The 65,807-nt window shown below is 39.9% G+C and overlaps 2 protein-coding genes across 4 annotated transcripts; one reads left to right on the top strand and one right to left on the bottom strand.

Annotated features, from left to right (window-relative positions):
- The first annotated feature begins 8,394 nt into the window (after positions 1 to 8,394).
- TMEM92 (transmembrane protein 92) lies at positions 8,395 to 43,671 on the top strand. Of its 3 annotated transcripts, XR_012677706.1 has the most exons (6): positions 21,815 to 22,224; positions 31,930 to 31,949; positions 34,564 to 34,629; positions 41,728 to 41,878; positions 42,712 to 43,310; positions 43,346 to 43,671. XR_012677706.1 is itself a non-coding variant. In XM_075177240.1 (5 exons), the coding sequence occupies exons 2-5, from the start codon at positions 31,930 to 31,932 to the stop codon at positions 42,817 to 42,819; spliced, it is 345 nt and encodes a 114-aa protein (XP_075033341.1). In that variant the 5' UTR covers positions 8,395 to 8,435; the 3' UTR covers positions 42,820 to 43,671. The 3 variants fall into 3 exon arrangements, 2 of the variants coding, with proteins under 2 accessions (XP_075033341.1, XP_075033340.1); XM_075177240.1 differs by lacking the exon at positions 21,815 to 22,224 and adding an exon at positions 8,395 to 8,435 and having other exon boundaries at positions 42,712 to 43,671; XM_075177239.1 differs by having other exon boundaries at positions 42,712 to 43,671.
- On the bottom strand, positions 43,583 to 59,455 carry LOC142094767 (all-trans-retinol 13,14-reductase-like). Its single transcript, XM_075177241.1, has 11 exons — positions 59,236 to 59,455; positions 58,482 to 58,664; positions 57,854 to 58,083; positions 56,254 to 56,449; positions 54,094 to 54,288; positions 53,822 to 53,941; positions 51,781 to 51,919; positions 50,913 to 51,022; positions 46,282 to 46,448; positions 44,947 to 45,106; positions 43,583 to 44,109 (listed from the first exon to the last, which is right to left on the bottom strand). The coding sequence occupies exons 1-11, from the start codon at positions 59,396 to 59,398 to the stop codon at positions 43,964 to 43,966; spliced, it is 1,809 nt and encodes a 602-aa protein (XP_075033342.1). The 5' UTR covers positions 59,399 to 59,455; the 3' UTR covers positions 43,583 to 43,963.
- Positions 59,456 to 65,807: the final 6,352 nt, after the last annotated feature.

Raw genomic sequence — 65,807 nt, 5'->3', positions numbered from 1 at the left:
TTGTTTGCAAATACATAGACACACTTACAGATTTTTAATTTAGCTCAAGATCGTTAAATCTAATTTTGATATTACTTGAAACGGGCAATAGAAGCATTTTTTGCACTCTTCTTGATTGTGCAAAGTTCGCTATATAACCTGTGAGATCTGAGTTTGTGTCACCATTTCACACGGTAAATTTGCATTTTGCAGGATCAATAAAGATTATCACAACAGCGGTCAGATCATTCTTCTATGTGGGGGTTGGATTGGGAATATTTAAAGCCAAATAGTGAAACATACGAAAACACACAATCAAATGCGTAATGAAGCAAATATTTCCCAAAACAGTTTAAAAAATTTGGATAACTCTTGTGGGATTTCTGGAAGATTCTTATTAAAGAAAAACATATTGCATATTAACTATACTGAATGTGACAATATAGAGAAAGTCTTCTTTGTAAACAGATAAAGCTGGATAGAAAAGCCATTCCCCACGTCTGCAGACCTCAGATGAGGTACTCTGGTAATTATAGGGAAGAATCAAAATGGTGTAGTGTTATACTAGATGGTAACTAAAAATACACAAAATAACACACTAACACATTATAACATATATTTTTTCTCTTAAATACAGGGAAGTAGTTAATGTCACTGATAGCATTCACATACCAAGTAGCCGAAATGTGATCATGTCACAGATTAACCTGTATTAAAAGGTTTGTGATTTAGATAAATACTAGCAAAAGAGACACGAGGTCGCCTGATGTGGAAAGAGAGAGAGAGAGAGAAAGAGAGAGAGAGAGAGAGAGAGAGAGAGAGAGAGAGAGAGAGAGAAAGAGAGAGAGAGAGAGAGAGAGAGAAAGAGAGAGAGAAAGAGAGAGAGAGAGAGAGAGAGAGAGAGAGAGAGAGAAAGAGAGAGAGAGAGAGAGAGAGAGAGAGAGAGAGAGAGAGAGAGAGAGAGAGAGAGAGAGAACAAAAGAGAGCTGCAAAAGTTAAAAGTATTTCAGTAAAATTGTATTCTGTAAAATAGGAGGTGCTCTTATATGTCTGTGAGAGACAAGACCATTAAAAGTATATTTTTTATTTATTTATTATCTAACAAGGCAAGTAGCATATACTGTAAATTGAATGGTTACCAATATATTTGATTTAACCAGTTCTGATGCTTCTCAGTCAAACAATGTCATTTTATAGAGCAAAATGGTTTGTCTGCAGTACAAGAACAGCTTTGGACCCGTCATGCTCTTTGAAGTGTGGCTAGATTGCCCATAGTCTTACAGAGAAAGGTGGTCACATTCGCGGAGGAGCAGCAGTTTGCACGGGTACAGGGGGCCAGTTGGGTTGAATGAAGGCGATCCTAGTGAAGTATGGAGTTGTTACATTGATGTGCCTCCTTGTGTGGAACAGTTCAGAAAAAAAAGATGTTATTTTGCAGATTATCTGTATTCAGATAAAGGGAGGGTGCATATTTAGGGGTGTTCTTTGGGTCTCGGCATATACTTTTAATCACAGGGCCCCATAGCAAAATTTTCGTAGGCGCTCAGTGATGCTATTCCACCCTACCATTAGAGCAGAGTTGGGCTTCATCTGAGCACGTGTGGTCCGGGTGCCCCGCTCCCTGTGGGGCACCAGTGGGTATGTCAGGGGGGTAGTAGGGTCCTAGAGGGTGGGGGTGACCTGACATTGCTGCCCCCCCTACCTCTGGGCCCTGTAGCCACCGCACCCCCAGCACCTAAGATATCTCCGCCCCTGCATGCAACTTGAAGTACACGGACAGGTCATCCAGAAGCACCAATATAAACCCAGTGATTTGCATATACAGGGCTTATGTTAAGTGCTGGCATATAATACGCATTTTAAATTTTGTAATTAGTGCTTAGTGCGCCTGACCAGAGGTAAAAAGGCGTATTATACGCCAAGAAAGCAATTTTTCAATTTAACATTATCCCCAGAGTGTGCTTCATTAATTATCACCACTGTCTCAGAGGTTTTTAAGACTATTATATTAAAGATTGAATAAATTATATCCAATATACTTTAAAAAAAAATAAAAAAAATTTCCTTACTTTTAAAACTGAGAGTGTGCTGCCCTCTAGAGGATATTGTGCAAATCTTGACACAAACATGTTTGAGCATAGGAGATGGCTCATTTAACTTGGCTTTATTAGTTTACATTGTGGTTACATTAAACAGTCTGGTATATAACTGTGGTAATGATGCAAAAACAAATGAGTGACTGTATTTAACTAACAGTTATCAGAGGACCCTTCGGTGTGCCCCAAGCTTACGTTTGCTCCTGTAAGGCAAACATTTTAAAACCAAATTAACTACCAATTAAGATGAAATGGTACAATATATATTTATGGTAAAACGTATGTGTTGTACATACAATATATGATTTTGCATTCTATAGTGGATACCTGTAACAGAATTACTTATTGATCAACATTTGCTGCATTAAATTTGTCATGTTTTATACACTGTGGATAACTTCGAATTTTAGCTAATAATGTAAGTACAAGAAATAAAGTAAAAAGGATGAGTTGTTAAAAGGAGAGATTATACGGAGTAAAAAGAGGGGTTTATAGTGATAGGTTTTGGGAAGTATTAGGAGGAGTTATAGATATACGAGGAGCATTTTTAACCATACTTGCCAACTCTCCCGGAATGTCCGGGAGACTCCCAAAATTCGGGTAGATCTCCCGGGAGAGCAGGCAAATATCCCGCAAACGGCCTGTTGCCGTCAAAATGACGCGATTCGCAAACAGCATTTTGGCGCGATTCACCGCTCCCCGCTCCTCCCGCCCCCCAACCACGCTCCCCTGCATGGGATCTCCCGGAAAGACCTCTTAAAAGGTTGGCAAGTATGTTTTTAACAATAATCGTTTTTTTTGGCACAATCATTTTCCTTCCTTATCGCTACGATAAGGAATGAAAGATCATGACCATATATTAAAAGTTTATGATAAATGGCTGTCCCGGCGAACACCTATCTCCTATCTCTTCTATGGTCACTATCGTAAAGTGACTTTCAATCACTCAAAATAGCTGTCCCCACAGAAACCTATGCGGAGTGCTTTGTATTCAAAATGAGTGGGAAAGCAGTAGGTATCAGAGAGATCGGTCCTTTAGTTATAAATAGAGGGGATACTTAAATTTGGGGTGGTCTGCCGTCTTCAGGGGATTAGTAGCTTGTTAAATAGACCCCAGGATATACTATCGCCCTGTTTGCCTGGTGGTCAGTGGTGATATATTTATCCATTACAACAGTCTGTATCCTACTCTTTGGTCAACCAACCAGGACATGGCTCAGTCTCTCTCACTTCAGGCTCCTGTGTGCACGGCATCATGTGACATTACATGTGTGTCTGATCTATCACCCAGCAGTCACACCGCCATCCTGCATGTCTTTATAACAGTGTGAGTCATACAGACTAGCAGGATGGTGAGTGAGGATGCTATTTACCAACAAGGGGCCCTTGGTACATAACCCTGGGTCATCCTTTACTTTTCCAATCTTTGAGTGGAAATTCAGCTACCAGGTGGTGGCCCCTGTAGTCCAGCGCCTGGAGGCAAATACACCCCACAATCTTCCAAATCGCTAGGCCACTGGAGGGGTTAGTCTTACAACACAGCAGTCATGGATAGGCATTGTCAGGGGAACAAGCAGGATCTTATTAGTAATTATGTTTATTTGCTCAATTATCTCTTATAAAATTATTCCAAGTGTATACATATATCACAGAAATGTAGCTACATGGACTGCTAGCTCTCATTTTAAACAAATGTTTACACAGATCTGAGGGTGGTTAGACCACACCACAGACCCCTTAACCAAACTGACCACAAGGGTCAGCCAGAATATTTTACTATATAGTGGCAGGGGGGTGTGCAGCGGTGGATTAAGATCATACTTGTTCACTCTTCCGGAATGTACGGGAGACTCACAAAATACAGGTAGGTTTCCCGAACTCCCCAGAGAGCAGGGCACTCTCCTGCATCTGCGCAGCTCCCCTCCGGGATCTCCAGGAGGGCAACCTTCAAAAATTGGCAAGTATGATTAAGATGATCTGGAGTCCTAGTCTATATGGGTCCCAACAAAAAACACTTGAGTCTCGACTAAATGTGAAACTTACAATATGCGGGGCAGCATGGTGGCTAAGTGGTTAGCACTTCTGCCTTACAGCACTGGGGTCATGAGCTCAATTCCAGACCATGGCCTTATCTGTGTCGAGTTTGTATGTTCTCCCCGTGTTTGCGTAGGTTTCCTCCGGGTGCTCCGGTTTCCTCCCACACTCCAAAAACATACTGGTAGGTTAACTGGCTGCTATCAAATTGACCACAGCCTCTGTGTTTATCTGTCTAGTTGTGTGTCTGTCTGTCTCTGTCTGTCTATGTGTATATTAGGGAATTTAGACTGTAAGCCTCAATGGGGCAGGGACTGATGTGAGTGAGTGCAGAATTAGTGGTGCTATATAAATAAATAGTAATAATAATAATAATGTGGAAAGCCAGGCAATGCAGGACTATCTGTAGGTGCAACTTTGCAATTTAGCAGTATTGTTGATGAGGTGGGGGCTTACCACAGTAATTGAATGTAACACCCGTTTTTTGTGCTCTGGTGTGTGTACGGGTTTGTGTGTCCTGTCTGTAAATACCTTGTTTTCTTTATTGCACAGCAGTGCCTCCACCTGAGTCTAAGTATCGTAGGTTCTTAGTGAGGTAATGTCCTTTAAATTAGCAACACCAGAGGGAGACTAAGGGTCCCCCTAATTAAGACCACAGGCACACACACATGAAATATTACTGCACCAGGCTGGTCCAAGACTTGGGTTGGTAGCATGAGTCTGGTGTGTTTGGGCTATGGAATAAAGCATCCTTAACTGTCTGGTTTTTCCCACAGCTATAACACAGTCTATAAGGCCAGGGCCCTGTGTATACTAATTGGGGGATGGGGAAGAGTGTTCCCCAGGTTGTACAGTCCTTTGTGGCTGCTGCTGTCAGACTGGCACTTATGCCATTGTGGCCAGACAGTTATATACTGGCTAATCTTAGTATCAATTGCATTTATTAGCTCAATTAGCTTTTTCAAGTGTACCACAAGATTGTAGACTACTATTCCTCCTTTTAATACAACTTTTTACACAGGTCAGGGGGTGAATAGATCAACTCCCAGTCCTCTTGAACAATCAAGGATGACCGCTTTATATGTCCACCTATCAGCCTGGACATTTTACATTGACCATGTGCGGGCAGAAGCCCCTTTCAGCACTAGTTCTACTTAATCTTAATATTTCCACTTATGAACCATGGAGGTAAAATGCATTACTCAGTGCACATATGATATTATACAGCTGCTCTATTAAAAAGTAAAGCTTTACCTCTCCATAGCATAAGGCCCTCCCACATTTTATGGATGTGATAGAGAGCAAACAGCTGTGAGTACAGTCAGTTAAGCTGCTGTGATATCACTAGCTTCTGTGTATGCATCAACCAACATACACAGTGCATTTCTGCACAGCAAGTCTGTCACTTGTAGTAATTGTGGTGTATGTGACTATTTGACACTATGTACTAATAATGTTTGATCTAATTTATTAGCACATGCATATATTTTTTATTGTTGTTGTAACTGTTTTATTACTAAGACAATAGGACTCATTTACTAACACAAACCATGGCATCCAATCAGACACTAGTTTTCTTTCTCTAGCTATAGTCAAATAAAAACTAACTGCTGACTGGTTGATATGGCTCAGGGCAAATGTTGCACCTAAATGTAAGGTTAGTAAATGAGTCGTAAGGGTAAACTTTCTAAGAGGCATTTTTATGGCGCTTTGCAAATGGTCAAACACCATTAGCAGAACTGTGTCATGGAGGCTCCCATCATGCCCACTTCACTAGCAGGATGCGGGAGAATAGCCTGTTCTCCTCGGAGCCCGAGAGGTCTTGCCGGAATTCAGGAGTCTCCTGGAAATTCCGGGAGCGTGGGCAAGTATGAAGAAGACTTACAACATTAAAAACATGATGCTATAATACTGCACCATGGTTTCATGGTTGCCAACCGCCCATGATTTTGGAGGGCAGTCACTAGTTTCAAATGCTTATACCTAAAAAAATGTGCCCTTAAGAATTTAAATATTGATTCTTTGTACTGATCTGATCATTTGTAACGTCTGGGCCCATAAACCGATTTGTTAACACCTGAAACCAAGTTAGTGTATTCTTTACCTATCACAGGTTAAGTGGTACCGGTAGGTCATAAGTTCTTAGCTCAAGATGTTCACTAGAAGGGCTGATAGAGAACCAGACAATAAACAGACAACTTTTAGTAGTGCAGACCAAGGGCTGGAGGGTACAGAATCACAATTGTCAGAATGGTCAGCTCCTGACCTAAGCAGATGGCCAAGAAAAGGATTATGAAACATAGTCAAACAAGGAAGAAATTGGTATACAGTGAAATCAGTCTGATTTCAAACCTGATTTAATTGTCCGATGGAAAAAACAATTTAATCCTGCGTGCATGGCATAAACGTTAGAAATTTTACAACTGCAACAATAAAGGATTGTACGGGATAAGCACAGAAACATGTTGCATCCCAATAGAAAATGCTTTAAGAATTAAGAATAGAAAATTGTATTGGCTTACTATGAAAATATGTGCTGCGTTTAGGGAAATGATTTTCTGTTAACTTATGACAGATTTATCCTATAATGTAACCGACCAGTATATAACCCCCAAGATAAACATTATATTTTGCTAGACTCAAATGTAGGTTATGTTCTTTAAAACTCTTTTTTAATGAGTTCCAGGTGGCTTCTATCACTCTTTCAGATGCTTAATGTCCACTTGGATAGAGTACCTATTTCTTTGCACTAAAAATCAGTCTAACAAGAATTAATTACCTAGATGCAGCAGATATTAGATAGCATATGATTGGTTTCATTCCTCCACTTCTGCATCATGGCGTGTTCATGTTTTGCTGGCAAGATAATCGGAAAACTCAGTAAAAAACTATTGTGACAAGGCGGCATTATATAGAACGAGAAGAAGGGAGAAAATGTGTGAGAAGGAGAAAGAAAAAGTGTGATAAGGAGAAAGAAAAAGTGTGATAAGGTGAAAGAAAAAGTGTGATAAGGAGAAAGAAAAAATGTGATAAGGTGAAAGAAAAAGTGTGATAAGGAGAAAGAAAAAGTGTGAGGAGAGAGAAAAAGTGTTAAAACAAGAGTAAGAAGGAGTTCGAGTTACCTGTGTGTGTGTGTGTATATTTATATAATTTTGTTTTTCATATTTTGCCCTTTATGTATCATGTTGTGTCATGGGTCACTGTTTTCTGCATATGTCATGTACGACGCTGCGGACCCTTTGTGGCGCCTTATAAATTAAAGATAATAATAATACTGTAAAATTTACCATGCTGGGGCTGCACTGGGAGCCCCAGCGTAGAGCCCTTCAGCAAGGTAATTTACCTCTTCACTGGCAGCCTAACGCTGCCAGCCAATGGAAATAGTGCTATGTGCGAAGACAGAGAGGCTTCAGCTGGATCACCATCCTTGATGAATTACCTATTGCTGCTATCCCCATAGAGGTCATCACCCAATAGTACATAGATCCCAAAGTGTGAGAAGAAAAAAAGTAAGATTATGGGGCAGATTCAATTCCCCACGTTGCTCTGAAAAACAACATGGCCACCGGGCTTTTCAGAAAATCTCCGCTGATTTTATCTAGCAGCTCTATGGGCTGGTAAATAAAATCTGCGGAGATTTTACCGTAGTAATGGTAATTTTGAAACGCTGAAAATTTAATTTGCCCCCTAAGTGTGTGAAAGAGAAAGAAACATCAATAAACATTTAAAAAGAAAGGAAGAAGGAGAAAGAGTAAGTGTGAGAAGAAAAAAGAAGAAGAGAAAGGAAAAGAAAGTGAGAATAAGAGAATGAGAAATACAGTAAAATAAAGGTAGTTAGCGCGTTAGGTCATATACTCGTACACTCTTGCAGGACACATCACAATGGGCTATCTAGCCTTGAATTAGAGTGGGGCCTCAACACATCTGCTTTACTTCTGAGGAGGGTGAGCTATTTTAACCTTTTGTTCTCATTTCAAGAACATTCTTTGCAGAAGTTGTAGCTACAGATGTATGAAGCATTAAACTTGACAACTGCTTCACCACTCTGCTATCCATATAACACAGGGAGGGGCTTTATGGAAACACGTTGCATTGCTGAGGTTTGCCAAAGCGTTACGTCTGAAATACCTTTTTTTTTTTATTTCATGCAGTAGTGTGTTCTACTGACACGACCCATTGATGTGAATGAGAAAATTCAGTAATAAATAAAATGGCCAGTGTGGCCCCTTCATTAATGCATAACTAGCACCAGTGTTATAACCTGCGAATGGCAGCGAAGGCTCGTACGGCTTCATTCAGTAAAATGTCATTTAGAGGCAGAGCTCCGTAAGTAGCAGTCTTATGGTTTGTTATTTCATTTTCCTTTGGTTTATGTTGTGAATGAAGGTTTCCTATGAACTGCATAAAGAAGATGTCCTCTTGGTTTAGCAGCGTAATAAAAAGATGAACTGCTCTGAGGGTCTCTATTTTAATAAAAATATTTTTAAAATGGTATGTCTATTTTTTCTATTAGGTTCTAATGATGATGATGATGATGATGAGTCACTTTTACCTTTGCAAACTCCCATTGTCCCATAGATTGTAAGCTTGCGAGCAGGACCTTCTCACCTCTTTGTCTGTTTAACCCAGTTTGTTTATTAGTTTACTATGTTTGTCCCCAATTGTAAAGCGCTACAGAATATGTTGGCGCTATATAAATAAATGATGATGATGATTGTCGGGCTACATAAGCTGCCTTGCAAAGCCCTCCACTGGCTCCCCATACAATTCAAACTGCTTACCCTCATCTACAAAGCCCTCTACAATGCCTCCAACCTTGACATGAAATACTCCACTTCTCGCCCACTCCATTCTGCTGACAACGTTCACCTCTCCTTCTCGCCCATCACCACCTCACCCTCCTGCCTGTAGGACAGAACTCCTTGTCCTCATGGAGAGATTTCATTACATTCTGCTCTGTGTCTTCTCATGTAATTGCCATTTTCTCACACTGGTGCAATTATTTGTTCTCTTGCTCCTATATCTATTTGTATGATGTAACTGGTACGCCTCTGTTACCTGCAATGCTGACTGTGTACCGCGGTACCTCATTCATAAACATTGATAATGATGATAGTGAAATAATGATGATAGTGAAATATATAATCTGGCGCTAGCATATAAGCATTACCGCAATCTCAATTATGAAATGTAAACCACTGTTCACCCAGGCATCCAATAGATAAGATCGTATCGTATGTCAGCTGATTTGCCCGATTATTGGACGAAAATGCTCCAGTGTCTACCTAGCCTAACTTTGCCTTACCAATTTTGCCACCACCAAGGTTTTTGTGAAGAGCTGACATTCTTACTCGGAAGACTTTGGTTCTACCGTAAACTTTAAAACTAATCTATCACCATTAACTTTCCTCAGATTTATCACAAACGGAAATGATCTCCCCTGTTTCAACTATGTAGCATTTTTAAAACCAATCTCTCTGACATGTGAATTTGCAAGAACAAATTAAATGTAATTTAATACTTAAAATAAATCCACAATGCTTCAGATAAATCAGTTAACAATGACTGAGATGTTCACTGACCCCGTGTTCTGGTTTTGGTGTTGGATCTGGATTAACTTCGTGTTTTGGTTTTGGCAAAACCGCCCTCTTGTGATTTGGTTTTGGTTTTGGATCTGTGTTTTTTAGAAAAATAGCTAAAATATGCTACAATCACATAATTTTGCTCGTTTTTTATTCCTACAATATTATTAACCTTAATAACACTAATTTCAAGTCATTTGCAATCAATTTTGACCACCTCACAGGTCACAATATTATTTTCATACACATTCAAGCAAAGACTGCAGCATTTCTTGCCACTGATAAGAAGGCCATTGTCATGCCTAGGCATAAGACCAAAAAAATCCACCTTTTATGTGTGGAATTATTTTTACTCAAATTCTGACAATAGTTGTCTAGCCATTTGTAGCATTGTAAAGCCACAGACAGTAGATGTAGGGGCCTTAACCATCTAGGATCCTCATCCATCTTACGCCATTTGAAGAGAGTTCATGAAAAGCTTTTGTGAAAATCATAAACTTATGCTAAAAAATTACAACAAGCAGTCCAGCATCAGCTACCTCCCTTATCTCATTTAGATCCCAGCACCTGCAATCTACACCCCCAACACCTTCATCATCAATATCCTCACAAGTGATCGGAGTTAGTCCTACATCCAACTTGCTAAGACTAGATGACTCCTCCCCTATCCAGGACTACTCAGAAGAATCCTTGAGCATTAGGCCCATTGCTGTTGCTCCTCCTGCGGCGGGTGAATCTTCCACCCAGAAGCAGACCAAGTAGAAGACTACTAGTAGTTTCCAACAATGACTGTTAAACAATCCTTTGTAAGAGGAAACAAGTATGAAAGCTGTCACCTAGTCGCAAAGCGGATCACAGACGCCATGGGGACTATGCTAGTATTAGATCTGCGTCCAATATCCACTATTAATGCAGTTGGTTTTAGACAGTTACTTGAGGTCTTGTGTCCCCGTTACAAAATTCCTTCACAACACCATTTTACAAGAAAAGCTATTTCTCACCTCTACCAGAAGGTTCTAAAAATGTAATAATTGGGCTACAAAATGCCAGTCTACCCACTGTTCACTTAACCACAGATATGTGGACAAGCAGAACTGGGCAAACTAAAGATTATATAACTGTGACAGCCCACTGGGTTGGTGATTCGCCTTCACCAGCAGGAAAAGCAGCAGCATGTACCCAACTACATCTCATTTTTCAGAGGCAGACTACTCTGTGTATCACCGGCTTCACTAAGAGCCATACAGCTGACAATCTGTTACAAAAACTAAGGGATGTCATTGCAACATGGCTTATCCCGCTTGGACTCTCCTCAGGATATGTGATTTCTGATAACGCCACCAATTTTGTGAGAGCATTACAGGCTGGGTGAATTCCATCACATTCCCTGTTTTGCTCACACAATCAACTTGGTGGTGCAGAGCTTTTTAAAAAATGACAGGGATGTGCAGGAGATGCTGTCTGTGGCCCGTAAAATATCTGGATATTTCCACCATTCTGCAACAGCGTGTAGGAGTTTGCAGCAGCTACAAGAACAATTTAATTTGCTCTGCCACCAACTGAAGCAAGAGCTAGTAACAAGGTGGAATTCCACTCTGTATATGCTTCTGAGGATGGAGGACCAGCGAAAAGCCATCAACACTTACCCCCCAAGCCATGACATTGGGAAAGGAGTGGAAATGTATTATACTCAAGCGCAGTGGAGAATACTTTCCGTGTTGTGCAAGGAGCTAATACCATTCTAATGGTTTCAGCACCTACTCTAATGTCGGGGTAAGTCTTGTCGGGGTAGTCAGCATCGATATGCTGACTACCACCATGTTAAAGTGTGCATGTCCTTTTTAAGATCCAACATAAGGGTGTGTGGGAGGGCCCAAGGACAATTTCCTCTTGCACCACTATTCCTTTCAGCTACCGCTGTGTGCCAATGTTACCTACATGTGTTATATACTGTTGTGTGCTTTGCAAAACTCAAAGACACCCATTGATGATGCAGATGACTCAACACAACATTTTGACATCTGGGGGTAAATGTATGAATCTCCGGAATCTTCATCTCCGGCGTGTTCAGCCTCTTCAGCGCTTAAATTTAAAGCGGCGCTGCATTGTAAAGGGAAACTTCCCTTTACAATGCAGCGCCGCTTTAAATTTAAGCGCTGAAGAGGCTGAACACGCCGGAGAGGAAGAATCCGGAGATTCATACATTTACCCGCTGGTCTGGTCTACTGTAAAATAATTGACCAAAAAACGTGACACCTCTGCTGTAACTAAACCTGATCCTATGATCAACTATCAACATCCAAAGAATGGTGAAGGATTATTATAATTATTTTTTGACTGGTATAAAGACAACTGTTTTATTAACAAAGAACAACGTTGCTTGTAGAAGTAATGTAAGCATGGATGTCTATATAGACGTGTATATGTATTACTCAAACCTTCCACTTTGCTGCTGTTTCATCAGTATTGCACAAAGTCTTTGTAATCTGCACTTTACGTCAAAGGTACCTAACTATATTTTAATTTTTGGGGAATTGGGGCTGATTCGCTGTGATGACCGTGCTTTTTGCTGTGAATGTCAATGGCTCTTTTTAGTGCACTGAAACTGGAACAAGATCCGATATACTCATGTCAGAGTGATCACAGACAATTTTTGGACTCCTGGCAGATTTATCCTTCTGAAGTTTGTTTTCAATCAGCCGTTCAATTGCTTCTCTCTCATATGTGTGACCATATACTTTGTTTTTCACTGGGTTCACCATCTCCAACTGTGTTATAGGAGTGCTCTGGTGACGGCGATCTCTTAGTCTCATCTTCCAAAGCTTCGTCTGCAGGGGCCGGTGACACCCATTTGTTTTCTCAGGTCTCTTAGCTGTTCTTTAAACTGGACATATTTATCATCCTGCCTCAGGGCCTCATCTGTATTATTCTTCTGAAGTGCAGTGTATCTCTCGTGTACAAGCTCCCTTAAATCCGGGATCTCATCCGGTGGGTCACATTTTAACTTAAGTACGGTCTCCTCAACTGCATCTATATATTGGTTTAAATCTCTGTTCAATGCAGCGTATTCCAATATGACAGATTCCATGCTGCCCACATGTTCCTTGTCACAGTATTTTTGAAGACAATGCCATTCCACTTGTATTATCTATTCCTGTGTCTACATAAGTTTGGCAATTCTTCAGGGATGAGAGGGAGGTATCCACAGAGTAGAAGGAGATTAAAGATGCAATACGAGAGGACATGGTTTAATAATGTAGATTTCATTGACAGCACTGTTAGGCTTAAGGCAGCTAAGCTATTGGTAGCTTGTTTTGTGGGGGCCCAAACAAACCAAGCACTTTTGCCACAAAAGTGGCACTCCTTGTCACTGGAATGCTTGCTTTGTTAACTCTACATGTCCTTTTCAATATCACTATCTGGGTGGGAGGTCCCAAGGACAATGCCATCTTGCACCACTTTTCTTTACTGACACTGCTGTGTGGCAATGTTTCCTAGATGTACTAGGAACTGCTGTGTGTTTGTATTGTTGCTCTGTCGCTTAGCATCCAGCCAGGTTGCTGCAGTCTTTGTCCGAAAGTGTATGAAAATAATATGGTGACCTGTGAGGTTGTCAAAATTGACTGGAAATGACTGGAAACTAGTGTTATTGAGGTTAATAATAATATAGGAACAAAAAAAGAGGAAAATTGTGTGATTTTAGCATATTTTTCCTATTTTTCTAAAAAATACAAATCCAAAACCAAAACACGTGAGAGCGGTTTTGCCAAAACCAAAACATGAAGTTAATCCAGATCCAAATACAAACCCAAAACATGGGGGTCAGTGAACATCTCTAATCTTTATATAGTACCCTACAAGAGTGCTATCTCAGGCTATTAGCATTGTATGATATTTTTCAATCACTTCCCATTGGTTTTTACTATATGTCATTACCCTCCTTAACCACAGGAGGGTGAAATATTCCCATGTATTCCAGTTCACTATGCTGATATAGGTTACTGCATCCCAGTTTTCATTTATATTACTAATTCTGTCTTCTATTATTCTCTGGAGTTATAAACCACCCCCCTCATAGGACCATGATGGTCACTCATTATTAGGTTCCTGCTTCCTATTCTCAGAGTGCTGTAACCTATTAAGGCGGCATTGTTAAGAGCTGGGCACTGATTAAAGTAGAAAACACATTTGAGGTGTGTAGCCCAACAAGCGCACTTGAAAAAGCACAATAGCGAAACAATTTTTATGAGTCACAAACCATTTTACAGAATTTACCCTCATGTACAAGTTTTATAGTCACAGCTTTTGAAGTGACCACAGCTGCCTGCTAATATGTATCACAGTGGCTCTCCATTATAAGTCAGTGATCCAAAAGCCATAGTAGAGATCTAAATGTTTCACAAGTGAATGAAAGTCACAGCTGTGAGCATTTGATTGGCCGCGAGTTTCCATAGGAGCCCAGTAATGAAAACTTCACTAGTTTTTGCTAGCATCTGTATGTGTATATGTGAACAGTGGTATAGGCAAATAATCATATTTGTCTACATCCTAGTGAAGTGGCCGAAATGGGACCAAAATTAGGGTTTGCGGCACCATGTACCCCCCCTCCTCCCGTGTACTTGTCACCTGGCCTGCCCTCTGGGGATCTCCTGGAGGAGATATTTAAAAATCACAGCCCCTAGACTGTCCCAAAGCTAACAGAGGAAATGCCTAAGAGTATCCAGAACATGCATTTGATAATACAACTTAATAGTCCATACAATGCAATAGTCCATACAATGCATACAATGCAATTAAAATAGGCAATTATCCAGAGAAAATATTAATAATAATGAAATTTAATTATCTCATGGTGACACAATCTCATCACTGTGGCTCTGCCCCCTACTGTGCAATGCCTCTTCAAGCCCAGCCTCCACTATTGAAGTGGGTGGGATGTAGAAGGGAGGCCTGCTCTCAGGAGTCCAGGAGACTCCCCGAAATGTGGGACTCTCCCAGATATTCCGTAACTGTACGTATGGTAAGTATGACTTATCCAGAGAAGAGATGGGTGTGAAAATTAATCTAGAGAAAATAAAAGTGAAGAAATGTATACTGTATGATTATACAGTAATAATATAGATAAAAATAGATGTATGTTGACACTAGTAATTAGAAATTTTGGTGCCCTGGACGATACAGGGCACCGGCGCCCCCCATCTAAGTGGGAGTGGCATTTGACAAGTGGGTGTGCCTAGCACTTTACTGAAAGAATAATTATATGCACACACACAGTGGTATATTTCAAAAATATATAGCGATAGGTATTGTAATATTTTATGCAGTTAAGTTAATATGTGTAGGTTTAAGTGAGTTTAATATATTGTGATCTGTTGAGAGAGAGAGATAGAGAGAGATTGATTTTCACTTACACGACTTTGAAGCTTCAACCCTTAGGTCCTGCAGTGGAACGCATGTGTGTACCACTGACAGGAAGTTCGGCATTTCAAATTGCCGAACTTCCACTGCGGGACTTAAGGGTTTAAGCTTCAAAGTCTTGTAAGTGAATGTGAATGTCTCTTTCTCTCTTGGAGGCAGGTATGGAGGCAGGCAGCGGGCGGCTGCTGCGCCCCCTTGGCCTTGCGCCCTGGGCGACGGCGCCACCCGCACCACCCTCGTTACGGCACTGGTAATAAGTTTCTGTATTTATTACGGTTTGTTGTTGTAGTCCTCCTTACTCTTTGCTGTGCTAGCTTCCAGTCCTATCCCAACAGCACAACAGAGCAGAATGAAATGAGGGTCATTCTCCCAGCTCCATTAATATAGACTTTTAACTTACAAAATGTAAATTTAGTAATACAGTGCTGAATGGCACTAAGCGGAATGACGGAGCAAAAGTGAAACAAGAAGATTGTCATTATTGAAATTTTGCACCTTTACGAAACAGCCTGTTCTGTCGGAAAAATTTTTTGCATAAAAATGTTGCTTAAACTGTCTCATTTCCAAATATTATCAGTCAGCGGTTCTTCATATTTTTTGCCATGGATCCCTCTGGTAGCCTAGTGAAGCCTATGGACACCTTCTCTTAGCTCATGCGCCTATCCATATTACAAATATGATATGCAAACATATGTGAATTCTATCGGTGACCATGGGATATATTTACTAAACAGCAGTTCCTACAAACCAAAGATTCTCTGTGCTTTACTGTAATTTTTTTAAATGGTAATTTTATTAAGTACAAAGCCCATTGGGCTTTGTCTTTAATACGACAGTTAGTGGTATAACAGTATTATATTGTACGCTCCTCTGAGCAGGGCCATCTCTCCTCCTGTTTCCACCACTTCTAACTCTGCTCTCCAGCTACTTTGCCCTCCTCCTCGAGGACCCTCCTCCCCCCGTCCCCTCTGGGGGTCTCCCTGTCTTCCGCGCCCTCCTTCTTGGGCTCCGTTGTTTGCCGATCCTCCCTCCCCCTTTCCCCGCCCTCACTAGCTGTGCATTGAGCTTACTGAGTTACTGTGCTTACTGTTTACTGTACTGTGCTGTGTCACCTTGTATTGTAATTCGTTTTGTCCCTGTACGGCGCCACGGACACCTTGTGGCGCCCTATAAATAAAAATTAATAATAATAATAAATACAATACAGTAAACAAATAAATAAATAACACTACAACTATAATAGAATGCAAGTGGTATATTTAGCACAAGTTGAAACGTGTGCCCATTAGCATGGGCACAACTGACAGTATTAGAGCCACTGAAAGAATTGCAAAGACAATGGAGTCAAGAGGCAGAGAGCCCATGGAGTAGGTGATGAGAACAGGAGGGAAGAGGGCCCTGCTCAATAGAGCTTACAATCTAAAGGGAAAGGAGCAGACAAAGGGTTGACACATGAGGGTAGCAAATATAAGCAGATTTGAGGGCAACAAACAAGAGTGGGAGAGATGAAGGATGGAACAGAGTGAGGTGTACTACATGATGAAATGGTTAAGCAAAGGATTGGTAGGCTTTTATGAACAGGTGGGTCTTCAATGACCGTCTGAAGCTATACAGGCTAGAGGATAGTCTGATAGAACGAGGGAGATGGTTCCAGTTGTGGGGGGCAGCACAGGAGCATTTCCTTCCCTCTTACCAGAGGGGAGGAAATGTGTCGGTCATTGGCCTGACCAGATAGGGCGGGAGGGAGTATGTATGGAGATGAGGTTGGAGATGTACGGAGCAGTGGAGTTGGAGAGGGCCTTGTACATGAGGGTGAGGAGTTTGAAGAGGATTCTGTAGGGGAAGGGGAACCATTGTAAGGCTTGTCAGAGAGGAGAGGAAGATAAGTCTAGCTGCAGAATTAACAATCGATTGAAGTGGAGCGAGATGGCAGGGGAGGTTGCCAGTAGTTAGACGGTTGCAGTAGTCGAGACAAAAAATGATCAACGAGTGGATAAGAGTTTCTGTGGCATCCTGGGAGAGGAAGGGTCTGATATGAATGATGTTGCAGAGCTGGAAGCATCAGGATTAGGCAAAAGATTGAGTGTGGGGGGCGAAGGAGAATTCAAGAATGACACCCAGGAAGTGGAGTGTGGGAACAGAGGACATAGTGATGTTGTCAACAGTGATAGAGAGGTCAGAAGGGAATAACACTCTTGATGAGGGAAGACATTTAGTTCAGTTTTGGCCATGTTAGGTTTGAGAATGTGTAAGGACATCCAGGAGGCAACTGGACACCCAAGAGGAGGGAAGGGGAGATCAGTAGATAAGAGGCACAGTTGAGTGTTGTCAACAGAGGTGATACTGGAGGCCAAAGGAAGGGATGAGTTCTAATTATGCAGATAGTGACTGCTAATTTAGCAGAATTGCTTGTTAGAAATGCAGGGATATGTGAAGACAAACACAGCAGCAGGTCATGTGATATCACCGCAACTCAAATTCCTGTAGACTCAACATTTTGACCTACATCACATCTAAATAGGACGCTGTACTAAAGATGTGATAGGAGCTACAGCTGCTTATAATGAAGTGGGAGTTTATAGATTACCTTTTAACAGAGCTGCAGTGGAATGTGAAGGTAACACTGAACAATTTATTTTACCTCAATGGTTTATACCTGAAATGTCAGTTTTGTGGATTAAAGGTCCTTTAAGTATTGTTTTCCAAATAATATAATATTGTTTGAAAATTAGGTACAAAATAATGCAATAAATATAATTGATGGTTTATTACTTTGCACTTCACAATATTTTAGCAAAAACAGTGAATCAAAGGTACCCATCATAAATGACACAATTATTGGTTTGAAAATCAGAAGCAAAGAACATCTGGTTAATGCCTCCAGACTTTAGCACAGAGTGGTTTATTTAATAATAGAGCACAATATTCACGAATGATGTCATAGCAAACGGATGTTAGCTTTCATTTTGCAACCTGTACTACAAAAGTGAGTAATAGATTAACTACAGAGTTATTGATACAGGGTATAGCTATAGAGTGTTTCAAGGCATGTTACATGTGTCTATTAATACCCTGTGTGATGACTATGTAGTATATCTAATTGCTGATTGTTATTTTTCTGTTGAATTCATGTATGATCATGTGAATATATTATGTAACTCAAGCAGAGCAGAGGTGAGAGATTCTCTGAGGGGCCCAAACATATATCTTAATTATAGATAATTTACTTTGGAAAGCTCTGTGTCATTTTGGGAAATAATCTGACTTAATTGAAAGTGTAATTTCTAAGGTGGTGGTGAAGAGCCTGTAAGAAGGGTTTAAAATCTTCTGATTTAGACATTACTGTGTGCATTTTCATGAGGGAGTCTATCAAGACTGAAATGTCCCATCTTCATCCTTTGTGTTCCCTCACACACATCAAGTCTACCTAGTAAGTAGTTACTCTGATTTTATTTCCTATTGTATTTTCTGAAACTCATTTGTGTAAACATATTGTATGTCTTGTTATTAATTTTGTAGATAAGCCTTGGAAACATTTTTCAGATTAAATAAATTTAATCTAGTGTATTCTCCGTGATTCTTTGTGAACTTACAAAGCCCAGGGAGACTCATGCTACATGTGTATGTGATTTAAGTGTAAAACATTTTTAAGTGGTTCTGGTGAACATAAGGACACCATAATAAATACTTTATTGTGGCAGAAAAGGTGTATTCATTGCCAAGTGACTAAGGTGACGCTAGTCATGGCCAACTGTTCAGATTGCTGTATCTGGGGCAGGCTGGGCGTTCGTGACACCCAGATTTTTTTTCCAGTATGATTTTAATGGCTGGCATTATAGCAATATTTTTTTTTGCTTTACTTTCTTTAATGAACCAGGCCCGTTGAATCTCACTGCAGTTATGAGAAGTGGTAACCTGGTTAAGCCTTACTAAAGTTACTGGTTAATGGTGAATTGATAGGCTGTACCCCCTTACACAAGATAGTTGCCCTTTTTGTGTGTGGTGACAACTGCACATTAAGCAGTCCAGTGATTGCCAGTTTAGGGTGCATATAAGAGGTGATGGAGGTATATTAAAGATCAGCAAATTTCAATTCTAATATTAGTGGTATATAACAAACATGTCCTTCAAATAATATACTAGAAATAAATTAGTACAAATATTAACAAGATTTAGAACTGAGAGATAGACTAAGCCTGCTGGAGATTAAAAGCTGAGGTTTGCGTGCATAACGATTTGGATCACTCAGGGTTAATAAAGCAGGGAAGGTATGGTGATGCCTGGGAAAGTGTCATATGGGGGCAGGAACAAGGAAACAGGTATTAGGAGTGAGGAGTCAGTTAGCTCTCTTGGTTCCTGGAAAGCATCCCTCCCTCCCATTCCCAAATCCTAGGATCCAGTGTTCGCTAATTGGTTGCGGTGTGTAACCTTCCCGGATGGACCATTTGGTGCATGGACCTGGTTCTCCAAGTATGGGTACTGGTACAGGCCCAGAGGTATGATGAGCCATGGTGCACGGGCCATGGTATGATACAGGTGTGCTGGAATGGCCCTGTCGGTATGGTGGGTCAATTGGTGTGCCAGCCGTGGCATAGTACTGGTACAGGCCCTGAGGTAAACGGGCCACTTGGTGCAAGGGCCGTTGTATGGTACAGGTGTGTTGGTTCAGTTCCAGAGATATTTGGAGCCACTTGGTGCATGGGCTTGTGGGATGGTACGGGTGTGCTTGTTTAGTCCCGGAGGTATGTTGGGCCACTTGGTGCGCAGGCCATGGTATGGTACAGGTGTGCTGGTTCAGCCCCAGAGGTATTTGGAGCCTCTTGGTGCATGGACTAGGGTCCTGCGGCTGGTTCAACCTTACGCGTGGCAGGAGAACATGGTATAGGATATGCAAGGTTGCTGAAGTTTGTGCAAGTACAGCTCCTTTGGGCTGGCTTGTGGTGCATTACGATCAGGCCAAAGAGGTTCGGGTTCCAGAATGCCTGGGGATTGTTGTCCGAGTTAAGGTTAAACTACAAGAGTGCACTTGGGATATCGACAAGACCGAGTATGGTGGGAGTGTTTCCCTGCCACCATACCAGAGAACAGTTAGTTTCAATAAAGAAGAGATAATTGCCAACAAGTCGGTATGGTATCTTTTATTGCATTACATAAGTGTTAAGGTTAAAACTAACGGTCTATAGTTATGTTAGCAACTGTTAAGCATTTTAATACAAGATAAGCAAGAAGATCACAAATAGCAACTTTAACATATTTTGCATAGAACAATATGCCTATGTCACTGAATGTGATATATTTTTAATTTAGAGCTACATATCTTTTCACATCTCTTCCAGAGTCCACTAATGACACTCTCACGAGATCTCCTCAGTATGGAGATTACTGAGCACCGCGGAAGGACAACAGTGACAGGCTCAGCAGCATTGATCAATAATGTTGCTGAGCTCTGTCAAGGCCCCCCTGGATGCCTGAGGCCCCTGGGCTGTAGCCCAGTTAGACCTCGGGTTAATTCGACCCTGCTTACATATGCAGACTGGAGTCGACGTATTAAAGGTACAAGGAACTAAACATTGACTCTCAGAACAGGAAAATAAAGACTCTGTTGTAGCAATGGGGTTTAATTTCTTGAAAATCTGTAGACTTAGGATATTTGGCTTAACCTTTCTGCCATATCAGCACTGAGAAGGGAGCATTATTACATGTATACAGATCGAACACTGAATATATAGTAGGAAAATTGTCCTGATTTAATGTATTTGATGTGCCTTGGAGCTCATTTACGCTATTTATTGCATGTATGTCTGCTTAAATAAAATTACTTATTGTTAGAGTCCCACAACTATAGTTCGGGTGGTCTATTAAAGCTTTGATGCCATACGCGCTTTGTGCTATTCTACACAAGGCCACAAGCACTTTGGCAAGAATATAAAAAGTAGCACAGTGCCCCTGTCCATGCCTACATAATTAGAACATATACTGAGAACAGCAACACTATTATAAAGTCACACTGTCAGCCACATTGTCAGGCATACTGCCAGTACCAAAATGTCAACTGTATTAAACAGTCAAACCAATTACCAGGAACATGGCACAAACACGTTTGCCCATCTCTGGCACCTCATACACAGATATCAATAAAAGTATATTAAATAAAGTTATATTACCCCTCTCTCCAACTTCAGTGAACAACAGGACGCGTGCTGCCCCCTCATACCCATTTACTCTTGGCAGGCAGGGCGAATTATGATAATTATCCCTAGAAGGTAGGAGCAGAGAGTCAGTGACAGGAAAAAACAGCTTGCAAAATAGCAGGTGAACTAATAAAGAGGTATAAAGATAAATGCAGACCATTGGTCATATTATAAAAAATTAGCACATAAAAACATAAACAATAAGGAGGGGAGAAATATTATTAATACAAGACTAAAAAAGGTCAAAAATAGATGGTACATAGAGAATTCCAAAGGAGGTTGTTGGGTATGACATATAAACTGAACCTAACCAAATTGAATTTATCCATATTCTTTAACAAATTACTTTAAAACAAATTGCAATTTCTTTGAACTGTAGTACATCAGCTCCAAGTGGACCATACCTGAAACACAAATGTAAAAGTACCCGAGCGCTTCCTGGGTATCTCATAGTAAGAGGGGGAGAGATCGGAAGATGGATTAACGCAGCATAAAGACAGGACAGGTGTACAAGAACTGCAGTGACAGAAGAGGAGGTGTAGCAGAGAAATGGGAGGTGAGAAGAAGGCTGAGCTGACAGAGGAGGAAGGTGTCAACCAGGAACAGAAGAAGGGCAGTGAGGGTCAGACTGAGGCAGTAACTGAGCGGAGAGACTGCAAGAAGTTAGGATACAGGAGGTGGGTGGAGACCTAATGTATAAGGAGGAGAAAGGAAGAGACACAGACAGTATAAAGACCGGAGAGGATGTGAGCAGGACAGGGCAAAAAGTGCAGGAGAGAAACAGAGCGTGAGGCTGAAGAAGTGACCAGGACCTAGGGAGCGTGTAGGAGACCACCGAGATAATCAGACATGGCAACATGCTCCTTCTACCGGAACATCTATACAAAGATCCTGGCCAGCAGTCTAGTACCTGTCAGCGCATCGGTAAGGAATGACACTCCTCATATACATATATACACCAGCTGTGTAACGCACACATGTCCTGCAACCCTTCACAAAATAGCGCACACACACAGAGACACTACAACAAGTCAGGGTTCTGTGTCCTTGCCAAGGTCTGCACCCTCTCTGGCATAAGTCACACACAAGTATAGAAAGACAAATACCTTACAAAGCTTTGGTAAACATTAGGGAAGGTATACTAAACATTACAAGTTGTATAGTAAACATTAGCTCAACATAATGTTTGACACATTAGGGATGTGGGAATAGAGAACAATAGTTATTTGCATACCTTTTCTTACTACAAAAGGCTGGTATAGAAAGAAAAACTGGTGCTCATAATAAGCTAATCAATATTCAAATGATTTAGTGTTTTTCCAGATAGTAAAATGCTGAATAGTAACACATAATATACATTAATCTATTCTCAGTGTATTGGATGCACCTGAGAACAGCACACACATGCTAGCCACCTCAATTCGGTTGTAAAATGATTTTCAGTCATGCAATGTTTTTTGGCACTTAGGACAGGGGAGGGAAGGTATGTTATAATGTAAGTAATGTACAGTAATGGTGTATTTGAGGAATTACGTATGGATCCAGACATATACGGTGGGTTGTCAGGGACAGGTGTAAGTAGCCGATAATGATGATGAGCACCCAAGTTAGCAAACCGCTTCTAATTAGAGGTTTGCAAATAATTTTGCAGACGCTTGTTGAGACGTTAGTAGTCGGTCAACCGTAGATTACGATTTACCGAGCACATTGTAGCAAAGATAAAACAAAATGTATTTATATTTGGACGCATGTCGGGAAGTTCTTCCTTTTGTAATAGCTAGGTTATTCAAGTTTCAATAATTCTTCATAGCAATTGCTTTGGTAAATTCTAAAATAAAAGGTTTTTGCACATGTTCACAAGTTGGACGTAAGTGCCTGAGGGGTGGGTCCGGTGTTCCCTCTAAGATGAGCAATCTGGAAAGGAAAGAGTTAAAAGGTCACTCTAATGAGGGCTCCACCCGAAAGGTTTGCATTCACAGTCTGCAGGATGTTTCCTAGTAAGATACAGGTTTAACTCTATCATTTCCAGATTGCTCAGCTTAGAGGGAACACTGGGTGGGTCTAGTGTCTGCTACTCATTCAGAACTAGAAACATCTTCAGCTCTGAATATGACAGAATACACTTGCGGTTAACTTTTCCAATGGCAAATTACGCTTACACTTGTGTTCCACTGTGAATCAGGCTCAATATATTACTTTACCGATTGAAAACAATCATTGGCATGATTGAGTGACCTAACAAAATACCATCAGATATCCTATGTCCCATTAATACTATGTCCCTAGATGAAAATATCTTCATGCGAGGGCAAACGGAAGTGTCAATTTTAATTGTTCGATTCAATTCAATCTTTTGTATACCGCACTCTCTAGATCACAATTATTCGGTGTATAATGCAATAGTTTAATTTATAAAGAAAATGCATCACAAGTAAGCAAAGTCAGCCAGGTCATGCTGGGACATGTAGTTTTAAAAAAAGCTGAAGATCCTTCGGTTGCCCAAGCCTGTCCTGCAAACCAAAACATGAACGCACAAGATTCTGCACTTGCATCCTGTTGTTGTCATACTCTGATGAACACGAACACATACATTTGCTCAGGTACTTTATGTTTGTAACTTTATATTTTATAAACATATGCTTGTATGTGTTGCTGTGCTAGAGGTTTACTGTAAATAAACTACACAAGAACGTCATTGATTAGACAAGGTTCGTAATCTTATCTTTGCTGTAACCAATTTATCTTGAAAACTGCTATGCTAATACACGTGATTTAGGTATGTTTCTCATATATCATTATATGTGAGGTTACCGGTGCTACTGTGTCATATTAAGCATAAAGATTACTACACACTTTTTCCTAGATTGCCAACTTGACTTTTCAATTCACTTTCCTTGAATATATGTACCATGAGGTTATGTTTACCATTATATTATAATAAGGTTATTAGAATTTTGTAGATGGATACAACTTGGGCTTATATTATCAATTAGAAAACCAAGTCATGTACCTAGAACTTAAATGCGCAATGCCTTGAAAAAAAATTTTTTTAATTTTTTTTTTTTTTTTAACATAAATCACTGCAGCAGGCTATAAGAAGCAGTTTGGTATTTACATTTTTGTTGTTTGTTTCCTCAGAGTGCTAGTAATAATTTATAATTCTGTAGACTACCATGGCAATCAGTGTCACATGGCACATGATGTAGTGAGGGAATGGGCTTTAGAACATACTTGCCAACTCTCCCGGAATGTCCGGGAGACTCCCGAAATTCTGGTCAGTCTCACGGACTCCCGGGAGATCTGGCAAATCTCCCGGATCCCGCTACAGCCACCACTAACTGACGCGGTTCGCGGTGAATCGCGTCATTTTGACCCCGCCCCCACGTCAAAACGGCATTTTTGGGGCGGGGCCAAAATGACGCGATTCACTGCACCACGCCCTCCAGTCACGCCCCTCTTCCGGAAAAAAGATTCTAGAAAGTAGGTAAGTGTGCTTTAAATTGCCCCTCTGAGCTCATTTTTGTTGTGAAATACTCCCCCTGAACCCCTGCCTCCCCCTTTGCCCTCTCATGACTAATTTAGGGTGTGAGAGTCTCAATCTGTCATGTGACATGACTTTTAGAGGGTCTGCGGGTCTGTCTGGCAGCCATACCTGTTTTCACTTTAGAGATTTTGAAAAGGAGATGGTGATCTGTAGAAGTATAGCTAAGAATAATTATCGTGAGATGCAGGCTTAAAATGTACTTAACTTGCTTTTAAATGAAAAACAAAAAAACTGCAGCTTTTAAACACCTTCCTCCCTTGCTGCCGTTGTGCAGGTCTTCATCAATACTGCTTTAGACAGCTACTGGAGGCACTTTTGGAAAGAGGAGAGGGCAATGGCTGCCGTAGAAGGCAGCATATGATTGGTTGTGAGGCACACACAACCATATGCCACCATCTAACATAATAAACACACTTGCATCTATTCAAACCCGCTGATAACCGTTATCAAAAGCAGCACTGACAAGTAAGGGTGTATATACCATGCACTACAAATTGTGTACAGATTCTGATAGAATTTGCTTCCTTACTTGCACTTATCTGACAAACCCATGTAATGAAAATGTTGCAGGCCAGCTTTGCCTGAGTACCGGCCCCTAAGATTTGACATTCGTCTGAGCAGTCTGAAGTTCCACACAAACCAACCGATTGTACCCAGTACATAATGATATGCTACTGTTCTTCCTACTTATTTTCCAAATCCAACTACCTGTGCTGACTTAATTACTGTTGAGACAACCTTGGCAATGGGCAGGATTTTGCTCTATACTAACATCAATACCTGTAATTAGGATCTAATAATAGTTTATACATCAGATGCCATAAGATACTGCTTGCACTGGAACTATAGGTGCTGGCAATATGACTCCACAAAAGAAAACATATGTTTCTGTCTCTTTAAATGGGGGTTTGAGTACAATGCAGATATCTCTATACTCAGAAGAAGGGATTGGTGAATTGTAACTATAGTTCGGTTATTTTTTCCCTCCACCAGCCTTAAAAATAAAAAAAATAAAAAAAATAGAATGAACAAGTAGTTAAGGTAGACTATATAAAATGTATTTGCATAGAACAAATAATAAGAAATGATAAAACACAAACGACTGGCATTACTACTGCTTCTTAAACAGTGTGTCCTCTATGGTACAGGCAACCATAATTAGTGATATTTTATTCTCATTATGAACTGTCTACAACCTTATGCTCCACCTGCCAACCATACTCACTTTGTGTCTGGTAAGAGTATCAACGGGACAGGGGTGTACTCTAACATAGGGGTCTATGTATTAATATAATGAAGTGGCAGTAAATATGTTTCGCTATAGATTGCAGCGATGCATATTTAAACGCCGCTAAAATGCCCCGTGGTGAAGTGACCCCCGAAATTTTTTTTCTGTTTACTGGCAGCCTAGCACTGCCGGTGAAAGGAGGAAGTGCTATGTGCATGCGCATAGCACTTCCACAGTGAGGGATCCAGCGAAGCCAGAGAGGCTTCAACTGGATCCCATAGAAAATGACAGGTAATGCCATTCTGAGATGGTGTTGCCTTTCTGCGAAAAGCAAAGCTTTTCACAGCATAATGCATTGCAGAGCTTCGCAGTCCCCATATTAATCTATGGGGATTGCATTAAGAAACATTAAGTGGGTTATGGCAGGAGAAATCTTTAGGTGTGTATTTTCAACATAAATCATTGGCGGGCAATAAGAAGTTTGGCAATTACAATTTTTCCTTAGTTTGTTTCTTCAGGCTGCTATTAATTATTTATAATTCTGCACAGTTTCCACAGTGTCATGTGAATACCATGGCAACCACAGGCACACGACACATGATGTTGCGAGCAGAGAGGCTTTGGAATGTCCATTTGATTTCTGTCTGCACTGTCTCCACTTTCTCCTCCCTCTGCTTTTACATAACATGCTGAGAGCAATGAGTCTGTGTGTGTTATTGGTAAAAACTTGTCTGCAGAGAGATTTTGGAAAGGATATAATGATTTGTAGGAGGACAGCCAAGAAAAAAGAATATCAGATGTGTTCTTAAAAGATACTTAACTAGCTATTTAAAGAAAAATAACTTCTATGTGAAATTGTTGCTTTAACTTCCTAGATCTAACACTATGGGGAAGATGCAATTCAACATGATGTGCCGCTAGAGATCACCGCAATGTCTGGCTGCACACATTGCCGCCTATTACGGTGAGGAATCTCTGCTTATTTTTCTACGCACCTCTATGGAGAGCGGGATAAAATGAGCTAGGATTTCTTTCCAGACATCACATCAATGTGTCTTTGTAGAGCCACATTGGGTTCAATTGAATCTCCCTCTTTATATCAAAGTCTCAAATTCCAAAGCGTTTTGCAAACCTATGGACCGTAATATGTATGTTTTAAAGAGCAGCTACCATAAAAACCCATGGCTAAGCAACTTAACATATAACCAATCCAGATGCCTAAAAAAAAAAACCTGCAAACAACTTTAGATATAAAGACCAGACAAAAGACTTTGGTGGTAGTTTTTCCTAAAACATTATACAGCCATCAGGTCCTTGCAATGCCCCCTTAATAGCAGCAATGTAAGTGTCGCCCTTTGAAGTGACATAAATCTCAGTGCCTGTATGTTATTTTCTCGGAATTCTTGTATGTCACTTTTTTTTTAAACAAGTCTGTTTTTTTTCTCCATTTCTGGAATTACAGCAGTCGCCATTAACATGTTGTTCTAACTGTTGTCGAAATTTACTTGTTCGCACACTCATACCCCACCCAAAGACATGACAGAAAATCAGGCTATAACAAATAATCTAAGAATAGTTAATGTGCAGCAATAAGTTCTAACCACCACCACTCATTCTAAAAAAGTGTAATCAGAACACAATGCAATGAAGATGGCTAAAAAACATTGCCATATCATCATCTATTTATTTATATAGCGCCACTAATTCCGCAGCGCTGTACAGAGAACTCATTCACATCAGTCCCTGCTCCATTGGAGCTTACAATCTAAATCCCCTAACACACACACACACACACACACTGAGAGAGACTAAGGGCAATTTAACAGCAGCCAATTACCCTACCAGTATGTTTTTGGAATATGGAAGGAAACCGGAGCACCTGGAGGAAACTCACGCAGACATGGGGAGAACTGCTTAATTTGTATAAAATATATATCCTAAAAAGTGATTAATACATAGGCCTCCTACTACTTTAAGTAGTCTATGGCAGGAGAAATCTTTGATTTCTACTCCCAAAAACCCTTGATACATTTTGCGATCGCCATTTTACAGGAGAAATGACTGATCGCAATTTAATATATAGACCCGATAGAATGGAACAATGTAATTTCTTAGATGAATACATGTAAAACCAGTGGACGAACTGGAAGTATGTAAAATAAAATAGAATGGAAATTGATAGATTTACAATGAAGGCAGTAAGTGAAATGTTGGTATGACATTCCACCCTATACCAGCCCACTTCCACCACTGTGAAAAACCTTATGTTAATTATTTTTGTGAGTATTTTGCCAAACTAGTGCCAACTTGTCAAACATATCAAACTAAAATCACCCCTGAATGTGGCTCATTTAGGACCCGGAGGAGCAAATTTTAAGTACAATTGCTGCTAATTTATCTGCTAAGCACATGCTTTGGGGCACACACACACTTGTTTGTCTTTGCAGATGCTTTGCGGGACATTTTATGGATTGTGCTCCATGAGAAGGATGCAAATGTCAGAAAAAATAAAAATGTCATCTCAAAGTTTTGCCAGCTACCACATTTGGACATACCCCTCAACTAAATATAACATTTCCTTTTTTCATCTAATATACTGCCTTAGTATGACATATCCACAGCCTATGGCTTGCTTAAGGGGGATTTTACCCTATCTCGCCCCTTTTTTAGAGAGCTTTTTATTTTAATACTAAAGACCTGGCAGATTTATTATATAATGGCTATACTACGCTGATACAGGCTCTGCACTTGTGCCAGGTCACGGCTGAAGGCTGTTATTATACATGACACAACTAGCTGATTAAATGCTATCTACTATACTGTAATTATATTATTATCCTAATACTATACTTGACAATAGAGTATAGTTAATATTATAATGTCCAATCACATTAAAGCAAGTATCAGTCACACAAGTATGTCAGAAAAGCACAGGGAACAAATACCTGTGAACTACGTCAAACACCTACGTTGAACATTGTAACCATAACAGCTTACAGCCAGCATTCAGCAGCAGACCAGGGCTGCAGTGGTAGCTGTCGGCTCTGAATAATGTGTATATATAACATAATAATGGCTAGTCTTTATAGATTCTTTTATTTTAAAAGTTAAAGTTGGGAGAGGAAGGTTTGCCAACCATTAGTTAATTAACTGACATTGAAAGTAGATGGCAGGAAAAATTGGAACCCCTTTAGACACTACGATACCACGCAGAAAGTGTCGCACCAATGACTTTGAGATTGTGTGATGTCGTGAATACCGTTCCTTTAAACTCTGGGCACTGTTTTGTTCTAGATTTGTATAATTTGCTTCTTTCAGTTATGACTATTTTTTTATATATAAAATAGAGAAAAAGGAAAGAGGGTGAATAAAAAGCATCATGCAAAGCTCAAAGATTGTTTTACTGAAACTGTGCAGTTCTGTGAAACAGCTTATTAGCTGAATTAGATGACTCATAGTTGCCAACCTTTCCGGGTTAGCCTCCGGGAATCTTTGTGGGGAGGTGGGTGTGAGGGGGCGGGGCTTGGCAGATCATGTCATTTTTGCCCCGCCCATGATGTAATGACGTAAACATGTAATTTTACCACAGGGGGCGGCCCAAAATGATGCGATTCTCTGAGAATCGCATCATGGAGGCTCAAAATCACTTCACTAGGAAGTGGGCAAATGCGGGAGAATTTCCAGCTCTCCCGGGAGTCATCATCACTATTTATATAGCGTCACTAATTCCGCAGTGCTGAACAGAAAACTCACTCACATCAGTCCCTGCCTCATTGGGGCTTACAGTCTAAATTCCCTAACACACAGACACACACAGACAAGGGTCAATTTTGATAGCAGCCAATTAACCTTCCAGTATGTTTTTGGCGTGTGGGAGGAAACCGGGGCACCCGGAGGAAACCCACGCAAACACGGGGAGAACATACAAGCTCCACACAGATAAGGCCATGATCAGGAATTGAACTCATGACCCCAGTGCTGTAAGGCAGAAGTGCTAACCACTTAGCCACCATTCCTGCCCCAGAATTCGGTAGTCTCCCGGACATTCCGGGAGAGTTGGCAAGGATGTGATGAGTGTGAGATTCAGCCTCACTCATCTCTAATATAGAATAATAATGTGTTAGTAAAAATTATGCCTGTCAGTTATTTTTATAAATTTATCAGTAACCATATTTTCAAAGATTGGCAACACACTAGGAAACAAATATGTGGGAAAATCTTTTTAAGAGGCTAAAAAAATGAGCCTCTTTTATTATCAACATATACAAATACCATATTTTTGTTTGTCACAAACCTGTGTATAAACATCCATACTATTGTGTATATATTTATATATGCACACTTTTAATTACTTGTTATAACACCAAACTGTACTTTAAATACCATTAAAAAATATTTTAGATTTGCCTGATATATTTTGTACATACAGAAGTATGTGTGTATGTATGCCAAACAAAGCCTTACATTTATTTGTATATACACAACATCACATGTAAAGTATATGTATGTGTGTGTGTATGTATATATGTGTGTATGTATATATATATATATATATATATATATATAATATATATATATATTACACACATATATCCCGACTGCCAATCTTTCCTGATTAACTACATAGTTATTAAGCTGCACTTGGTGAGCTTGGAGAATGCTGACCTGAATGACAACATCTGGGATTACTATGCTTTGTATCTGGCATGAGATTGGATCAAAATGGGGTTTAACAAAAATTCTATTAAAATGCAGGTTCTGAAAAACATTTTCAACATTATACATTCTTTAGATCGATATGCTGCTTGTGAGAAGAAACTGTGTATCTGTGCGTGACCAATATCACAAATATATAGTTTGTCGAAGTCAGCAAATTGGATAAAGTCATTTAAATTAAATTCGAGAAAACTTGGTTATCTTTGTGTGAAAAGATGCGTAGAGCACGCTACGGCGTGGAAGGGCGTGCCCAGCCGCAACACATGGCAACAACAGCATTTACGCTTTTACATACATTCGCACAAACACGCACATTTGTAAAATGGTACACATTAATCGTAGTTGCAACACAGTTATTTATGCCGAAATATAGTAGTGTTTATGTGTAATATTATAAGTTATATGCATATTAGTGATACATATGGTTCAGGTTAAAAGAAATGTCATGTCTAATATCATATTAATCCCCTTTACATCAGCAGCTGTTCAGTGCATTCGGCGAAGAGATCGCACATTGCATACTCTAGTTATTGATGTTAGGGAATAAACCTTTAATATGATATTAACTGTCAAATGCTAATGGACTGATTGTAATTGGAGTTTGGCGGGAAGAACAGAGCTCATCCCCTAGAGAGACCCCCACCTTTGGATTCCTTAGATTGAATCAGCCTATGATGTGTAACCCCCTGGACCCTCCTGATGCCTGGACCAATAGAAGCAAGCTATACCACCTGCATTGTTTCACTGTATCTCTGTTTGCATATAAGCCGTAGCTCTCATGTAGTGTTCAGTCACCTTGACCACAGACTTCAGGACTGAAAGACTGTTCACTGGATCCAGAGCGCCTGCGATAAGTCACGCCTGTACTTATTATTATTTTGCTTGAATATATTCTGCTACTTTTTGAGAATAAATATTTGTGCATTGGAAACACAAATCGAGATTCGACAATCGTTATTGGATAGCGACAAAACGCTCATAACAAGTTCTATGTCCCAGTTCATCTAATGCATTAAACAATGTTCTGCAATAGTGATACGTTGCAGGTGAAGTGGAAAATAGTGGCATTTTTGTAACTTGAAAGCTATGTATAGAGTTGCTAAACATATACTGCTATTTATTCCGTACTTTTTCTTTACAGATGCCATGTCGTGTCACAGAGTAAGTGAATATAATCCCAATAAATTACTCTTCCTATTATACTATGTGACTTCTCCCTACAACTCCTCCTATTACTCAGTATACTCATTACATGTGATCTTTCTATATAACCCTCATGTTACTCCATATAACCTCTCCACATAATTCCTATTACTCCATATAACCTCTCTCAATTACTCTGTATAACCTCACCATATTACTCCTAATACTCCATATAACCTTTCTCAATGACTCAGTAGTTTTATAGAGATGTTATACAGTCATTGAGCAAGGTTATATGGAATAATAGGATATATAGGGAGAGATTATATGGAGTAATAGTAGTTATATGGAGATGTTATACAATTACTCCATATAACCTCTCCCTATAACGCCTATTACTCCATATAACTTTTCCTTATAACTGCTCCTATTACTCCATATAATTTATCTCTATCACTCTTCCTGTTACTCCATATAACATCCCTCTAGAACTTCTACTTATATAACCTATGCTGTAGATATAATATTGTGTCTGAACATTTGGCCTCACACTCCTGATTTTCTTGTCCTCTTAGTCTTGCACAATGGTGCTCTCAGTGATTATATAAACTGCACAGTTTTCTGTTTGTCTGGAAACACAATCTTAAAGGGACACTTTCCTGAAAATATTATTCTGTTTGTATCCAACACAATGAACACCTGTCTATAATTTTGCCTAAGGGAGAAATAAAACTAAGGAAATAAAGGCAGCTCTGGCATAAATTTCAGTAATAAACCAGTGCAAGTGTAGGCTTTTGTGTACATGTTAGTAAAAGAAAATAAATAACAAACTATATCATGCATGTATTTATAAACACAAATCTAAATAATGTTATTTTACTTTAGACCAGTCTCCTTTTTACTTTTTGGATAAAACCTCCCATACACTAAGTAGTAAATTATGGGGACACTTTCCTAAAAACACCATTAGTTCCTCAGCTACTTACCCCTGGTCCACTCTTGCTCAATCTGTCTTTCAGGCCACAGTGCCTGGAAAATTGTGAATATATTGTAAAGCGCTACGGAATATGTTGGCGCTATATAAATAAGCACCCGGAAAATAGGTGCTGGGCAGAACACTGCTTGGCATTTGATTGCTTAAGGATGTGCCAGAGGTAACTCCCTAGTAAATACAGTTTCCCAGGAATAGTTCCGTGTTTTAATATTTAATTTTACCCAAAAGTAGAAAGATTGGAGATCTCCTTTCAGTACTTCCATCATCATCATTTATTTATATAGCGCCAGCAAATTCCGTAGCGCTTTACAATTGGGACTTACTTACGGGTCTATTTATTATAGGGTGGAAAACCCTAATTCTGCCAGTTTTCACCTTTAAATAGCGCTTCATCCTATACATCTTGGGGTCACAGCTGACTTTAGCACTGCAATCGCTGCTGTTACTCCCTGCCGGCAATACGATTTGCCTATTTAGAACTGACGCAATCTTTTTTCTGTTCTTGCCTTCTTAATGTTGAGATAGCAGAAAATGAATGAGAAAATGCTTTATTTTTAGAATAAAGCATTTTTTTTTTCAATGGCAAATAATTGTTAAAAATATTTAAAACAAATAAAAATATATTTATCTATTTTTAAATATTCAGTTGTGTTAGAGCTCCAGGCTAGTATCTGTGAGGCAGCTGAATATCATTCAGCAGCTGTTGGCAAGATTTTAATAGATTCGCGCAATAGATCATTTTTTATTGCTGCAGTAGAAAATCAGCCCCATCACCAAACCGTAATAAATAGACCCCTATTAGTGTTAGTGATAAAAAAAAAAAAAAAACACATAAAGGGCATGAGGGCTTAGTATGTAAAATAATAACTTTTATTAAATAACAAAAGTTAAATCCATTGGATTTATTGTGAAGTTAGTATAGCATTGGTAGTCAGACTGCTATAGTGATCATTAATAAACAGGATGGAAAGTTTTAAAAACAAACTAACTCACTTTTACATACCAAACTCTAGAACTAATAGGGCCTGAGTCCTTAAGGAGAGCAAAGCAAAATAAAATAGTAACTTTGCATCTGGGCAAAACCATGTTGCATTGGAGGGGGAGGTAAATTTAAAATGTGGGGACAGATTTATAGTTGGGGTAGGGAATGTCCTAGATCAACTTTAAATTTCAGTGTAAAAATAAAGCTATCAAGTATGTGAGTGCTAGATTAAAAAACAGCCAGTATTTATCTTTTGTGCAAAATAATAAACTAATTTGCACCCCTTGCATTGTAACATGGTTTTGTCCAGGAGAGAACTTACTCCTTTTTTTGCCTTACTTTCCTTAATGACTCAGGTCCATTATGTTCTTCCATAACTAGTTGGAGTTTACTTCAATTGTATGTCCCAAAGCCCAAATATTCTATGGGAAGCACAGGAGTATTGTACTGCTTGATAGTATTGTATGTTGTTTGCATCATGATCCGCTCAATGTACAGAGCTGCGTAATATGTTGTCGCTTCATAAATAATAGTAAGTGTGGGACCAGGCTGTTTTTGCACAATATTTGAGTTGTTCATGTTGTAATGGCAGATCTATCATTTATTAATTTTTTTGTCATGTGTTACTCACACATTACATTATGTTTCTTGTGTAGGTGTCTGGATGGCTTTTCCTGTTGTGATTCACAGAACAAAGTCTACCTGGACTACAGCTGGTATGGGTAAGTTCCTTATACCATATTCTTATTTCTTGAACTTTGTCCATTGTTGTCATATATGATGCAATCCAGACCAATGCTTGGCAAAGCCGTCAGACAAACATATATGTTATATTAAAATGCAGGTTAATGTCACATTCCTCTTGCTGGCAGAAGATCATTCATCTGAAGTCTGGCAGAGGCACGCTGTAGTAATTGCAGCCTTGTACTTGTTGACCCCCTAAGATAACCAGTGTACTTTTTCCCTAAGTGTTAGACCAGTGCCAGGAAATGCCTTTATCTAATAACCTTGCCAGCATGAGGCAAGCAAGAGCAATGCTGACAAATACAGCAAACATCAGGCTTGCTTGGTGAGGTTGTCCGTTTGTACAATTATAAATTGGCACAATGTTCCTGGGTGGGGGGACATAAAAAAAAAACCAAACTACTCACATAAAGTGAAAACCAGAACACATTCCCGGTTTAGTTGGTTAAAGCAAACACTTCATCTACATCTTTGGAGTACACCTCTCCACATACAACAATTGGATGGCCGTCCCTCAGGGATCCTTTTGTTACCCTAATAGAGGGCACTGCGATTTCCTCTAAAGAAGCATTGGTGCCATAGGATGTATTATAAGTGGGACCAGATCTTTAGATGACCTCTGAATGGAGTTCTGTGTAGAACCATTCTGGATTTCCTGGTTATAGTCTCACAATTATTGAAAAGTCACAAAAATATGTAGTTAAAATGCTGGGGTATATACATAAAAATATAACTTTAAGAAGAAAGCAAACAAACCTTCTCTGTGTCATCATCATCAGCTATTTATATAGCGCCACTAATTCCGCAGCACTGTACAGAGAACTCACTCACATCAGTCCCTGCCCCATTGGAGCTTACAGTCTAAATTCCCTAACACACATACACACTAGGGTCAATTTGATAGCAGCCAATTAACCTACCAGTATATTTTTGGATTGTGGGAGGAAACCAGAGCACCCAGATGACACCTACACAAGCACGAGGCAAACATACAAACTCCACACAGATAAGGGCATGGTCGGGAATCGAACTCATGACCCCAGTGCTGTGCAATTAAGCTAGAGTGATACAACTGCTGCCTGCACTGTCGATCATCTTGTGGTTGATCAGAACCACAAAAATGATTTTTGGGACCCTGCCTTCCCTCTGATTGCGATGGAGCTCCTCCTCCTCTTCACCACGCATGAGCCTAGCAGCGTCCATTTTTTAAAAAATAGATAAAGATTTTTAACTAAAACATTAACAGTAAGTTAAATTACTAGTCAGTTTAAGTATTTCCCTGAAATTTCCTGACAAAGATCAAACTTTCCATTCATTCTGGGTGGCATTATCCTTTAAGTGCATTTCTTTCTGTTTAAGCACCTGTATAATCCAAATAAAAAGAGACTATTGCTCATCAGAAAATAGTAAACCGTGTATTTTCAAATAACCATTCCAAATTAAATTACACCTTATGTAATTTATTGTATGTATTCACTGTTACTCACCAGTGTTTACCGAGTCATTGTTTTGTTTGTATTTAATAAATAGATGATTTGTGACATCGCCAAATGCTGCCAGGGCATACATCAATAAAGTCACATTATTGTATCAGTGTTGAGGACTTTATTCACGTTGCTGTTTCCTGTTATTTCACAATGACAGTGCGGGTTGGCATGATAATTGATGTTTAAACTGCCAGGCATCACATTTTGGAAGAGGAATTTTTTGTTGATGCTTGAGAAAGCTATGTATGGAATGACTTAATATTGCATTAGCGTTGACTTGTAATGAAAGAAGGCGGATGGAATTGGGAGAATGGATTTAAGGAAGCCAGATACAAGAAATGACTTATCATTTTAAACTAATTGGTGAATAACGTTTGCTCCTTTTATCAGTTATGTTTCTGCCCCCCCTCTTTCTGTCCTGTCTGAGATCCTGTCTGTTTGCACGTCTACACCAGACATTTGTTCTGCTTTATCAGTTCTGTTAAAATGTTACTTGTGCTGTCAGAATCATTAACATGCTGCATGACCCACAATCTATTATAGGGGTATTCCAACTACAGATTGCTTTAATTTATTTTATTTGTTGAATGGTATGTGATGGCCTTCTGCCACTTTCTGAATTCGTAATTCGTCATTCTGGGCTTTAGTTATGTCTTTATATAATCATTATTATTCCATTGCCATTGGATATAGCAGCTATACATTTAACTGAATTTATCTATCATCCTTTGCAGCAAGTTGCTGTTTAGAAGGGAGGTGCTCCGACAAAGAAAGTGACCGACTGCTAGGCAGACATTCTTTGCAGAAATGCACAGTGTGGATTGGCTTTCACGCACAGGGGCGGAGCCAGTGATGTCACAACAACAGTCTCTGTTTTTTGTCCTGTATCAGAAACCATTAGGACTTTCCTATAGATGTGGGATGTACTCCAGCTGAGGATGCAGTGGAATGAGGATGTACTACTTTTTAAAAGAGCTACAGATAATGAACAATGTACTTTACTTTCATGGTTCATATCTGAAAAATTCAGCTTTGTGGTTTAGTGACCCTTTAAGTTGTAGCTCGTGGGCAGACACTCTGAGATTCTCCTTTTAGCATTTAGTGGTACAATCCAAAATTCATTATTATTTCAAATAAAAACATTAGTATCTTCAAGCTGCAAAGAAGCCCCAATCCTGGATGTTTAAACTGCCTTGCTTCACATATAGGAAGAGGATTTTTTTGCTGATTTCTCAAAATAGGTTTACCATTTTTGTTCCAGAAAAACATTACTTACATTTCATCCACCCACAGAACATTCTTCCAAAAACATTGCGGATTACCCAGTCTTTTGATAGATATGCTGCGATGTTGTAGTTTCTTCCAGGCGCATCACTACCATATAGTGGACTCATGAACCCTAACATTTAGATAACAGAAGAAAGACCTTCAGATCCTTAGTCTTTGTGACCTTCCATCGTAATGTATACTTTGCTCTTTCAAAGTTTAGTCGGCCATCCCAAGGAAATATATCAATGGTGATGAATTTTCTCCATGGGCTCATTAGAGTTTAGACCCAAGTGCATTTTGTTTGTGTAAACTCTAAATTCTTGTTCTGCGCATTCACACTAAAAATGCTTCTGATATGTCCATATCAAGATTTACGTATCTTGACTTGTGTCGCCTTATGTGTAGAGCGGGGAAGGAAAGGGGCGTGGAAGCGCAGGCCGAGTACAGTAAGGGCATACGCTGATTTTTGCTCGCACCTCTTGGGGCTGCGTGTAAAAATCTTGGTTAAAATTACCGTATTAAAGGCAATACTGCTAATGCCGTGTTAATCCTAGACTAAAGTGGCCGAATTGAATTTGTTCTTTTGAATATAATTTCATAACAGTCTCTGTTGGTGTAGTGGTCAAGCGTCCGAATACTTTTATATATTGAGTGATTGTGTATGTATGTATGTGTGTGTGTGTATATATATATATATATAATATATATATTTATTTTTTTATTTTATTTAATAGACATTGTTTTTGGCATGAGTTCTGAAGGGCTTTCTGTTACACATATGCACGTACCCTGCAGCATGTTCTGTCTGCTTCATATGGAAAATGAAATATAGCCAGAGCGTCCTTGCATACCTATATTCAAATGGAAACGTTTCTTAAGATCCGCAAGTACTTGAATTTGGGCGGACGTGCGTACAATATATGTCCAAGTTTTTTAAACCGAACAAAACCTTTAGGTTGTACATATGATATATACCAGGAATAGGTATCTTGTGTCTGTTGTGGAAATACAAGTCAAACCAGCTGGAGAGCCACAGGCTTGCTACCCTTGATATAGCCAGTAACGTCAATTTAGATGCATATTATTTGTTGTATATAATCTATTACTATCTGTATACTAAGCTCAAAGCATTATAATTTAGATGCACCATAAATCACTTTCAAGTAAAACCAAAATCAGTGAAAAATAAATCCGTTTACATGAAATCTTAATATGATGGTAAAATATGACATTCGGTTTACTTGTTTACATCAGAATGATTTATGCACCTTTTTTTTATTTTTTGTCAATAATCTGTCTGTCCTACGCAATAAATTACCCATATTAGTATTTCAGGAAGAGCCTAGAATTATAAATAAATAATTAATACAATTTACAGCATTTCAGTGTATTTTTGGAACAGACTGTAAATTATTTAACATGGTCTTCTATCATTGTGCCTATGTGATTAACCACAGTGTACATAGCTTGTGTTAACAAGTTGTAGTTGCAAAAGGAGAAACTTTACGGAACCCATCTTTGAGACACTAAGATAACTGCATCAGTGAATGCAGTCATGGCCAAAAGTTTGGTTTTCACAAAGTTTTTTGCTTCAGTGGTATTAGACCTTTTTGTCAGATGTTGCTATGGTTTACTGAAGTAAAATTACAAGCATTTCATAAGTATCAAAGGCTCTTTGAAAATATTGACTCTTTGCTATAAACTTAATGTAATTGTCAGTGTTGACCCTTCTTTTTTGAAGAACTCTGTAATTCACCCTGGCATGCTGTCATCAACTTCTGGACCACATACTGACTGATGGCCGCCCGTTCTTGCCTCTACAATGCTTGGAGTTTGTCAGAATTTGTGAGTTTTTTGTTTGTGTCTACCCGCCTCTGGAGGATTGACTACAAGTTCTCAATGGGATTAAGGTCTAGGGAGTTTCCTAGCCATGGACTCAAAATTTTGATGTTTTGATTCCCGAGCAACTTTGTTATCACTTTTGCCTTATAGCAAGGTGCTCCATCATGCTGGAAAAGGCATTGTTTGTCACCAAACTGTTCTTGGATGGTTGGGAGAAGTTGCTCTTGGAGGATGTTTTGGTACCATTCTTTATTTATGGCTGTGTTCTTAGGTAAAATTGTGAGTGAGCCCACTCCCTTGGCTAAGAAGCAACCCCACACATGAATGGTCTCAGGATATTTTACTGTTGGCATGACACTGGGCTGATGGTAGCGCTCACCTTTCCTTATTCGGACAAGCATTTTTCCAGATGCCCCAAACAAACAATCTGAAAGGGGGTTCATCAGAGAAAATGACTTTGTCCTCAGCAGTCCAATCCCTGTACCTTTTGCAACATATCAGCCTGTCCCTGATGTTTTTCTTGGAGAGAAGTGGTTTCTTTGCTGGCCTTCTTGACAGCAGGCCATCCTCCAAAAATCTTCGCCTCTCTGTGTGTGCAGATGCACTCACACCTGCCTGCTTCCATTCCTGAGCAAGCTCTGCAATGGTGGTGCCCAGATCCCTCAGCAGAATCAACTTTAGGAGATGGTCCTGGCGCTTGCTGGATGCTCTTGAACTTCATGAAGAAGGCCCTGAAGCCTTCTTCATAACTATTGAACATCTCTCCTTGAAGTTCTTGATGATCCGATAAATGGTTGATTTAGGTGCAATCTTACTAGCAGTAATATCCTTGCCTGTGAAGCCCTTATTATGCAAAGCAATGCAAAACAATGATGACTGCACGTGTTTCCTTGCAGATAACCATGGTTAACAGAGGAAGAACAATGATTTCAAGCACCACCCTCCTTTTAAAGCTTCCAGTCTGTTATTCTGACTTAATCAGCATGACAGAGTGATCTCCAGCCCTGTCCTCGTCAACACTCTCACCTGTGTTAATGAGAGAATCACTGACCTGATGTCAGCTTGTCCTTTTGTGGCAAGGCTGAAGAGCAGTAGAAATGTTGTTTTTGGGATAAAGTTCATTGTCATGGCAAAGAGGGACTTTGAAATGAATTGCAATTAATCTGATCACTCTTCATGACATTCTATAGTATATGCAAATTGCCATCATAAAAACTGATGCAGCAGACTTTGTGAAAAATAATATTTGTGTCCTTCTCAAAACTTTTGGCCTTGTCTGTAGTAGTGTTAGTCTTGTGATACTGCAGTATGCACAAAGACCATTAGGACCACTAGGGAGCGCAGAATGCCGGCAGGTCCTAAAACACTGTACCATATTTCACTCACCTGCTTTTTGTTTGACATAAAAAATAAATGCAAAATGTCTCCAATCACAAAGAATGGAGACATTTGAAGGATTTTTCTTCACTAACTATTGCCACACAAAGTGTACAACAATAGTAATTTAAACTATTGACTTCCCAATGTCTCCCAAGGAAGTCCACTTTGTTTTTTCAAATGTTGAGTCTTATAGAAATGAGTTGTGATGCACAAGTGGTTGGGGCTTCTTTCATGTGTTAAATACTAGTGACAGGAACCTTAAGCAAGCGGGATGATCCTTTCTGCCTTTAGCATTCCCTGTTGAAATATTTCTTGCAACGCAAAAGAATGGGGTATGTACAGCGGACCAGTCACACTGAAATGCACACGTATGCCTGCTGGTGATACAATGTAAGAATCATGCAGCATGTTCATACTTGCCATGGACACTGTGCTGCTTGAGTCAAGGAATCTCAATGGACTTTAGAATACTGCGATCCCCATAATGTTTATTGAGTTTGATTGTTATGTTGCTGTGTTTTTTTTGTTTTTTTTTTGTTAACTTATAACGCCTACAGAATTAAGACTAGATTAGAATTACATCTAAACATGCACAAAAATAGAAATGCTATTGTTGAGATGGTTGAAACTGAAACAAATCTTTAGCCCTAAAAGTTAGGGACAGCGGATAACTATGCATGTGTCTGAACTGCTTGCAATGCTTCTTGATTTTTATGTGTGTGTGTGTGTGTGTGTGTGTGGTTTTTATAGCTAACCTACAAAGGGCCCACCTGTCAATCAGTCTCTAAGTGGATAACCTACGGTTGAAATAATATGTTGTAAATTCTAAACATATACATAGACAATAATGCTGTCTACCTAATGGTTTGGAGGAAACACCTTGAAATACATTTACTGTGAACTTTATCTGGACTGGAATGCAAGATAAGAGGGGCTGGTTCAGCCGGACACCCGTGGCTACTGATAGCCTAGAAGATGCTATGCCACATTATGTTGTGGCTGTATCCATCATGCTATTTATTACTAATGTAACCCTGGCCTTGGGGTTCTATAGATATGTGTGTATACTGAGTAATGTGTTCTTCTTTCTTTCTGCAGGCCCCTGTTCTTCTGTATGTTGATAGTGTTTACAGTTCTGTGCCTTTGTGGGATCTGTAATAATGTCTGCCGTTTCCGCACGCGATCGACACCACCATCACCACGAGAGATACCATTCGTAGACATGGGTGCACCTCCACCATATAGTGAGGTACGTTAGAGCGATGCCTTTGGCAACAGCTTAGGCCCTCTTTAGTCATGTGTTACCTGCACGGAGTCAGTCACAGACCTGAGTGCATCTTAGATCCCATGTCCTGAGGTGTATCGGAGGCAATTGTTTGCAGGTCATGCATACCGCTTGTACCAGACAAAATTATTTTCATATTTATCCCAATGAAGACAATTGCTCCAGTGTACAGTATTTTACCTCCTACCATTAATAGTGCCCCCACAGACTTCAATCTGGTTATTTACCGTGACCATCAAACAAGCAGAACAGGGAGCAACTTGGGTGGCTAACTCTCACTGATTTCATTGTCCAGCCACTGTGCAAAACAACCAGATCACAGTTCATGCTACTAGATACTTTATTGTTTTTAACTTTATTAACTACTTAACAATGACACCTAGAGGCAGGGAGTTACAGTATATTAAACTACAAAATAAAGACCGTACCATACCTCCCAACATTTGTAATTATCCCTGACTGACCAGCACAAACCACTCCCCCAATTCGATCAAGCATGCCCATTTTGCCTGAACACACCCACTTTCAGACATGCCCATTTTCTGACCGATTGCCAGACCAGTTGGGAGGCACGCGGTACAGTACTTGTCACAATATGCATATGAATAAGCAGTAATGTAACAGTGACAGGAGCACTTTAAGAGGACTCTTCTTTTAAAATATGATGTGGGTGCATTTTTCAGTCTTGATTCCCCTTTGTCAGTGGCTTACTTATGGCAAACTGTTGTAGAACTACCGCATATTGTATTTTTCATAGATTTCTAAATAGAACTCTGTTTTCTTTTGTTTGTCTACAGGTTACTGCCAAGCCTTTCCTTTATCCTCCAAGTTCAGCTAGCCCACCGTCTTACAGCAGTGTGATACAGGCAGGCCCAGCACCTCCTATTTTGGCTGATCAGAGCTGATGACAAAGACACTGGACAGAAGTACATCTACTTATGTTCTCACAAAGACGTTGTCGGAGCTATCGCAGTGCCCTGTGGAGCACTGACATGGAGCAATAGGAGGAGTTATAGCGAAGAGATATATTGTATGAATCAATGGCAGGGTTTGTTGGCCACGGTTATGAGAGTCACAGAAAGATTTAAAGAGGGATGCCATTTATAGTAATAATAGGAGTATTGTTATGAAGAAATACTGCAGATTAATAAGAGAAGTAATAAGAAGAGGCAATAGTAGGAGTTATTGGAGAAGTTATATGGAGGGAAAGCTTATATGAAGTAATCAGATGTTTTAGAAGAGATTTTATATGGAATAACAAGGGTTATAGGAAGCAATAGGCGGAATTGAAGAGAGAAATAATATTAATAGGAGGAGATCTAGGGAGAGGTTATATGGAGTAATAGGAGGAGATATAGGGAGAGGTTATATGGAGTAATAGGGGGAGTTAGGAGAGGTTATATGGAGTAATAGGAGGAGTTATTGGGAGAGGTTATATGGAGTAATAGGAGGAGTTAGGAGAGGTTATATGGAGTAATAGCGGTTATAGGGAGAGGTTAAATGGAGTAATAGGAGGGGATCTTGGAAAGGTTATATGGAGTAATATCAGGAGTTCAAGGGAGATGTTACACAGAGTAACAGGAGGAGTTGCAGGGTGAGGATATATGGAGTAACGAGGAATAATAGGGAGACATTATATAGAGCAATAAGAGGCGTTACACAGAGAAGGAAAGGCTTTTTTATTTATTTTAAGTTAACAGTGAACTGTTAGATTAGATATACATGGATTGAATAAATCTTCTGTTTTTATTAAGGAATTATTTGCATATTGTAAGTATGTAAGATAAAGGAAGTGAGTGTTTGGATGTACATTATCTGTATTTACAGAAGTGTGTATGTAATGTGGCTGTTGGTGCCCAGTTTGTGGAAGTGGTTGCCTGGACATTTGCTGGACCTCATTCATTGCCCAGACCTAGTTTTGAGTTTCACACAAGATTTAGCAATATTATTTAACAATAGGAATGTTATGATTTGGAAGTGCTGTTAACTCGTACAAACAAAGGACTTGATTGATGAGAACAGGCAGGTATTGCTAGTGATTCCATCAGTCTAGGAATATCTCTGTCTCATCCGTTGTTTAAGCCTCTTTTTCAGCATCATTAAGTCCACGTACAGGATTTTATTAAGAACTGCTGAAGCACAAAGTAATCCTCCATGTACCGCACCTGCTACACCACTGCTGAACACATCCTGTCCTGTAACAAAAAGGGTATAACATACACAAACATATCAGGATTACTTCAGTACAATCTCTGCACCAATACACAAATACATTTCCACTCCACCTGCTCTACTGTCACCCAAAGCTTGGGTCTATACTTTTGACCCCAGGCCAAACAACTTGTTCCAATATGCACCTATCTGCTCTCCAGGTAGATATACAACTGGCATTTTCCTGCTCCCCTATCAGATAGAAATGTAACAATTCCTGTGCTCCTGTCAGATTGTACACCTGGCACAGCTATCACTGTTCTGCTAATAGTTGGCTCTGAGATGTGGAGTTTAAATAAATGTCCAGTTTTCACCAGGGACTTCTGCAAGAAGGTGATGGAATCAGATTTGCTCCGCTCGGTAGCAGTTAGGGCCAGAATTCAAAAGAAAACTCAAATTTAGTCAGAAACAGGCTGAAGGTCTGGGTGGGCAGCACAGTTTCAATGTCAGGAAATGAGCTAAAACTAAGTTACAAGTAGACAGGAATGGAAAACAATTTGGATCAAAAATGGGTGAATAAAGCAACTATATAGGTATTTGTTCATAATTGCCAATTTAACCTGTCTCTCATGCACAGTGCTATGCACTTAGCAAACGTTTGGCTACATATGCAGAGTAGTAGCATGGGCTCGAGACCTAAGCAGAACGAGAGTGCATTCATCGTGGATGTGGATATATAGATAGAAACACCCTTTACGTCTCTGCCCTCCTATCAGATATATGCAGTTACTTTAAGTTGCTCATTAATAATGAATGTTCTCTCATGGCCCAAAACCATGCATTATTTTATTTTTTATCTAGAAGTAGGACTTGTCTCTCACCTGTCAGGTATAATCCGGGGACTGAAGTCCGTGACCTCATCCTGCTGATAATCTCACACTGGTATCTGCTGCAGTTCTGTTCAGCACCGTACATAGATCCCTGTGGTGCCCGTAGGTAATACTCATTACTTACTGGCGTGGCAGCTTCCTTGTATTCAATCTGTGTTTGTGAAAGTGCAGAGAGCCATTGGTCATATAACATTGTGTGTAGCCCTACATGGATGTGCACATATTATAATTTATAGCAGAAGGGCAGACCTATGACTAAAAAGCAGCCCTAGCACACAAACCACACTAGCACACATTTGGGCATTTGCTCAAAGCCGTAAAAAGAAAATGTACCATTATTTTACATTCCAAGCTGGTAAAAACTGTGCCAGGGTTATTAATATGGAAGACCAGTATTTTTGTCCAGAAATTGTGGCAACGCTAATGCTAACCCAGTTCAGTAATGAGATTGCAAAGCAGAACATGCAGTGGCTGTAGTCCAACATTATCAAATGTAGAGCTGGGGGGTTGGGTACATGTCCCCAACTAAGAGTAGAACGACAAGGACTTACCAGACTTCAGAAGGCAGAAGGTGGCCATGACGAAAAGATGTTAACAGCGAAGCTTTGAAATCACTACTTGCCAGCATCGCGATGAATACACAAGCCGCCACACAAAGTCATGTGACTTTCTGGGACTGTACTATTATTAGGGGGGGGGGGGGGGGGGGTTAAATGAGTAATGCAGGGAGCTACAGAATGTAAAATATTTTCCAGCAACCCTTCTACTTTCTGCATTTGTAGCCTGCCAGCATTGCTCATTTAACACCCCTAATAATGGTACAGTCCCAGAAAGTCACATTACTTTCTGTATGCCGGCTTGTGTATTCATCGCGGTGCTGGTGATTTCAAAGCTTCGCTGTTAACATCTTTTCGTCATTGCCACCTTCTGCCTTCTGAAGTCAGGTAAATCCTTGTCGGTGTAGTGGTAGTAGAGTTCGTGACTACCACCGGAGCTGGGAGGCTGGCTGAGGCTGAGGAGCGTATTTTATTAAAGGTTCGGAGGCCCAGAGCACCCAACCTACTAGCTCTTCCAACAAAGGCCATAAACAATTCTAGAACTGTATTACACAGATGCTTAAAAAGACAGTGCTGTGTAAGCTTGTGTTTAACTGGTGTGTGGCTTATTTACATAGTGCACCAGTATATTGTAATCTTTAGCAATCAATCAGACATATGCTGTCATTTTCTAAACTGCACTAGAAAATTTGACAGCTGAAATTTATTGTTTTCAATGAGTTACAGAATATTTGCATGCACCAGTGTGTTCACATGTTTGTGCTCGTACTTTGTCTGCAAGTTGTGGAAATTCTTGTATGGCTTTTTCAACCATACAGTCCGCCAACATCATCTTCATGTTGTTGTACTCCTCACCGCGATGCCGTGGCTTCTCCTCACTCCACTGACAGAACCAGTCATAAGGAGCCATGGTCAGCAGAGTCATACAGGAGTTGCCTATAGAAGAGGTAATAAATCAAATATTTATTTATTTTCATCCAAAGTGCAATTTAAATGTATTCTGGGTAGAAAATGGCTATGACAACACAGTCACTCTTATTTCTGAGACATTGCTTATCCTGGGAACACTGTGCATGTGGAATAAACTCCTCCCTTAGGTATTCTTCCTAGTGATTCTGGAATCAATACATGAGCGTTATACATTCGTAAAGCCCATACACCAGAGTATTCAATATTTAGATGGTGATATTTTCACATATGTTATACAGGACAAACGTATTTGGATCTTTGACCATTACACCAACAGAGACTGTAATGCCCATTCATTCTGTAGAGCATTTATGAGGTCAGGCACTGTTGTTGGACAAGAAGTCCTGGGTTGCAATTCCAGTTCATATCAAAGGTATTTGATGGGGTTGAGGTCAGGGCTCTGTGTGGGCCAGTCAAGTTCTTCAACATCGAACTCATCAAGTCTTGTTTTTGTACCCCACTGCACAAAGCAAGGACTACAGTCATGTTGGAGTAGAAAAGAGCCTTCCCCAAACTGAAAAACAGCCCTATACGATTATCATTGATCCACCAAACGTCACAGTTCACACGTTTTTCACGTTCTTCCGGTATCCACCAAACACAGACTCGCCCATCTGACTGCCAAACAGAGAAGCTTGATTCACCCCTCCACAGAACACGTTTCCACTGCTCCACAGTCCAGTCTTGGTGATGTGAGGCTGGCATGCAGCTGCTCGGCCATGGAAACCCATTCCATTAAGCTCCCGTTGCACACTTTTTGTGCTTACATTAATGCCAGTGGAAGTTTGGAACTTTTCAGCTATGCAATCAGCAGACCATTGGTGGCTTTTACACACCATGCGCCTTAGCAGTCGTTGACCCCACTCTGTGATTTTACGTGGTCTTCTGCTTCATGGCTGAGTTGCTGTTGTTCCTAAACACTTCCACTTTCTAATAATATCACTTACAGTTGACTGTGGAATATCCAGCAGGGATGGAATTTCACTAACCGACTTATTGCAAAGATGGTATCCTATCACAGTACCACGCTTAGGTCTTTCTGAAGAGCTCAGAGAATTTTATATCACAAATGTTTGCAAATGGAGACTGCATGGCTAGGTGCTTGATTTTAAACACCTCAATTTAATAATTAACAGGTGTGGGCAAATAGTTTTCTCCATGTACTGTATATGAATCATCCTTCAATATATACTACCCACAGGTGCTCAGATCCATTTGTTGCCTGATCTTTTTTTTATTATAGCTATTTATTAAAGGTCAGTAAGTTACAGACAGATAGTGAAATGTGAAAAACATCTTCACATATATAGAGAATAAATAAAGCTTGCAGATAAACAGCCTTTTTGCCATTTGTAAGTCTGGGGAAGGAAAAGATAAAGATGGGTGGGGTGGGGGGTGAGGACTCAGTGGCGGTCCATAAGAAGTTTAGGGGGAGGAAGAGGATAAGAAGTGCCAGAAGGAGATACTCAGAGTGGGAGCTATGAGATTGACAGCGATATTTCTTGAGTGGTCAGTGATCAGATAAGATGTATCAGATTAGTACGGGCAGCCGGAGAGTCAGTGAAATACACACAGGTATGGGATTTGCAAAATCTCTGATTTACTAAAGCAATGACATCAGTTTGTGAAGTTCAGAATGCGTAGACCTATCACGATCACGCAAGCGTATAATATATAACATTACGCCAGCAAATAGAAAAGTACATATCCCATGGCTAAACAGACTAGAGAAAATACATTAGTTGTTGGTATAATGATATTTCAACGTATTTCTCAAAATTTTGCTATTAAACAGGTGCTTTATTTACACACGTCAGATCTTGGATTCAGTAAGTAACAGAACACAGTTTTAAGCTACACCAGCTAACTATATATTATTTTTTTTATAAACAAAAACGGCGTCTGACATTCCTTTGAACAAAGACAATCTAACCGTTAACTCTTTCAAGATCAAATGAATGAGGACCGGAAATTAAAGAACCCATATCTTGTCAAAGAATCTGGCACAATTTTTAATTATGACAGTTATGTATTCTGTGTGACAAAATTCTGTTAATGATAGATTGGCTTTAGGGGGGATTGGGTTGGCAGGCAGAGATTATGGGCTTGATTTATTAAGGAACTGAAATGCTGATACATTCGTATTTTGCGTTAAATTGCACAGTGCCTGGCCAGAAATGGACTATACACCAGTGAACGCAAGTACATCCAATTCATCTTCGAATGCAAAGGACACTTTCGACAGCCTACCATTTCATGGGCGGAATGGGGGAGGGAGAGGGTGTTTGCACGTAGTCAATGTGCAGTAAGGGCGTACCATGGTCGCAGCAGCATCCGATTCAAGCTTTGGGTATCTCTGCACAAGGAAGGTTTTCTGTAAAGGGGGGGGGGGGGGTGTAAGGAAGGGATCCTGCCTCACATGACAGGCATACTAAATTGGGAGGACATTAAAGGGAGAAAATTAATTATGCGAATAACATAGATGACATAAATAACATAAATGTGGAGTGGGTTAGAAAGCAAATATTACATGCACAGCACTGCAGAGCCTATATGAATGCAATTAAATAATGATGCAATTGAACATTAACGAGTGCATAGTAAATGCTAACTGCCAGCAAAGGACCAATTCCCTAGAGTTAGTTATAAAATTAATCCGGAGCAGATCATATGACCACTGGATTTTTCCTAAATCAGAGTCTTGGGGCTAGATTTACTAATCAAATATTGTTGAATTTGAATAAAGATGCAATATTTACTGATGACCACATGTGGGCAGTAACGCCATTGGATTATACTATTTAGTCAGCAATGTGGTGTTTAAAGTAGAGATGCTCACTGACCCCGTGAAGTGGTTTTGGATCTGGATTAGTTACATGTTTTGGTTTTGGCAAAACCACCCTCATGTGTTTTGTTTTTTTTAGAAAAAATCCTAAAATATGCTAAAATCACATAATTTTGCACTTTTTTTTGTTCCTACATTATTATTAACCTCAATAACACTAATTTCAAGTAATTTGCAGTCAATTTTGACCACCTCACAAGTCACAATATTATTTTCATACAATTTCGGACAAATAGTGCAGCGACCTGGCTGGATGCTAAGCGACAGAGCAATGACTCAAACACACGGCAGTTCCTAGCACATCTAGGACACATTGGCACACAGCAGTGGCAGAAAAGAAAAATGGTACAAGATGGAATTGTCCTTGGGACCGCCCTCCCTCCCACCTACCATTATGTTGGATCTTAAAAAGGAATCCAAAAATTGCGAGATCCAACGACGTAATAATGACGTTTTGCCTCGTTTTCAAATCTGAGAAAGTGCGACAGTAGTCGGCTCGGTACTCGAATCTGCTAAGTTCGGGTATGTTCGGTTCTCAGGGAACCGAGCCTGAGTATCTCTAGTTTAAAGATATAATAGCTTAGACTACTTTTCTATTTTCAACTCACTATGGAGAATAGCACTCTATTGGATCTATGTGGGTTAATGACTAATGATAGCAATTAAGCCTTCTTGGGAATAAGGAATTTCTGATCTATAGAAGGACTATCAAATACTTACCTGACAAGTGTGTTGTTACAAAATTGTTTATATTGCAAAAAAAAAGTTAGTGCAGGGACTTTAGATTTGCTATATAGCAGTGGTTGTAGTTTGGATTCGCTATGCAAAATTATATGTAGAGTAACTCGATCAGGTGACCGAAAGAAAAGTGTGCTAGGGACTTTGCTTATGGCTAAGAGTGCTGATGGTCATGTTATTATGCGCCTAATGGCACTGGAGAGCTGGAGTCCATTCCTGTGTGGATATTAAGTCTGGGAGCTGAGGAGCTACCGGTTTGGTAAGATGTTAATGGATCCAAGGGAGCTCTCTGATATCAGAATTTGTCTCTGTATTTTTAAACTGTGAACATAAGTTAAAGTTCGACTTATATAACTTGCGTCCGCTCTCATTGTATTTCCAGCCTTGTTTGCCTGATCTTATTGTGATTGGTCTGCTTCCCTTCACTATACTTACATCAGCTCCTATGTTCCCAACTGGACTGCTTAAATATTAAAGACATGGCAATCACTAGACCAGGCCCAGATTTAAATATTTTGCTCCTCTAGACCAATTGCCTGTTCATGTCCATGTTACCACCTACCCTCTACTTTCATAGCCTTCCATAATTTTATTCCTCACTGCCATCCAAAATGAATTGTTACATGTAATAAACTAAATGTTATGTCACTAAATGTGATGTCACTGGTTCCCGTTGGGTAAATAAGATGCATTTTCATAAATATTCAGCAAAAAAAAGTTTGACAGGTACACTTTAATCAGATACTTTGATGAATCATTTGAAATGCACTGAAAACTGTGAAACTCATCATATACAGTATGTGTATAGAACTTAATGTAAAATACATGTACATTGTATTAACATTTACCTGGGTGTCTCTGACTGTAAGTGGGATCCTTAGCAGATGGGAAAGTGATAAACATCAGGGGTAGGTGCTTGCATACCTCTTCCAAAGATGAACACTGATATTTCTCCATCCTGTATAACAGACAACAAAGTAATGTAAACAGGATAGTCTGATCTTTATTGCTTGCTTAATTCCTTATGGATTTTCTTTTTTTCTTCTTTATTGTTTTCCTTTTTTCTCTTCATTCTTCAATCTTCTTTTCTTTTTCCGGTAATCCAATAAAGTTAATTGATACCCCATGTTGGGTCTATATGCAAGTAACCAATCAGAGCAGCTTCCTGACTCTGTGACGAATCCGCCCTCTGATTTTTCGCTTAGAGACAAGTACCGTGCCTGTCAGTCACATTGTGGCTCTTAGTGAAGCCAGTATTGTTCTTCTATAAGCATTTTTTGTAATTTTAACCATTGGATTATCGTAAGGAGAAAATATGATGGCTAATTGGCTAGAGCATGGGAAAGCCACAATGAACTTCATTGATAACTACGTGGAGTCTCTTAGTAAGTAACCAACCAGAGCGGCTTCTCCACACTCTATCTTAAGATACGTGCATCTCCAAATATCCAGGTAAGAGCGTCATTTTGCGGCCTGTTTTGTGCATTTTACATGTATGACGGGCTGCAAAATTGTGCTGAACTCTAAACTTGGTGCAATTAGCTTCTTGTTGACATACCTATGTTAGATAAAACGCTTAATCATAAAATAATAGTACATCTAAAGAAGAACTTGCTGATTCTTTTCATTTTATTTTCTATGGATCAAGTTTACAGCTACAGGTGAATATTTTTTGCTATTTGGGAGGGGATACAATCACTTTTCCTCAAGACTCACAGGTTGTTGAGATCACTCTCCTGGTAGATCCAAAGATTGGTGGATTTCAGCCCCAACTCATCACTTGTGCCTCGTAGACCAACAAAGACTAAAAAGCAACCCATCCCGTACTGCAAACTGGACAGCAGTGACTCCACTTCTATTGGGAGAGAAGAGATGGATAATGAAGTAGGGAACAGCTCTTTTCATTTTTGTAAAATAGCAAAATACTTTGTATATACTCATTGTTTAGTTGAATTTACTATATATAGAGCCCACAAGTTGAGCATGTGTTCTAAAGTCCTATCGGAAAACTGTTACTTAGCGGCCAAGAGTGTTAATTTGGTGGCCAACTCATCTTGATCACCTTATGCTACTGATCACTTTACCTGTGAATAGATCTGGAAAATATGCAATATTATTAGGCCCTTAGTTCCAGAGTTGAGAAACAGTGTTATAAACTATACACTATGGGCCTGATTCAATTCGGAATGCATGTAAATTGTTCAAAAAAAAGCACAGATTTGAGCATAGTTCTAATCATATTCAAATGCAAGCGGATCTCAAGATGCGTGTCCATTTGAATCTTGATGTAAGTCTGCTGCCTAAACGGTACTTGCCGTATTGTTAACATACAGAACAGAATGCAGTATACGCACAACCATATGTGCAATATAAGGTCACAGAATGCATGCAAAAAAATTATATTATAAAATAAATGAACAACTGTACACAGTATAATCATTATTAAAAATATGGTTGTTTTGAAGAATACAAAAACAATTTGAAAATTGCCAATGTAACCTCATTGGGAAAAGGAAATGCTTTCTATACCCCAAAAATAGCAATGGAATACATTCCCTGGATCAAAACCCTCATACTATCCTCCGCAAATTATAGCTAGGGATACCGTTTCTTATAAGTAAGGCATCCGTTCCATTATTACATTTTCTTAGTAAATTTGCCATCACACCTCATGTCGTAAACAATTCCACAGTTAACCCCAGTTACGGTACAGAACACCTTCCTGTGCTCATGGTAAAATCTTCCTTCTTCCATTCTGCGGCTGATGAAGTTGAAGTACAATGGCACGTTGAGTGTACTGTCAAAATTTTATTTCAGTGCTGCTTGCGGTGAAATTCAATTAATAAAATACTAAATAAACATGCCTCAAAACATTATATTTGCATAATAAACATAGACAAAATTATACATTAGCATGCTATTACAGCAAAAACTAAAAAGCACGGCACACTATAGCAAAAAATGGATACGTGACGTGCAATGTTTAGAGAGAAGTGATGTCCTTTTTGCAGCATATATTGTTTTTTTTAGCATTGTGAAGATGTAAATATATAGGGGCCTATTTATGAACGTCCAAAGAGGTTTTAATCTTGGTAAATGTCGAGAAAACAGCCGTTCTATGGGGAATTTCACCTTTTTAAGTACTGTGCTATGGGGAGAGCATTGCAGGAGAAGGATCTCTGAATCCCCCTCCAGCAAATTTTGTGCTCATCCTCTCCTTCCTATCGCAAAGTGTACAAAAGGCCAAAAGAACCTATAGGCAAAGTGAACAAATTTAATAAATAGGCACATTAAATAATTTATCATTGCAAAAAGAAATGATGACTAAAGAAAATACGAAGGGTCATAAATAAAAGAACACCATGTGCATCCTACCCAATGGACTCTTCAAATTCCTCTCTATAGCCTCATATATCCCAATATAGCAAATATGTCAACATTTAGTCAGCATATTTCCAAGTAGCATAAGATACCACCAGGCAGCCAGTTTGTCCTATAGAGTCATCTAGTGCTTTGTGCGCATATTATACGCCCAAAACAGATATAAGTTCCATATGAAGTGTTGGCAATGTGTAGGCAAAGGTAAACCCCTCTCACACTGATGTAACCTCCAGCTTCTTTCTGGCACTTATACCATTGCCAGACACAAGACTATGGGTAGGACTTTATGTGGTACCTACCAGGAGGCAGGAATATATATTATTGTGTCCTTGTTCCAAATACCCATCTGAAACCTTGTCTTGCCTTATTTGCCTACCTGGTGCTGTTCTGATCTCTGGGGGCAGAAGTCGCTCATAGGTGTTGAAGATACCAGCATCCGATATGACCACTGGAGCATAAATACATACCTCCCCCTCTTTTCTCTGTACAGCAACCCCTAGAGAGGAAATATTAAATCATCAGGACATTTTAATGTTTAGTAACCCAACACTTAAACTGTCTAAATGTTCCCATGATGTGCCCTCTTCTACCATCACCATTTCTGGTTCTCCTGTCATTCTTTGCTCCAGCTCATAACCTATTTCTCACCTGTGGCTCTACCATTGTTCATCAGGATCCGTGTAACAGGGGCCCGTACAAGTACTCTTCCCCCAGCACGCTCAATAACGGGAATCATATGGAAGGCTATCTCACTACTCCCTCCCCGAGGGTACCAAGCCCCTCTTTTGTAGTGATGGAGCAGAAGGGCATTGATCATGAAGCTGGAATCATTGGGAGGGACACCTGTAAAGGAGAGTAATGATTTTAGTAGTCTTATCTTCCATGCATAAATAGGAAGGCACAGGAGAAGGACACAATAGGGGCACCGGAAACATTGTCTAATATTCATTTTATTTCTTTTGTGAGATGCTTGTCGAATAATAAGGTTTGGAGAGGGGCAGACGAATCTTGCTAACGGTGGTAGAAACCCTATCAGTCTGCTATGTATTAGCAGAAGGAAGGAATCTCTAAGTAGCTCCCACACACACCACTATCAAGACTTCGTTTTTAAATCCTGTGATTGTTGTCAAAGTGATTGTGGATCGACCTGTATTATAGTTTTTAATAGTCATTTTAAGGGAAATACGTTTCACTTATTAATATTATATGTTTTCATTTTACAAAGTAAATTATGTAACATCTAATGTTAGACTTTGTACCCCACACCACTATTATCTTTACTGAAATGCAGTTAATAGGTCTATTTCTGGTGTCAGAATTGATTGGTTTATCAGACATGTAATCAGCACTTCAATAAATTAATTATAGAGAGTTAATGGATAATCACACAGGCTAATTCAGGGGAGATATAGGCTCAGATAAGTGTGGGAGGATAGGAATGAACAGAACATCAGCCAAGGCTGTATCTACAACTTTTAGTGAATTTTTGAACGGACTCCCAAGTTTCTAGGCAGTGACATCCTTCTTGCTCTTCCTTACCAAGCAGCCGGTCCCTCCTCTTCCTCTACTCCATGCTTGGCTAGGAGGGGAACACCACAAGTTACTGAGGTACAGGGAGCTCATTAGTGGGCAACAGAAGGGCCCTGAAGCATCTGGGCTGGCTACTTAATGGGATGCGGCAGCTGCTACCTCGGTTTTTATTCACTAGTATTTATACATTCTGACATCAGCTGTATATCAGGTATGTAAAAACCATTGGACCCTCTTGCTCCAATAACGAAAGGGTATAGTCCATATTTTTGGTGGTTCGTAAAATATCCTTGCCAGGTACCAAGAACATTCTATGATAAAGGAATTGTAATTTGTTTGGCAGATACCTCCAGAGGCACTTGGTATAGACAGAGCCATAGCTTGTACAATTAGTATCTGTCTGAAAACTCTGTATAGCAGTAGGTATTTAAACATATCCAGGTTGAAAAAGCAACCCTTACAAGTGCTGACACGGGGTGGGGGGTTTCTGTTTGTGGTCCCAGTCATGTGGTCCCTATATTTCTAATATTTGGGATGAGAGAGGTTTAGTATTATCATTTACTTTCTGCCTAGAGTCCCCCCCCCTCCCTTCCACAAACACAAAACTCTCAATTGTCCTTTGGATTGAAGGCACAAAGTCTCTTTCCTTGTCTTCATTAACTGGTTTATCAGTCACATAATCTAAACATCAATAAACTATGAAGTTTATTATGGGTACATATTAATATCAAGGTCTATTATTTAAGTTAAGGGTGAGGCAAATATTTAATATGGAAAAACTAACAGGAAGGAAGTGAATATAATCACGTTTGGTGCAATTTTAAACAAGTAGAGGTGGACTAAAATAATATAATGATGTCACTGGACATCAAAGTTTTTTTGAAAAAACCCACAAGAATCGCAGTAATGGTCCATTCTTGAGGGTTGTCCCATGTGTCAACTGTAGATGATTAGATGGCTGCACAGAGCAGATGTCAGTAGTTCTGCGATTCCATATTTTTTTAGGGAATGTAAGAGGCCGCGGGGCAGGTGTATTGCAATTACTGTTGAAATCTAAGGAAAGTTACACTTCTTCTATAATACAAATTTTCTGTATTTTTCGCTAGTACACGTTTATAGAACCCTCCCACCCTTTATATATTAGCATAACTCATCATTACTCCATTGTGAAATTTCATTGTCATTATGTGGAGTAGTTCGGTATTGCTAGTCATGAAGATTGTTCCATGTTATATCATTATCGGGGCACTACATATCCGTGCAGATGTTCTCACTTACCATAGAAGAGATAGCTGAAGACAGTCTGTAGCTCTGTATTGCTGGTCAGCTTTCCCACCACATCCTGGTGACTGGATTCTGCTAGCCGGAATATGGGAGACAGCCGCTGCGGGAGACCAGTGCTCAGTAGAAGCAGGGCCAGAGACTGAGGGATGATCTTTAGTATTGCCACCAGCGGCACATGACGAGCTACCTTCTGTCAGCAGAAACGTCATAAACAAGTGTTACAAACGTAACTGGTCTTGTCTATATTATTGTTATTATAGGCTCTGGGAGGCTACAGCGTGATACAATTGGTTACCGGACATGAAGTCTTCGTGCATTGAAAATCAAGCTTAGCATCAGGAAAACAGATTTTCTACCATCTCCATTACAAACCTCAAAGACAGATCCTAATCTGGTCTGATTTTTGGTCAGGTCATCCTCAAACACACTTCCAGCAATATTGAGCCAATTTACTTGTGTGTGTCAAGAACTAGTCATGGTCAGGACTACTCCTAATGTAAAACTAGTTATACACCAATGTGAACCCGTAAACAAAATATTTCCTTACTGAGAATAAATCAAGCCAGTCACATAGTTTCTCCACTATTCCACATCTTCCTTCTCGAGATGAGTGAATTTTGAAAACCGTTCTGTGAAGAATTCACCTTGTTCCGCATTTGCTTGCGGAATTTCCCACATTTCCCACTCCTACCACACAGCAGAATAAATTGACCATCGTATGCATCAGTGGTAGTCATTATACCGATGATGGAAACGCCAACATGATCATATCGAAGGTGCAATTCCAGACAAAGTGCTAATAGTGACAGCTTCAAAAAAGACGTGAAACAATTCCGAGGACTGAAGATCCCGGCAGGCTACAATGACGGCACTTTGAAGGGCCACACTATGATTCGTGTGTTTAAGGTGGTAATTTAAGGAGGCGCCGGCTGTACAATGTTGTTTAGAGAGCCTAGTACATTGTACAGCCGGCGCCTCCTGAAATTACCACCTTAACAGCACGTCTTTTTTTTAAGCTGTCACTATTAGCACTGTGTCGGGAATTACAGCTTCGGTCTGATCATTTCTGGGTATCCGATGTCGGGATTTCCATAATCGGTATAAGGTACCAAACCCGTATGCATATGCTATAATGCATACAATGCATTATATAGCCTATGCATAGGCTATAAACTCCACAAAACACAAATTTACAAATACAGTATTATATAGCATTAAGTGGAACACCTAAGCAAATGTGGAACTGGAAGATTATATCACCTCTGTGAATCACCCTGTTCCAGTTCCAGCTTTGCCACAATTGAGCTCATCTTTGCTTCCATGTTCTTAGCAGCTTTATTAGCATGTCAAGAGTCAATAAACGGATATTATGCTGGACAGAAGTATTATTGGCACATTTTAGGAATGTCACTTTAACTATAAAAACTTGTTTTCAGTTTAACTGTAATAAAATGCATGAATAAGTAAACTAAGCAAGATAACTACACATAATTATCTTCCTATTATCCTATATCCTATAATAGTTACAACTATTATAATATTACAATTAACGATTTTACAAAAAATCATTGTTACAACAACAGCATTCCCTTACCTTCATCAAAGCTATGAACTTGTCAATGGCTTCCTCTTCCCCCGGAAACTGCTTCTTCAGGGCATCTGGAAATTCAGTTTTTCCAGCATAAAGTCGGTATTCCCTGTTGCCTATTAGGACAGAGTCATATTGATTTCCCAAACGATTCCATTGAAGTTGTCCCTCTGTTAACTGGTCCATGATCACCCGCAACATTCCTCCTTCATGCATCTGGCCCACATAGTGAACACCTGGCCAATTTCAGACAATGTTGAACTACATTACCATAGGTTTTAGCAAACAGATAAAAGCTAATACTGGCTGTATGTTATAGGTTACGCTGTCTTTGCACCTTCGAGCAATGTTAGTAAATAGACCTCAAAGTCTTAGAATCTCTTTCAGAGACTAGAATAACTTGGATTTAGCTGATCAGTTCTGGAATTTGTACATATTTCATACACCAAAATCAAGCAATAATTTTCTGACAATCTAGGCAGACATAGACAAACTGAAGTTTGTCGGCTCTTGTGGAATTACAATTCTCAGCATGTCCTGAAGCTGTTAGGGCATGGTGGGACTAGTAGTTCCTCAGGGGCTCAATCACCACAGGTGGCTAATGTGTTGTTATTTTTGTTGTGCAAATACTCACCCACGTCAAACTCATATCCATGTTCTTGAAAAGTGTGACAACTTCCTCCTGCTTGGTCATGCTGTTCTAGGACCAGAACCTTTTTACCAGCCTTGGCAAGCACAGTGGCTGCCGATAACCCACCCACACCACTGCCAATAACCAATGCATCCAGGTTAGAAGGGATCTTGTCCTGAGAGAATCCTGCACTAGACAAAGAAAACAGAGAGGAATGCAAATAATGAATCAGTGGCAGGACAGAGTGTTTTTTTGTCACTTAAAGCAAAGATGCCAAATTGCATTCCTGCCCCCACTTGAAGTCTTATAAAGAGGAACTGAAAGACGACTTGTTTCGCTCAGAATGTTACTGCTTCTGTTCGGGTTGGGTACAGTTGTTCTTCTGACGCAGCTGAAATGGCATCACACTTATCCATTAAATGGATTCTTCAGGTTAAAATAAATGAACATTTCCCCACTCATTTCCCATAATGATAAAATCATCATCTTTACATTTCAGCTTTCCAAACCTGTGAATTTTCCCAAACTGAATGGGTTCCCCCTGCCTGTCTAATGCAACCTAATATGCAATATTTCATAGTACAAGAGTACAAAAAAAAGTATTGAGCAAACAATTATCAAGCATAAAAATGTGATGCAGTGATGAATAATGTAAAATATGATATTATTTTGCCTCTTAATACAGAAATACAGTTCTGTTTTCTATGCATTGTCTGTGCAACTCTCATATGGTATGTTGGATGTCAAGCCCACTTACCTTGTTTAAGTACTTTGTCTCTGACTCTCTTGTCAGTGACTAGTGGCCTCGGAGGCTGCACACAGTCTTCCCGAAACAGACTCCCCCATCCATAATAAATCCACAGGGACAAATATAGCAGCAGAAGACATATGAGAACAATGGGTAGAATCCAAAACACCATTATTTGTGCTATGGGTTATACAGTACACACAAGAATAAAGCGCACGTACTGAAACAATGCACATATATGGTGTACAAAACTACAAACAAATACACACAATAAAATGGATAGAGCACTTCACTCACAAATCTATTCACAACTATAATTACAGGCAAAAATAGTAAGCAGTCAGATACAATATCCACTGCAAAATCAAATCAAACCCTATAGCCACACACACTGCTAAGAGATTCTATATTCACACACTACATACTAAGCTATGCCTCAGACAATCACACACAACCCACATGCTCAGATTTCTTGTACAAACAATAGTCAATGCAATGAATGCACTAGTATAGGTTTTGGAATTACACAGGACAAAGGTTAATTCTTATCGCAATAAATCCAGGAGAATTGCTAGCAATGCCACTCCCCATTATAAAGGTTCAGAAAAGAATATTCACTGAATCACTTCTATAAGCCCTCTTCTTCATACCTGTACATAAATACATTGTTGCTGTTTCCTATTAAAGGCATTGTTCCGTCTTCAAACTTTTATTGGTTTGTACATGTCAATTTTACTAAGTACTCAGTTGTATATTTCTGGGTTTCTTCTGTGATTTTCAGTAAATTCTTTATATTATCCAGGCAGAGTTTTATCTTTCATTGCCCATAGATATACATCAAACTTCACTGTGAATACAAGTACATCCAATGCAGTTTTGTCATATACAGGCCATAATTGCATACTTTTCATACCTGTCCTACAAGAGAGGGCAAAAAGAAGAGAAAACATGGGTGAGACTTGCGGATGCCATTGTGGGTATGTTCAAATGATCACTCAGATTGACATCTACCTCGTCTGTTGGCCTGCTCTAAAATGCGTAAAAAAGTGAAAAGTAGGGGAAGATTGCAATTCACTCACTTTGTCCTGACTGCAGGAACAGTTGGGAGATATGTCCTGCTTCATGTTGAGAGCAGCATAAAAATGGAGCTTCACATACATACCATAGGATTTTCCAGGCATGAACAGGAACCACACATTCTCAGAAGAGGTCCATGCTGTGCAGAGGAGGATCCTCGGGTAGGTGGTCCATTCTTGTCGGGCCCTTATCTCCTGGTCCCATAGTGGCCTTGCCCCATTCAATGGCAGTAATCCTGCCACTGTCTGATTCTGATTTATAATGAGACATATTTTCCTGCTGCTCTTTTTGTTCCTTGCTCTAATGGCAGATTTTTCTGTCAGAAAGCTCTCAAGTAATGTGAATAACATTAAGCTCAGGAGACCAGGCATGCATCTGTATTCAGATGTGTTCTCTTTACAGGAGACCCATGTACCTACAGAAGGGCAGTTACATGAAGCTGAGAGGGAATGGCTGTCTGTGGAGTTGAGTACACGGTTATAAACTTCCCATAACACCAGCGGGACACAATAAATCCAAATCAGACATTTTTACACAACGTCTTTGTGACTTTACTCCTAATCCTCTCAGACTCAATCACATGAGAGGGTTTATACTGAAGATTTTCAGTTGAGAACTTAATTCTTTTCTAAGCAATTCCTTTTAGCTCCATTTTTCCTTTTTACATTGGCAAGGAAATGGGCATTAAGTATCTCTTTACTCTTTGTAGCATGTGGTCTTGTCCCACAGATAGTGGATCTCATGGGTGCCGAGAGTGGTGGGGAGGGGGCAGGTAAAAATTACCGGAGCCTGGACCTGCCTGTGGGGCCCGGGGCCCTCAGGATTACTTTTTTTTTTTCATTCACACCTGTGAATGGGGGAAGGGGTTGAAGTTAACGGGTGGGAGCGAACTGACAGCAGCTCCCAGTCCCTGGACAGTGTGTGACACCACACACTGTCCCAGCAGCCTGCAGAACAAGGAGGAGGAGCTTCAGCTCTCCCTGCAGCAATGACACACCGAGGAGTACCAGCACAGCTTAGGTAAGTATGCTGGGCTTGTGGGTAGGGGAGATTATGATGTGTCTGGGGGGTTATAATGTGTCTGGGGGGGGGGGGGGGGGTTAAGATGTGCCTGGAGTGATTATGATGTGTCTGGGGGGGTTTTGATGTGTCTGTGGGGATGGTATAATGTGTATGTGAGGGTGGCGTGATGTGGCTTGGGGGTGGCGTGTTAAATGTAATGTGTTATTATGATGTATGCATTATAAAAATTAAGGTTCATTTGATTCACATGGGGAGGGAAGGCCAGCCCGTCTGGTCCATTCCCACAGAAGAGCTACTGTAGCACAAATTGCAGAAAAAGTTAATGCCTTCTTTTACATCATGTGTGCGTTGTTTACCTGGGGAAGAGATGGCACCAGGATGCACTATGGGAAAAAGAAAGCTGACAGAGGCAGTTTGATACTCTGGACAATGTTCTGCTGGGAACATTCTTGGCATTCATGTGGATGTTACTTTGACACGTACCACCTACCTAAACATTGTTGCAGACCAAGTACACCCCTTCATGGCAGCGGTATTCCCTGATGGCAGTGGCCTTGTTCAGCAGGATAATGCGCCCTGCCACACTGCAATAATTGTTCAGGAATGGTTTGAGGAACACGACACAGAGTTCAAGGTTTTGACTTTGCCTCCAAATTCAGCAAAACTGCTTGAGCATCTGTGGGATGTGCTGAAAAAAAAAAGTCTGAGCCATGGAGGCCCCACCACGAAACTTATAGGACTTAAAGGATCTGCTGCTAACGTCTTGGTGCCAGATACCACAGGATACCTTCAGAGTCCTTGTGGAGTCCATGCCTCAAGTCAGAGCTGTTCTGGCAGCACAAGGCAGAACTGTACAATATTAGACAGGTGGTTTTATTGTTGGTTGGTGTATAGTAAGGTAATAGGAAGATTGAAAACCCTTTTAATTGAATGAAAATGTTTTTCATATTGTCACACCATTTTTATATACTTTATTCTGCTATAGGCTCATTTAATGATAATTTCATCTTTAAATAATATACTGTATGTAGTGGGTTTCTGGCTTTGTGTCTTTCCTAAATGCAATCTTAGTGGGGAACTTGCAGTGATATCACATCACTGTGAGTAATAATTTGGGGGAAGAACTACAACTCCCATGAACCTTTACATGAGCCTTTACATGCATCCAATAACAACTGAGCAACTCATGTTAGCTTCACTGTGATGGACACTTACTTGTCCCTGGATTGCATGAGAGTGTCATCAACCCCAAAGGAGAGAGTCCCCCCAATGGAGAGAGAGATAAAGTCACGCACTCGCAAAACCCCAAGAATGAGAATACTTTAAGATTTATTATAGTCTAATAGTGATATGTCTTGGCAGAGGCGGAACAAGCAAGCTCTGGGCCCCATTTTAGGGTGGTGGGGAGGAGGGAACCGGGACCCCTGACTCTCCATGGGTCCCGCGTGCACGGCACCTGCTGCACCAATGATAGTTCCGCCACTGTGTATTGGGATAAAGATGGGAAGGTAATTTGGTTAGAGAGGATTATAACATGGAATTATGCTTAACTAACCATAATGATCACATTGAATTGTCACAACAAATGGTAATTAGATTATGCTACCACTTTTTACCTCTGAAGCTACTGTGGATATTTTTTCTCTGCCACGGGTGCTCCTGTAGTCCTAAAGTGATCACTGTAGGCCTCTGTCCCCTTCTGGCCAGGTGTCTGTAGTTTTCTTCTTCTTCACTCTATGTCATGTTGTTTTTTGGGGTGCTCTCGTTTCCTCCAACAGTCCAAAAACATACTGGTAGCTTAATTGACACTACCCACATGTTCAACAATATCAGCACAATTATCGTGTGTGTGTGTGTTAAGGAAATTAGATGGTGACTCCAATGGGGTAGGGACCGATGTGAATGATTATATATTATGTGCACAGGATCGTGTAGCATGATTGGTGCTATATGTATAAACAATAATAAATAATATCCGTACTCTGCCCTATTTCTTTCTATAATCACTAATCACTTTATTCCAATTAACCCTCAGAATTATCCTCAAACTATCCCCCTGTGTGACTATTCTCAAGCTCTATACTTACCCCTTGCCAGTCTCTATCACCTTTATTCTTATCTATCCTCACTCTCTCTGTCACTGTCAATTACTCTATCCTGTCAGGTATCATGTCACATACACTGTGTTGCTCTACTCTGCGATACTCCTACCCCATTGTATTACTCCCTTTCTATGCACTCTCTAATCTCTGTTCTCTTTTCTTATCTCCGGTGTCTAGTCTCTGATATCTCTCCCCTTCATTAATCTGGCTACTACTCACTAACTTTTCCTTGCTTCCCTTAGGCTAGCTACACACTGGCCCGATGGTTGCATGAAAAACTTCCAATCAGCCGACATCCGACCGTTTGGTCAAATATCTTGTGAGTGTCTACAGTGACACGATGGTCTAAAGTCGTCCCAAAGTGCTGATCATTGTTTTATTTGGTTGGTCGTACTGTTTAATATTTTCCGACCAACCACCGACCCATCATGTAGTGTGTATGCGCTCATGCTCACAATCTCCATAGAGTTTACAGAGTCGTGTTCTTTTCAGCCCATGCTAGCGATGAATGTCCAGTGTATAAATGTAGAGTGCTGACAGAATGTTTTGTTTCAGAGTCACAGAAGCTTATGAAATTCGTTAGGACATGTGAATAGCTATAACAAGGTGGTTTTAGGCAGTGTGACAATAATGAATGAATGAATGACTATTGTGCTGTCATTCTCTGAAGAATAGAGGACCAGATGAAGGACCAGGTGAAGAGCACAGATCTGAAAGTAAATGGTGTCAGTGTGTATGGATGAATCGTCAGGCTGATTGGGCTTTCAGTCGTAGGTTCAATCGTTTGAGATAAGACGTCGGTCTGAAAATTCTTCAGTGTGTACCTAGTCTTAGGCTGGGTACACACTACAGTGTTTTCAGTCGATTATCGGGCCAATCACCCGATAAAGGATTGTTCGGCCCGATATTGCATTAGTGCGTACGGTGCAACGATGAAAGAGGATCATTCCAAAGCACATTGTATTGTTTCATTTGAGTTTTAAACCGGCCTAAAAACCTTGTTTATCGATGGAACAATGTTGTTCCAATCTTGCAGTGTGTATGCACTCATGATCAGGATCTCCATAGGGTTTACAATCTTTTCAGCCAATGGTTATGACAGATGATGAGCACAGATCTGAAGGTAAATCATGTAAACGTGTATAGTATATACACATGACTCAGCATGCTGATCGGGACTTTTTTTTTTTTTTTTTTCAAACGTTGGTAAAATTGTTAAAAATGTTGCATCAGGAGAAAATTTCTGTAGTGTGTACCCAGCCTTATTCTGCTAACTGTTCCCCTGTATCCCTCCCCTTCTTTATTATATATTTGCTTTCTGCTTTATCTCTACCCATGAGTTGTCTCCTGTTATTCCTCTTTCTATTGCATACCTGTCATCTGTCATTCACTCACTGCTGCCAGTTATGCACTTATTACACTCTCCATCCCTTCATCTGACCCTCTTTCTTCCTTTCTCTCTTCAGCTACCCAGATACATGATGATGTGGCAGTAGAACATCATCATCATCATCATTTATTTATATAGCGCCACTAATTCCGCAGCGCTGTACAGAGAACTCATTCTCATCTGTCCCTGCCCCATTGGAGCTTACAGTCTAAATTCCCAACTATAGACACATACTCACACACAGAGAACATCTGGTTTATCGCCACACTTTAATACATAGACCCCTTAGTTAGAAAGCTGTGTAGCGCAATGAGGCGTCCAGGACCCGTAAATGACGGTTCAAGGCCACTGCAGTGAATCCAGAGTCTGTCATTGTTAGTTCATGTGTGACTACAAATAAACCCTGGATGCCACAGATATAAATGTACATTCATTTTGAAAGCATTTGGGAAGGGTAAATACTTCCAGATATTTCAAACGTTATCATGCCTACACCTATGCCATACATAAATAGCTGTTCTTATCCACATATTGCAATATATGTTAAGCTGGGCAACTGTATTATCCCTGATGTGGCCAGTAATTATACTAATCAAATTTTTAGTATTATTCATAGTACTAAACTCTTTAAAATGTATTGAGCTTTACCTTTCTTTAAAAGGGTGAGCTAATTGTAAATCATTAATGTACACAAATGAAATTACATGACAGCAGTTGGGGGAAGCTGCTCTTTGCTCCTATTAAAAAATATATATGAAAATTGGTTTGTGCTAATGGTTAATTGTCTGTTCCTGATTTTAAGAATGTCAATTAGTGTATTCTTGATTTGAAGTCCAGGCAGGTACACCCCCTACTGGATAGGCCAAGGAGCCCTTGTCTTCGTAGGAGGCCCGGCCAAATACATTTCCTGGTTGTAGTCAGGTGGTCACTAACTATCGACTAGTAGTCTCCTTCCTCAGAGAGGCAGGTGATAGCTTTCCTTTACTTTG

The sequence above is a fragment of the Mixophyes fleayi genome, chromosome 6 (genome assembly GCF_038048845.1).
Source record: "Mixophyes fleayi isolate aMixFle1 chromosome 6, aMixFle1.hap1, whole genome shotgun sequence".
NCBI classification, from domain to species: Eukaryota; Metazoa; Chordata; class Amphibia; order Anura; family Limnodynastidae; genus Mixophyes; species Mixophyes fleayi.
The sequence above is the reverse complement of the archived record's forward strand: the minus strand, read 5'-3'. Positions and strand labels throughout refer to the sequence as shown.

Excerpts from the sequence above, each read along its gene's own strand:
- TMEM92 (XM_075177239.1), top strand. The coding sequence starts at position 22,150 with ATGGCAACATGCTCCTTCTACCGGAACATCTATACAAAGATCCTGGCC. Across the intron at positions 31,950-34,563 it reads ATGCCATGTCGTGTCACAGA|GTGTCTGGATGGCTTTTCCT; the intron begins GTAAGTGAATAT and ends TTTCTTGTGTAG. Across the intron at positions 41,879-42,711 it reads CACCTCCACCATATAGTGAG|GTTACTGCCAAGCCTTTCCT; the intron begins GTACGTTAGAGC and ends GTTTGTCTACAG.
- LOC142094767 (XM_075177241.1), bottom strand. The coding sequence starts at position 59,398 with ATGGTGTTTTGGATTCTACCCATTGTTCTCATATGTCTTCTGCTGCTA. Across the intron at positions 56,450-57,853 it reads AGTTCATAGCTTTGATGAAG|AAGGTAGCTCGTCATGTGCC; the intron begins GTAAGGGAATGC and ends TTCTGCTGACAG. Across the intron at positions 51,023-51,780 it reads GAGAGTGATCTCAACAACCT|GATGGAGAAATATCAGTGTT; the intron begins GTGAGTCTTGAG and ends TCTGTTATACAG.